The sequence below is a fragment of the Amblyomma mixtum genome, chromosome 9, assembly GCF_055824585.1.
Source record: "Amblyomma mixtum isolate Tamu chromosome 9, ASM5582458v1, whole genome shotgun sequence".
NCBI classification, from domain to species: Eukaryota; Metazoa; Arthropoda; class Arachnida; order Ixodida; family Ixodidae; genus Amblyomma; species Amblyomma mixtum.
This window is the reverse complement of record NC_143020.1, coordinates 2,866,733-2,938,821: the sequence shown is the minus strand read 5'-3', so window position 1 is coordinate 2,938,821 and position 72,089 is coordinate 2,866,733. Positions and strand designations below refer to the sequence as shown.

At 46.1% G+C, this 72,089-nt stretch overlaps 2 protein-coding genes and 1 pseudogene across 2 annotated transcripts; 1 reads left to right on the top strand and 2 right to left on the bottom strand.

Annotated features, from left to right (window-relative positions):
* Positions 1-12,981: 12,981 nt before the first annotated feature.
* Positions 12,982-43,757, bottom strand: LOC149328077 (uncharacterized). The gene is made up of 4 exons (XM_089561409.1): positions 43,737-43,757; positions 42,818-42,920; positions 14,675-14,728; positions 12,982-14,000 (listed from the first exon to the last, which is right to left on the bottom strand). The coding sequence occupies exons 1-4, from the start codon at positions 43,755-43,757 to the stop codon at positions 13,276-13,278; spliced, it is 903 nt and encodes a 300-aa protein (XP_089417535.1). The 3' UTR covers positions 12,982-13,275.
* Positions 25,242-26,371, bottom strand: LOC149328078 (uncharacterized; annotated as a pseudogene).
* An 823-nt stretch (positions 43,758-44,580) lies between the features above and the next one.
* Positions 44,581-53,720, top strand: LOC149328076 (uncharacterized). The gene is made up of 9 exons (XM_089561408.1): positions 44,581-44,647; positions 45,873-45,919; positions 46,251-46,298; positions 46,433-46,468; positions 46,633-46,735; positions 47,275-47,429; positions 48,123-48,176; positions 51,630-51,665; positions 53,664-53,720. Exons 1-9 carry the CDS (start codon positions 44,581-44,583, stop codon positions 53,718-53,720), a joined length of 603 nt encoding a protein of 200 aa, XP_089417534.1.
* Positions 53,721-72,089: the final 18,369 nt, after the last annotated feature.

Below are 72,089 nucleotides of genomic sequence, written 5' to 3'. Positions count from 1 at the left end.
AATCAGTCCACGAGTGTTTACTACAACTCGAGGACTACCAGACAGCTCTGGGCGCCCCAGATGACGTGATGCTAGGGCAGGTCCTGCCTGTAGCACTCGTCGAGAGCGCGGCGCGATGGAGGCGCTGCCAGCCGACTTTCCAGTCGATGGCGGACTTCAAAGACCGTTTCCGCGCCGAGTTCTTGCCGCCTGATTATGAGCGCCGGATGCTGGAGGAGCTCGCGTTGCGCACCCAACACCCAGAGGAAAGCCTCCTCGAGTACGTACGCGCAATGCAGGAGCTGTACAAGAGGGCAGATCCGACGGCAACCGACCGAGATCAGGTTGCGCGTGTAATCAGGCACTGCCATCCACGCTTCAAGCCGTATCTGCGAGGCCGCAGTTTTACAAACCTCGAGGTCCTAGCACAGGAGGCCAAGACCGTGCAGGCGGATTTACTGGCCGAACTGCGCTACCAGCCGCCCCCCAGGCTAGCCGAATCGCTAGAACCGGCTTGCGCATGGGATGGAGGCCGAGAATACGCGATGAGGGCTCGGAGCGCCGAGGTAATGGCCGTGGAAAGCCAGGCGGAACCCCCTGTTGTCCCTCGCGCGCTAGACCCGTACGCGTTCGAGCAGCGGCGTCGTGCCGGCCTCACAGGCCGCACGCCGATCGAGCGTCAGGAATGCGCGGAGAAAGGGGAGAGTTGTAACCAACCGCTTCGTGGAACGAGGGGTCCTCCGTCCACGCGGCGGGTGAACGACCGGCTTTGCTGGAATTGCAACCAGCCCGGCCACATGGCACGCGAGTGCCAAGCTAGGCGTATGCAGGGAAACACCAGACGCTGGCGGTGATGTCTGGTGGCACCGGCCTTTCACCGTCAGCGGGAGAATTTCATGGTTGTCAAGGCGCTAGTCAGGAAAAGAACTCCCGCGCCGGCGACGGGGAGGCCTTTGTCCCGCTCGCCTGTAGAGCTCAGGGAGTCGTTCCGCGCTCAAGCCCATTTATGCTAGTGCAGTTAGCGGGTCGATGCTACTCCGCACTCGTAGACACGGGCTCAACGCTGTCACTGGTCGGTGACGAGGTGTACGATGCCTGCCGGATAGGTAACATCCGTGTCAGACCGGCCGAAACCCCGTTAAGCTTAGCAGCTGGGGCGGCAAAGGCAAAGGGAGCAGTGCGTCTTACGATGCGCTTTGACGGCAGAAAGCGGAGACATCGCTTCGTCTATCTGCCTGGCTTGTCGATACCAGTAATTCTGGGAAGGGATTTTCTCTCGAGCGAAGGCATTGTGCTCGACATGGGGGAGAATGGCTATCGTTACAGCCCGCTCGCCCCCCTCATTCCCTTCGAAAGCGCACCCTTGCCCGGCTGTCCTGCACAAAAGGCGGGTGTCCACGCCTGTGCGGCAGAAAGGCAGAGGAGCTCCCTCGAGATGCTGAGAGACGGTGGCCCGTTAGAAGCGACTATTGCGTTTTTCTCAGGACCCACTAGTCAGCGCCGAAGGCTCGCGGAAACTTTACTCCCGTTTTCGGATTGCTTCACGGAGAAACCGGGCAGAACCGACCTGCTTCAGCACGAGATTCAGACGGGTGATACGCGCCCTTTCAGGTGTAAGCCGAGGCCGTTAAGTGCGCATAAGAGGCAGCTTCTCGACTGTGCCCTTGACGAGATGATTGACACCGGTGCGGTGAGACCCTCACAAAGTCCCTGGGCGTCACCAGTGGTTCTAGCACCGAAGAAAGATGGATCGGTCAGGCTGTGTTGATTATCGTAAGCTCAACTAACTGACGCCTACCGTTGCGTACCCTTTTCAGTCGATAGAGGCTGTGATGTACGCGTTAGGGAACGCGAGGTTCTTCACAGTCCTAGATGCAAGCAGAGGGTACCTGCAGATTGAGGTGGCCGAAGGTGACATTGAGAAACCCGCATTCACCTGCCACCGCGGGCTCTTCGAATTTACTCGACTCCCGTTTGGTTTGTCTAACGCCCCGAGCACGTTCATGCGACTGATGGACATCGTGCTGGGCGATGCAAGGTTCAACTACGCCATGGCGTACCTCGACGACGTTGTGATATTCTCACAGTCGTTCGAGGAGCACCTCATTCACCTGAATTCCGTTCTCGATAGAATGAGACGTGCCGGTCTAGCCATTAATCAAAAGAAAGTGCAGTTGGCATCGAAAAGAGTGAACCTCTTGGGCTTTGTCGTGGATGATGGCACACTGAGACCGAATGATGACAAACTGCAGGCAATTCTGAGCTACCCCTGCCCCATGGATGTGAAAAGCTTGCAGAGGTTTTTGGGGATGGTTGCGTTCTACAGGCAATTCATCCCGCGCTGTTCGGAGCTTGCAAGGCCGCTGAACCTGCTGTTGCGTAAAGGCTCGAAGTGGGTCTGGGGCAAGGAACAGAGTGACGCATTTGTTGCTTTGGCTCGCGCGATAGCGAATACCGCTAGTCTGCGCCTCCCCGACCTGAACAAGCAGTTTGTCTTGCAGACAGACGCTAGTGACTACGGTGTTGGAGCTGTTTTGTTACAGGAACACGAGGGCAAACTGCACCCTGTCGCGTTCGCTAGTTGCACGCTCACATAGGCGGAGCGGAATTACTCCGTGACCGAAAAGGAATGCCTGGCGATCATGTTCGCATTGTCAAAGTTCGACATGTACCTAGACGGAGTGGTCTTCACCGTGCAGACAGATCATCAGGCATTATCTTGGTTAAAGAGGCTCAAGAACCCCGCAGGCAGACTCGCGAGATGGGCGCTGACGTTGCAATGTTACGCGTACGCCATCGAGTACCGCCGGGGCAGCTTGAACAAGGTGGCCGATGCTTTATCGCGCGCACCGTGGAAGGCTGGCGGAAGCGCTTCAGAGGCGCAGCCCAGCTTTGTAGAAAGCGGCGTCACCGCTGTTAGAGAGGGCGGACGGGAGTGTCGCGCCCGGTTTGGAGAAAGAGGAGACGGACAAAGGTCGCGCTCGGTGCTGTGAGAGAAGGGAAGCACAGCAGCTCGTGGCGGCGACCGCTCGCCTGCAAAGGGGCGAGGCAGAAAGAAATCTGTCTTGGGGAGTAGCGGTCAGTGGAGAAGAGCTGATCGAGACCCAGAAAGCAGACGGTCTTTGCCAGCAGGTGCTGAAGGAGCTTGCGAGCAGCGCAGCTTGCACCGGGAACGCTGAGGGCAAGTACGACGCGTATCTGCTGGGCGATGATGGCTTGCTGCTCCGCTATTCGACCATTCCAGCTCCTATAGGTGGCGCGGCGGCGGTACGACATGGCGGACGAGGCGGTGATGGCGCCGCTGACATGGCGTGCGCATAGTAGAAGCAAAGCGCCTTCTTGACGTTGTGGCGTTTTCGTGCGAGGTTTAGCGCCTAGGTAAGCAGCCGTAAGACATTTTCAGACAATGATAAAAGCTCAGGCTTGTGTTTGGGAGCATTACAGGCTAGAAAGAAATTTCCATATGAGCATGGAATTGCTAGTTCGCAAGTGCCGCAAAAACTTCGCCGGCGTTGACACATGAACCAAACTCTGCACAGTAAAGTGGGACAAACACTTTAAGCTATTTTTTCGCGCTTTCACTTTTTTTTCTTTCGGCACGTTTCTGTGCTGGGATTACCACCTATACGCAAGTAAATACCCGACTGTTATTCGCAATTTTGGTTGTTTTCGGCGCTAATCCGAAAGCGCAATTCTACAGTCCAGTTTTTAAGCTATTGTCTGAAGAAGCTACTTTAATGGCCCAGACCATCTGACGCTATATTTGGTGCCTACACGAGTGTGGCCCTTACACGCATAAATGCGGTATGTGTGTTTATTTCACGCTGATCTTTAATGAGAATTTAAAAAAACAAACAAAAACAGCAGTTAGTAGCACTGGCCACAATCCGCGGCGTCCTGTACTATTTCACTTACCAATTACAGCTGTGATTAAAATCAGCTTTTCATTGTTTTTGTGTATCAAACAAGCCAGATACATCATCATCCTTGGGCCAACAATTTCGTTCGTTCAGCGGTCCTGAATGTGGGCGTAGCTGCTCTGCAGATTGAGTTGTATCCGACTATAGTTTATCTGCAGCGTGCTTTCTTCACCTATACGGTAATAGAAAATGCAGTGTATACTGCATGTTGTTCGAAGCTGCAGCCAGACGGCCGTTTCAGCTTAATTAATGGAACAGCCGATTCTTGCGCTCGAATCTGCTTTCGACAAGAGGAATAAAAAGCGCTGTGTTCGAGTGAGCAGGCGACAGCTGTGAAGAAACGTTTCCGATTATTCACCCACTTTTTGCATGATATCCGAAAAACGAAGAAACGATTGTTAAATTCTTGCCATTTATATCGCCATTTCGCAATCACGTTGCGGCCAGAAGCCGTGTTTAATCCAGAACTGAATGGACTGAAGTTTGATGAAAAATTTTGAAAAACGTCAATTTCGGCTAGATGGTGCATTATTTGAGACAAACGTAGCGCATGTCCTGTGGCAGTCTTTCGTGTGTACGTCTTGCTCTAGCGCTATTAGCATTTCTGTCTCAAATTGATGAAAAATCTTCGTTTGCTGCAAACGTCCGCCTGAAATTATAACCAATACACTTCCCATCAGCTCGGTGTTTAAGCACTGCACTGCTTTCATGCAACTCTGAACAGGAATGCAGTGGCGACGCGGTGTCGTGGCGTCAACAAAGTACGTCGCTGAGGAACGCACTGGTCATGCGGCTGAAACGCCTTCTCAGCCTGCCGAACGCACTTATTCACTGCTTTTTGCACTCTTTACGTGTTGGCAGAAACAACATGTCTGCTTGTTCGAACGTTCGCACACCGTAGAATAGCAGAATATTCTCGTTTTTGACGCGTATCTTCACGCTCCAAACCACTGCGATCGCATGCGCCGCGCAGAGCGATCACCGGTTTTCTGCTTCGGGAAGAGGCCGGGTGGCGCCGCCACCGTTGCTGGAACGACCGAATATTCCCCAACTTGACTAGGAAGAGGCGATGGCATCCCCTTGCCGAGTCGTGGTCCCGAGAAGGTTGCGGAAACGGTTCCTGCAGTACTTCCATGACTCAGCGCTGACAGGCCATGGCAGCGGCAGTAAGACTTACGACAAGTTATGCCGTGTCGCGACCTGGCCAGGCATGAGAAGGATGTGCTGGGATACGCCCGTACCTGCCCGGTATGCCAGGTAGCCAAGCCTCGGGCGGGCAAGCCCGCTGGCATGATGAAGGCGGTAGTTAGCAACTACCCGTGGCAAGTGGTCGCGTGCGATATCATGGGACCCCTCCCTCGGTCCGCGCGCGGAAACCAATTCATCTTGGTAATAACGGACCACTATTCCAAGTGGGTTGAGGTTTTCCCCCTTAGGAAGCTTGTGTCGGAACGAATTTGGGAAAAACTGTTGGAGACTTTCACTCGTTTCGGTTTCCCTTCCGACCTGATTACAGACAATGCTTCGTATTTCACAAGCAAAGTCTTTGTAGACTCTTGTCGGGCGCTTCAAATCCGCCACAGGAGAACGAGTCCCTACCACGCTCAGAGCAACATAACCGAGCGGGTGAATCGAAATCTGAAGAGCATGCTGGTCGCGACGACCGAGCAGCACAGAGATTGGGACGCGCGGCTGTCCGAACTGGCGTTCGCCACAAGGACAACCGTGAACAGGTCAGTGGGTATTACACCAGCTTACCTGAACTTTGGGAGAGAGATCGCTTTTCCGCTAGAGAATGCCCTACTCGACGCGGTGGGCCTGCGCCCCCTCCGCTTTCGCAGTACGCGGCAAGGCTCCGGGAGCGCCTGGAGGCAGCGCAGCCCGCGAGAACCTCGATGTCGCGCGCATGGAGCAGGCGGATCAGTACAACAAAGGTCGCCGTCACGTCGTTTTCAACACGGGCGACTTAGTACTCAAGAGAACGCACCCACTTAGTAACGCAGCGCGCGGTTTCGCCGCGTCGCTTGCGCACAAGTGGGCTGGGCCGTACGAAGTTACGGCACGGACCACGCCGCTCACCTACCAGCTGTGATTGTTGACAAACGGCGAAACCGCCGGTCCGGTGCATGTCGCTGATTTGAAGGCTTTCCACCTTCGCAAGGACGATGGCTGCGAAGGCGATCTCACCCCCGGGAGGACGACCAGGTAGCGGTACGGTTCGCAACCGACGCTACGACCTGAGGGCCAGGTAGCACCCGTGGCTCGGACTCCAGAAGGCAAGGCAGACCACCGTCGTACGGTGGCCGCCATCGCGGCGCGCCACCCTGCTGGCGGCAGGAGCCGTGCGAGTGGCGCAGATTCCACGGCCGCGGTGGCCCCCACCGCCAGTCTAACAGCGCGCCTAACTACTGGAGAGCCCCTCCCAGTGGTGCAGGCCAGCGCAAGAGGGCTAGTAGTGACCAACCAGCTCAGGGCCCTCCTCAGCGCCCAGCCGGCGCTTCGGCCGCCAAGCAGCCGCAACCCAGGCGGCCCAGGAGCCATCGGTAACACGTACGTGTGCAACGACGAGGAGCGGGCCGGCCTGTGCTCGCTCTGCAGCACCTTCCCATGCTGCGCCACTGCAGAGGGTCAGCCCGGAGGAGGCGGCCCTCCGCATCCTCCAGTCCAGCCGCCCAGACCTGCTGTCCCCGGCGGCCGGGGAGCTTTGCAGGGCGCTGCCGGCAGGGCCCCTAGTGGAGCCAGGCGCCTCGCTCCCCCATGCGGCACGAAGGAGCCCATCCAGCTAGCGGTGAGCGGCCCCCCGGCGAGCTCCCCTCCCCCCTTCGACGACACCATGGATAACGACCCGGAGGTCATCCAACGCCTACTGGCGGACCCCGGGACGGACGTTTGAGGGGGGGGGGAGATGTAGGGTCTGCTCGCGGGCAGCTCAAATCCCGCGCCGCTCACCGCGGGTAGCCTCGACCCTTTCTTCCCGAGTGGTGGGGCGGGGGGAGCGAGGCTAGGAGGAAGCCTTCTTAAGGCGCGACTGCGAAGGCTGGCTCTCTCTTTTGGACCAGCTCTCCCGACACCTGACCCCCGCTGCCCAACGACGCCCGACTCTCTGCCATGTTAGAATAAACCTCTTTGTACAAAGACCTTCCCTCGAGTCACTGTCTGTGCGCCCCCCGCGCAGAGGAATCGCCCACAAGCTCTGGCTTATATACTCTCCCGAGCGTTTATCCTACTAAGGTATCTGTGAGGCCGATTTTTATTGCGAGAGCATTATATGACTCATCAGCAGCGAAACCCGACGTCCAAAAACAATGACTTCCGAAAATCCATGTGACGAGGGAAAGAAAAAGAAAATTTCTGCCTGTCCGTCACGGTGGCTCGGTTGTTATGGCGCTCGGCTGCTGGCACGAAAGACACGGAGAGAGAGAGAGAGAAAAACTTTATCATGGCAAGTGTGTTTAGACCTCCCTTGGGTCCCTGGACCACCGCACGGTCCCACTCTACGTCGTAACGTTCATGCGGATTCGAAATCGGCCGCGGTACTCGAATTTCGATGGATCCAAAATTCTAGAGGGCCGTGTACTGTGCGATGTCAGTGCACGTTAAAGAACCCCAGGTGGTCGAAATTTCCGGAGCCCTTTACACGGCGCCCATAATAGCCTGAGTGAGAATATGCGGGATATTGAATTCAGGACTTCCAGACTGCGAGGCAAGCATAGAACCAGTATTATAGGCATTACCAAAAAAAGCAACTAAATACGTTACTCGTTACACTAAAAAAAACGCATTACGGCCCTACTTTACCTACAAAAAAAGGTAACGCGTTACCGTTGCCGTTACCGAAAAAAAGTAACACTCGTTACTTTGCCGTTACTCAATGGCCATAAATTTTAATCAGGGCGTCTTCGCTGTAAGAACTCAAGATAACAATTTTATAAAGCTCATACTTCATTTATTTCCAACCTCAGAAAAAAACCATAGCTGAACATAACAAATTTACACCAATTCTGGCATGCGTTTTCTTACAACATTACGCGGAAATTGTGTAGCAATAAAGAAATGTTTAAATGTCATAGTTGCGGAAAAGATATACTTGCGCACATAAACAATTTTTTTTTACTTGAACCTGCATAATTATCGCAAAAATTCAAGTGTTTACGTCAGGGTGTTCAAGGTAAGCTTCGCTCGCTTAGGAACTCAACTAGAAACGTAGCCACAGTTGGAAACAGCCCTGTTGACTGCAGTCTCCTTTTCTGTGCTGTACCATTGTACTCTTTCGACGGCTCTCTTGGGGCCATCTTGAAGTAAACTGGCGACATTCCTGGCTTTGCTCAGAAGAGGGAACTGCTTCCACCAAGAATGCGAGAGTGTCGCCTGGGAACGAGACCTTTTGGTTGGAAAACAGGCTTACGCAGAAACTGACGTACAGATTTCTGCAAATGGTCCATTGGTGGCTCGGCATTAGTCCACCCTTTACAGAGTTGTGTGTGTGAGTGGTTTGGGCGTGAAGACAAGTGCGTGACTGCGTGTTCGTGCTGTTTTTTTTAGTTGAGTACTTCGTCAAGGGCAGATGTTTTTTGGCATGCATGCGAGCCACAACAAGTGTCATCGAGAAAACCGGTAGAATTTGTTTATTTGCAACATCATTTTCGGTTTTTTTTAAAAGAGGCGGAGGAGGACAACTGAAATAAAAAGTAACAAGTAACGTGACACCTCAGGTTACCGAAAAATGTTAACGCAAGTATGTTACCCGTTAGAGTTCCCAAATGGTAACGAGTACGTTACTAAGTTACCGGAAAAAGTAACGCGTTACCGGTAACGCCGTTACTTGTAACGCGTTACCGACAACACTGAGGGTGACATGCACTTTTCATTCCTGGGTGGCGGCTATTAGGAACTGGAAAAAGGATTTAATACTTGCATGCCATGCCAGCATGCAGAGGGGGACGACCTGTACATAGAAAAAAAAAGCCCGGTGAGTCGCAGTAACTAGTGGCGGTTTGAAGCAGTTTTCGGCGTAGGCTGCTGGCTACAGGTACCGCCATTGGGATATGGTTCACCAGCTTGCACTAGTCACCACAGTGCACCGTGAACACTTTTCATACATAACACCGAAAGAACGATAGCATTTTCCACGCCATTACGGACACAGAAGAACGCATACATCGATCGCCACGAACGTGCTGTCTGTGCTAAAGCCCGCTACGAGAAATTAAGCATGCAAATCTCACTTTCGACCGAGTGAGTGACACGGTCACGGCAAAAGACACACGTAATAAATTTAGATAGGTTAACGTCAGTTACAACCCTACCGCATGTTGCATTTACTTGCCCGCAGATGCAAGTGTTGAAATAGCAGGTGTAAAGGAATAACTGGAGCAAATTTGTCCGGTATTGTACCCTTCTCCGGCTTTCATGTTAGGTAAGGCGTTAACAAGCAATCCTGAATATTTCGTGACTGCACGCTGACTCCTTCGGCACGCGCGCACAAAGACGGACTATGTCTTCACTTTCATTAGCACACGCTACAAAAGTGACGTTCACAGGGCTGCAATGAAGTTATCCTTGCTCTGTATGCGCATAGATTTCCTGCTTCAAAGCTCCTTTTCACAGACTGACAACACACAAACACGAAAATGCAAAGTAACAGGTTGAAGAACGGGCACAACCGGCAACACAGGAAAAGCGTGCGAGTGTTGATGCCGCCCGCGATGCAGCTTTCGCCGTCACACAACATGCCTGCATGGTTGGCGTGGGCGGATTTAAAATACGAATAAACATTATGAGCATCAAGTAGACAACCTATGTTAACTATACCTTATATGAGCCTGCAAGGTTTCACTCGCGCACAAGGTATAGTTGATTGTAAACTGGTCGTTAATTAAGGCGAGAGAAACACCGAAACTGGACACTGTTTGCTCTTGGTTTCGATATCGCATTCGTCGGATCGCTATCCTTGCAGGCTTTGAATTTTATATCCGGCTTAACTTGTACGTACGACGCTTTATTAGTGCTATTAGTGCGCCAGCTCTTATCCGATGGGTGCCAAGCCCGAGCAAAATGGTCCCGTGTCACCCTTGGCAGCTGGGACTAGCAGCTGGCCTGGCGCGAGCGCTCCGTCCCGCGGCACTGCCCTCTCATCGTCGTGTTTCCCTCTTGGCAGTGCAACGCTGAAAAAAGTGTTCCAACTCAAAAAGTCTATATTTAAAAATTGTGCAAAGTATTAGGTGGAACATCCTGTATATGTCGTTTACTTGAACCTAAGTGAATGTTAACGTCCCAAAGAGACTTAGGCTATGAGGGACGCCTTAGTGAAGGGCCCCGGAAATTTCGACAACCAGGGGTTTTTTAACGTGCACTGGCATCGCACAGTACACAGGCCTCTACAGTTTAGCCTCCATCGAAATAGCTGTTCACATAAATGTCAGGCAGAACACTATACTCCTCAGGCAAATAAAAGATGGTAGCATGAGCATACATTTTATATTCTTTGAATGAAATAAATCAGACTGGCACCTGTGTATATGCCTCGCGGTGGTGTCCACAAAGAAGTAGCTGCAAAGGAGCAGGCAGCACATGCAGTGTAACTGCGCTTGAGTTTCACGTAATAATTAGTGCAAGACATGGGGAGGTCTGCACAATATGTGCAACACAAAAAAGTGTGCTATTTAATTTGAATTCACCAAGAAAGTTCTTCAACATTCTTTATTAGAATGGATGTATGAATAGCACGTAAATGAATGGTGGTTGAGAAAATGAGAGGTTCAAACTTTTCTACAAAGCAACCAAGAAAACTACCACACATTGTCGTGCGACTGGTAATGCAATGCCATCAGAGAACAGCACTGAGTGCTGAAGGGAGTGATGATAGAAATTCTTCACTGGATGAAAGGCATAATGCTGTCTGTGCATGCTCGAAGTAAAATTACGGTAAAAAAGAGAAACAGCAGCTTTTGGAGGAACCGCACTGCAAATCAATTTTAATGCACGACATGTCAAAGAAGTGAGTCTTACAAAGAGCCAGAATGCATGTAACACTTTGCAAAGGCAACTGTAATAAAATACTCATGTGCACTGAGCAATTTCACGCAATTAACCAAATTACGAGCTTTACAGTACGCTACAAGATGACAATGTTTCTCGCAGACGCCAATCACGGTAGGACAGTTCTGACCATTTAACGCAAAAATCCCATCTCATAACGCGCGGTGGTTTCCTTTTATGACAATGCAAAAATATGTGTTTTCCTTGCAGCATTACAATGTAGCCAGTGAGGCCGAATTTCAAAACTGGACTCCAGACAAGAGTGCGCAATTATTCTGAATGCATACAACGCACAACAAACAACGAACGCAATGCGATCCCCACATAGGAAAAGTTTTGACCCTCTTGAATCTACGGTAGCAGGTACAAGCTTTTACAGAATCAACTTTGAGTTCCTGAACAAAGAAAAAGCGGTGTTCTACATATAGCACGTGAGGCGGATATGAGTTAACTGTGCCGGACCTTCAAAGAATGCGAATGCAATACATGGCAAGGATTTACTGCCGTGCAACGAAAAAAAGCGGGGGCTATTTAATTTGAATTCCCCAAAAGGTTGCTCAATGTTTCTCATCGGAACGGATGCATGTAACGGCATGTAAATGCACAGTGGCTGAGAAAAAGAGAGGTTCAAAGTTTTCTCCAAAAGCAACCGACAAAACTACCGCCCATTGTCGTGCCACAGGAAATGCAATGCTATTAGACAGGATAGACTTGCTGTGGGAACCAGAACCAAGTGCTGAAGCAAGTGGCAATAAAAATTCTTTCCTGGATGCAAGGCACAATGATGTCTGTGGAAGCTCGAAGCAAAATGCTAAAAAAAGGAAACATCAGCTACTCGAAGAAAAAGGCTAACCAAAGAACTGCACTGCTTTTGAATTTAATGCACAATATGTCAAGTAAGTTTTACAAACAGCCAGAAGGTATTCAACATTTTGTAATCGCAAATGTAATAAAATAATCATGTGCAATTTCACACAACAAACCTAATTACTAACTTTACAATACACTACAAAATAACAGTGTTTTTCATAGGCACCAATCAAATCACTTTTTCTTTCAGCAGCCACGACCCTTGCAACTAGTTATCATGAACACCTTACAAACAGCCAGAACGTATTGAACAATGTGTAATGGAAACTGGAATAAAATACTTATGTGCACTAAGCAACCTCACAAAAATGACCCAAATTACGTGCGTTACAATACACTGCAAGATTACAATGTTTGTCTTAGGCACTAATAACAATATTTTTGTTTCAACAGCCATGACCCCCTGCAGCTTGTTATCAAGAACACCTTATGTAAAAAAATAAGGCTTCTTCAAGTAACACCAACACAACAAAGAAGCTAGCACAAAATGAAATGGTCACAAACATATGATATTCTGGCAACCACAACAGATAAAAATGGTGTGAATATAATGCTCCACAAATATTATGCCATTTATATCCAGCAGAGATAGCAGTCTGAGAAATGGTGATGTAGATGTTAGTAAACTCTTTTTGTTGGCTTTGATACCGAAGTACCGAGAGCTGTTCTAAAACGTGCACGTGAACACAAGACACATCAATACGAGGTCGGACACTTGCCGTTCGCCACTCATTCCAGTCACTAGCACTGCCAGAATAAACACGCTAAGATTAACACAAGAGCAGGTTTTCCTGTGTTGTCACACAAACAGAAATCGGTTCAATGATATTAATGAGTGAATTTATAATGACCATCACAAAAATACGCCCACTCAGACTGCACGAATAAAAAGAATAGTTGTGCATGTTTTACCCCCTTGAATCTTCACTGAAGCAGGCAGATGGCATTAGCAATAGATATTTTGCGCAGTGGAGACGAAGTAGCGTAGATGTAGACTGGTTTACTGAACGCCGGCTCCGAGTGCGCAGTGACCCTGCCTGATTGTAACCATGCCACTATGCGTGCGTAGTCAATTTGCGGTCAACTGGCATACGTCTATGCTATTACGTCTCTGGTATACTACATCTCTTTGTAATATTGGGAACAATATTTTTAAAATCTCCCTCCAAAAGAGAAGTGATGCCATCCACGTATGACCGAGATTTCATTTCCATTCATGCGAGTTTACAAGCGTAACAGGCTTACTCTGTGTTCAGGAAATACTTACAGTGAGTGTGTGTCTAGCCTAAGGGAACAACAAATGCATTGTCCTGAAAAAAACTTTGAAAGTGAACAAAACATACAAATGAAAAGAAAGATGAAGGTTAGCTACCGCCACCCATCATAGGGCATTCAGCAGAATCTCATTAGATCGCACATAAAAAGGTACCTAGGAAAACATATCGACTAAGGGCATCAGAAACCGCTGCTATTCTTTGTGAATGGTCTTTTTGTGGAGTTTTAAATTTTTTTCCTGAGCGAATGTCTTATGGCACAAATCACATTGGAAGGGCTTTTCGCCCTTATGGGATCTCACATGCCTTGCAAGATTTGCACGTACTACAAAGGCCATGGGGCACAGCTGGCACTGATACGGCCTTTCACCTGTGTGGCTACGGATGTGTGCCACCAGGCTGCTCCTCTGTGTAAAGCTCCTACTGCAGTGGTCACAACGGTAAGGACGCTCGCCAGTGTGAGTGCGCTGATGTTTCACTAAGGTGTCCTGGAGTGCAAAGGTACTATCACAACAGTCGCAACGGTAAGGACGCTCGCCTGTGTGAGTCCGCTGGTGTTTCAATAAGGTGCTCTGGTGTGCAAAGCTCCTACCACAGTGCTCACAACGGTAAGAACGTTCACCAGTATGAGTGCGCTGGTGTACCTCCAGGTGGGCCTTTTGTGCAAAGCTCTTTCCACAGTCATCACAATGGTATGGGCGTTCCCCAGTATGGACTCGGATATGCACCACCAGCTGAGATCTGGTTTTGAATCCCTTGCTGCAGTGGGTGCATTCGTGCAGCTTCTTTACTGCAGGCTTACCCCGGTGGTTACCACTGCCAGAAGGAGTAGATTCCATGCAGTGGCTCACTGGGCGCCTTGGACCAGTTGAATCTTGCACAGGAGGTGCACCATGGTCGCTCTGTGTGACGTCTGATCCTGTGTGGTAAAGGAAGAATACTTTCAATCAAAAGCAGGAACCAACATTGCACAGCTCACCTGGAGCTACGGAAATAAAGATCAATGTTCAAGACATAATTGTCAACAGCTGTGGATGTTTATGAAAAGTTTTATTGAATAGGTCGGCCTTAAGAAGAATTCAGGTCTGAAGAAAGATATCCCTAGTTTGAATTGAGTATGCAGTTGAAAACATTCCAGCTGCAAAAAATGTCATCCTTGCCAATAAAATAGGGTAGACTTTGAAATAAATCCAAAGCACTTGCATTACTGCCATCATGATAGACGCTGTCCTAGGCCCACCTAAGTGGGCCTAATAGCAAACAAATGGCAATTAGGTAAGTTTAGCACACTTCCACTTTTGTTTTCTTTATTTGCTCCTTAGACAGGGTACAAGAGGAAGCAAAAGCTAAAGGCTAAATACCTGATGAAGCCTTGGACCCCTGCACAAGTCCTAACATCAATGCATAGAACTCACAGGGGCGACAGTTTGGCCAACAGTTCACATATTTTGGAAAACAACTTTCCAGAATATCAAAGGCAAATATCATCATAATTCACCAGAGCTCTATGAACTGAAGCTTCTGTATTCTTCACACTGCTCTTTGAAAGAACCTTCAGAAACAGATTAATGAAGATAAAGTGAAGATTCTAACCTGATGAGTTTTGTCCAGAAAATACACCGTATTTGCGGCCTCTGGCGGTCAAGTCTGCAAGTGAAAGACAGGTTGCATCCATAAGAGACAGGATTACATGTGCAACAACTCACATGGTGTTATGAGGATGAGACGGTTAAAATAGCATACCATTTCATACAAGCGTTGTGCTAGGTCAGGTAAACTGAGTAGGACAGGCTTAAAAACAATCAAGTTCCAAAGCAAACATTCCAAACTTTCAAATCTGCATGCAGACGAGAACTATAGTTATGCTCATGAAAGAATCACAGTTACCTAAAAATATCGGGAAGCTGTTGCAAGCAAACCAACAGCCACTTTATAGACCTGTTCTCTTGCACAGTAACTGGCTTCATGGAAACGACTGTACAAGCCACTAGCATCCTCTGTAATGCGAAAGCCCTCAGAGTAAAATAAATGAAATGAAATAAGTCTGCCTACGTAGGCTTAAAAACTTACGAGTGTGAGCTATGGTTAGAGACAAAACACATTGGGACAAGATTCCTCCTCTTTTTTTTAAGACCTCTTACACCCTTTGTACCGCACGTAGGAAAAAAATTTTCAGAGCTTGACAACTGGTAAAAAATTGTCATGAGGCTTGCTTGCAGCCAAGATTACAGCCGCCCACAAGTGTGCCCAACATGCCCAACATGCCCAACACGGTGCTTCCCCTGCAGCAGCTCCAAGAGTGCCATTAACCAAACAAGTAGAAGCACATCTGAAACAGCACACTACTGCGTGTCAAGTGCAGTTAGTCCGTAACATATTTACTCATGCAAGGCCCACAACTAAAATGTGGGATGAAAAATTGTACTGACAGTGAAAGCTGATGACGACAACAAATGAGATGGTGAAAGCGAAACTTTGGCTAAAGAGCGCCATTGCTCAAGGCACTTTCTTCGACACAGGTTGGGATTAAAGGCCCATTTCCAAGCACTGCACCCATCACAAGCTAGGGGGAAAACTTGCCTATTGCATCACTCGTGGGTACCCAGTGCTAGTACTGAGATTCCAACCCTGCACATCCTACATGCCTGATGCATCCTCCAATGATTATGCCACTGATGGGGGGAGAGTGAAACCAGCAAGAAATAAAGAATAAAAGTACAACTTGTCATCACTTATCAGAATTCCAGAATGACAGCAACACTAAATCAGTTTGACAGGCATTTTGTGAGGCATGAAGACCTGCCACATGTCAGGAACTCACTCCGGCAAAACTAGAAAAGAAATGAAAGAAACAGTGCGGTTCTTAGACGAGCAAGTCTGGTAAATCTTGCATTGCCTTGGGAAACACGGCAAAGAGCACTGCGTCAATAGGTCAGCAGAGCACAAGGTGAACAGGGTCAACAGAGCACAGAGCTATACAGAAACACTGGGTAGGCAAATTTTTTCAAATGGCTTCACATCACAATAAAAGAATTTCCGCCTCAGAGATAATTCAAGGTACAACCATCATGAATTGAAGTACACACCTGATGAATTACAAATGTGCACAAGAGCACTAAGCATTAGAAAACTGAAAAAAAACATTGTCACCCCATACAGCCAAATATCACCTGCTCTTCAAAGAGCCTGAAAACAGAACGGAAGGCGTCAGAATGCGGGCTAAATGCACACAGACACAAGCATAGTTCGGACAAAGGCAGGAATGCTTCGCATATGACAAAGTGAGGTCGGTCACGTGTGACCAACACAAGGAATCATAGCGTACTCTTGAGCAAAGCCATAAAAATGCCCATAAACCAGTGAACAATGCAGATACGATACCATCTAGAATTCACCACACAATACTGACAGCAGGGGTTCTGCGGAGCCCCAAGAGTTCATAAAGCCCCACCTACCGGACAGAGCAAGAGTACAACATCATGGAGTCACACTGAATGACTACAGCAAGCATTTTGAAAATTTGTGTGGCTGTACAGAACAAGAATCAATATAAAAATTGATGTGTCAATCACACATTCATCAAAAGGGAAATTATTTCAAAGCATGCAATATTCACACGACATTTCTGCTTTAAGTGAAAAACTGGAAAGAATTTGGTATAAATGAAATAATCAATTTGCACACTTATCACAGCAACCGCAATGTCCAGCACAATTACATTGTTTTCCTTCATGTGATCTCGCCCACCGTCTTGCGCAATGACCGTCTCTTCAGTTCCAGAGATCCTGCTTTGATCTCTGAATAATAGAATGGAGTCAGATTCACCCCACTTTGCACCAAAAGTAAAGGCGTCATTTTCTGCCGTTTGTATGTTTAACCGAACATAATGGCTTCGAACCAATGCCTCCCTTTTATTTAAGGTGAGCACCAGCTGCTTATCTTTTTTCGACTCTCCACATCACAAAGTTAATTGACAAGCTGACATGCAACACCCTACAGAGACCGGCACAGGCCATCTTCCAAAAATATGCGAAATCACCTGAATATAATAACTGCCGTGAAAGATATGCCAGTTTCACTCACTGTGTTGTGGAATGCAGGACGACCACTCAGTATCCTCCCATCTCCTATTCAACCCTTTTTATGTGGTGTGCCTTGCTTGTCTGAGATAGCTGGAAGACCAATGTCCTTTGCACGACAGGCATAATCCTCTCTTGGTGCTTGGTTCTGAGTGGCCAAATATCGTGATTCTAATACTTCTACTACTGAGTGCACACCGCAAGAGTGTATGGTAATAGGCTGCGTTCAACTTCAGGTGTTCTCTTAATACCACGACAGAAATGGGAATCTCACCGAAAGCTTAATTTAAACTGGTCAACCATTCCACACCAATGATTTCTGCTCAACCACTATCGAGCAAAACGAACAAAAAGAACCTAGTGCCTCGTCAACAACAGGAACAACTGTTAGCGACAACTATGCTGCCATCCGTTATTCCCTCCTTCCTTCTTTTTTAGGCGAGCCTGTTGTGATTTCAGACGAAAGAACTATATTGCTTACGAAATAAGTTCAGTAAACAAAATTTTTGTTTTCAAGGTAATGCCCACTTTCCTCATTATTAAGATCCCTGTAATTGAAGCAATTACATCAAAACTATTTCCAATCCACTTTGTGATAGACGCAATGCACTGAGATCACTGCACATGGAATTTTTCAGGTTATATGCATGAAGCAATGGAGTCATGAAAGGGTGGAAGGCGTGGAACCTTGTACGCATTGGCTTTTCTGTAATGACCTGCAAAATAACAGAGAGCAAAAGAGTGTCACTTTGGAATGAACACAAACGCCACAGGCATCGGAACATGTGCGCTTTTGTGTAGACGGCAATGCACAAAAAGCGCATTTAACAACACTTTCTGTAGCCTTTCTTCTCTAGACACAAAATGTGAAAGGATATGAATAGGAAAAAAGAAGAGCAACTTGCAATGTGCTGTTAACTGCGAGTGAAAAAAATTGAAACTGATGTTTTCTGCCAGCTAAAATGCGATGTCAGTTGCAGTATCTTTAACAATGCTTGTCACTTCGGCCCAGCTGGTCAGGCTAGTTCTCTTGGCAGATCCAGGTGGATTCTCATGAACTTAACTTTGCAGATGCAAATAAGTGAAAGTAAGGTTCTGCCCGTATTCGCAGGAGTACATTGCTTTCGAAGGTTCATCGTCAGGCACATTTTACCCTGGCCTCGTAATACTGGTCCTCATGTCTGAAAATCGAAACAGAGCACAGTAGACTAAGCAGGAGTCTCCAAAGCCACAACAGCATTGTTGATACGCTTGGTATATAGAGCGCATATCATGCAGCAGGCACCTGACTATTTTAAATGCATCTGCTTGTGTCTGTGGCATGATGCACGTGCAATACAGTAGAGCTCACTTATAACTGCCACAGACACAACAAACAATTGCTTGACATGAACAAGTGCGGTGCCACCATCAAAGTATGCCTTGGGCAATGGCAATATGTTTCAGATACAACTACGGCCACTTCAGTCGGTTATAGCAAACAAGGATGTGCCGTTAATACCCCCAAATATGAAGGGGTTGCGCTTCCAGTAAGCACGGAGATCGAAGAGCGTTTCAGCCCTCACGAGACCGCCCTGGAAAGAGCATGTCGACCTTACAGAGAAAGAAAAAGACAGCTTTGAAACCGTAAGTGGACGGCCTACAAGGGCCTGTGCGCTCGCCAAATGGGCAGCATCCAAAGTCGACAAAAAAGCGAGAGAAAGGGAAATTGTTGAAAGCGAACCGTCTCCCCATGCCTACAGCCTCCATGAGGGAACCCAGATAACCACATACAGCCTTTTGACGTATCAAATACAGCACTTGCTGGACATTGTGTATGTCCGATAGATCTCCACATATGTCTGCATAATATTGAGGGCATATCCACAGGATTATCAGAAATGCATCCGTACCTCTAAAATAGTATGTTGTACAGATGTTACGGCTGGACATTTGTCGCATATAATGGATGTGCACATAGGGCAGTTAGACATCTATAGTGCTTCCTATGCATTGCAACAGAGGCCTCACTGGCAGTATATAGATCATTCCAGAAAGGGCTCCCTGGGCGCTGCCATATTGTTCCCTGGACTGCAGTGGGCACCTCGCGCTAGCATGGTGGAAGCGGCGAAACACCTCCTCTCTGGATTGCTGGAAACCGGTTCCCCCGTTGCTTCCACCCTGCTAGCGCGGAGTGCCTACTGCAGTCCAGGGAACATTATGGCAGCGCCCAGGGAGCCCTTTTTGGAAAGGTGTATAGCACCTGGTATCTACCTGAAGACTGTGTATAAATTGTATTTAGGCTAGCTAATACAGATAGCATGTAGGTTGACTGACAATCGCTGTAGTAAAAGTAAACTATAAGATTTGAATGATGTGCAATAATTAGGATCTCAATCCTCTAGTCTAGCTAAGGTCAAGAAAAAACTTACAAAAGATATTCATTGTACATCAAGCTTTCCAGAATCTTCGCAGCAGCGTTAAACTGGCATCAATATCTTCATTGTTTACAAAAATGTCTCACAACAGCATATAACATATTTTAACAGTAAGGAGCAAAACACTCGATGAAAACCCAAATGGAAAGAGATTGTCTTTAGTGTTTATAAAATAAGCATACGAAATACAGCTACTACGCTACAGAAGAACTAAACACCAAAATGGTCACTTAAGTCAGTCAGGTCACTAACTGTGCCTATTGTGCTTGGTAGGTGAGTATATAGAGCACAGGTCTCAGCAAAACACTACTAAAACATGCTAACAGTGGCTTCTCTTGCTGTCACAATTAAGATACATAGCACTGTAATAAAAAGGCATGCTCAAAAAGAATACAAAACGCAGGCAGAGTGCTACCTGAGTTCACTGTGAAATATGCATACAGCCACTGCAAAAGACTGAACAGAACGATGAGTACTTAGATCAGCTGGCGATTAAAAACAAGTCATAATAATAACACAAAAAATGAAACTAAAATGAATATGCACACAGTAGCTTGTAGAGCAAAAAAAAAACAAATTGCTGTTCCAAAAATACAGCATGAATGTGGAAACAGAAGCTTGGTTAGTAGATACTTCTTTCAAAATGAATAGAAAAGGAAGTAATGTATATGACAACATCGATGTTAAATGATAAGAGCAGGAACGAAAAGAAACACAAAAATTCAAATAAATGCGGACTGGCTAGCTTTCCTCCTAGCCAAATGAATAGAAAACAAATGTGAGAAAAGTAACAAATTCACTGTTTAGTGTAAATACAAAACAATCACTTAAGACAAATGCCAAAAGAAATGCAAAGAAACATAATAGCTGTTACTCTTATTTGCAGACTAGGCGCAGCACTGTACAGGAAGGACTAAAACTACTTACGTGAGTGGAACAGTGACAACTTAAGGCACATAGAAATTGCAGTAAGAAAGCACATTTTCAAAAAAAGAAAGGATGACATGAAATGCTATTCACGTTAGCTGTGAGGTGTACATAACAGAACCACTGTACACTCGCCGCCAAAAGTAAATGGAAGGCGACTTGGTCAAAAACAATTAATTTCTTTAAAGTTAAAGCATAATGGTTCATGATTGTTTGGGCACAGTGGAATTCGCACAATCACAATTGGGCTGCGCATAAGTATTCAAGGATGAATGAACTGGGGGCCAATGATTAAATTTTTTCCTGAATATTGCCTTCCATTTACTTTTGACGGCACCTGTACATATAAAAGTCCAAATGAATGAGGACCATATGGCATATTGCTTTGCTCTCTACCATAAGAAATAAATGCTGCGTTGAACAAATGAAAGCTGAAATGAATATTCAAGCAGGAGGTTGTGAGGACTAGCAACAGGAGTTGTCATAAAAAACTCTAGCATAACACTTCATAAGCAACTTAAGCTGTGTTGGTGGATATTCAATTACCAGCTTACTCAATGAACATTTTGTTCTCAGTCCCTGCCAGCCCATTCACTGCGATTTGAATTGTCATGCTAGATTTTTTTGTGACAATTCCTGTTTCTAGTCTGTCTACAAGTTTTTGCTTGCACACTGTTTCCAGTTTGTTTTTTCACACATTTATAGCATTTAAAAATATGCAGCCCCGTAAAGACCCCTCGGCAGCTCTTGCTTCAGCCGGTCCTCACAGTACAGCTACACATGGGCCACTCCAATGGGCAACACAAGCGACGAGGCCTTGCAGCTCTTGTTCTGGCTTGAAGTTAGTAGGTTCACTGTTCAGCTGTGCATAGGCCACTCCGCTGGGCAGCAAAAGCGATAAGGAAACTTCAGCGCTGTGCCCAAAATGAATAAAATACCTTAAACTTCTATCATGCTGAAAATTTAGTTTCCTGAAACTAGCTGTCTGCATCCTATACTGATTACAAATGAACAGGGTCCATGGGCATGCCTAGACTAAAATAATACAGCATCAACGCTAACTTTTACGCTTTTAGAAATGAACAATGGAGCCTGTTTCCTCATGTAATCTTTCTGTCCTGTTTCCTTGAGCAGTTTCCGAATGCCACATTAATAGTAAAAAATGAGAACACACCACCACTGGTTTCGAATTTTTCAGAATGTCCATTCACCAGACATCACAAACACAAAATGCAAAACATAATCTTTACATCTATGTGGCACTAAAGTAGAAAGAAAGTGGGGAAGATTACATTCTCGACAGCATAAAACGAATAAGCCAATCCAAAAGGACCCTTAATCTGCTATAGCAGACACAAACAGCTATCCTCTCCTCCAGCTTGCCCCTTGTTCATTTTAAGCCTTATCTCTGGACTTCACTATAAAATAAAACAGGCAAGATATCTCGCACCAGTTCACAAGCCAGCTATTTTGTAATGGCAGTTTGGCTGAAGTGAATAAACAAATTGTCCACATGGTTATCTGTCACGTAGGCACTCCAACTCATAAAACACTGCAGTAGACTCCACAAAAGTTGTGCTTCAAAATCAACTCAGCCATGGCATAAAAGCTTTTTTTTTGTTTTCAGTTTGCCCCCTTAAATGCAACTGTATTTCACTTGGGACAGACACTGCAATAATCTAATAAGCTGAATGGCTTGCCTTCTGGACTGTCGCAACACATGTAGGCAATCATATGCTTGCACCTAAACAGAATGTTCCTGCAGCTTAAAATTTGAGGTACAAGAGTAAGAGGTATGTGAAAAATTAGGGTAATGGCTAAGCTTCACCTTAACAGTACACAAGATAGCGTCCACACTAGTAGACACTAAGAGCGCCATCACAAGTGCTCCCCCAGTGAGCAGTAGTACTAACTGTTTATACCCCGTGTGATATGTCATCGCTCCAGAGTACCCCCAGCTGCAAGCACACCTGATGGAAACTTTATACATCATAACAGCCTACTCTCTCCCTGATGGCCTCTGTGAAAAATTGACACTTTCTGAATTTATCAATTTTCAATGTTGAATCACACCATTGATTAAAATTATCAATGAACAATCTCTATAATGAAACAACGGATCCGCTAGCTGGTCGCTCCTGTAACGCGCTCAACCGACAGCACTTCATTGCCTTTGTGTTGCATGCCCACCTGGCACACAAAGGGCCTGGGTTTGAGCTGCAATACACGAATTTAACGAATTACCTCTATTTTACGAAATAACCCCAAGAGCAACCTCCCCGCTAATTGTACCTACATTTGGACCCTCCCCTAACTTCATTTGAAATTTGAGATTTTTTCCAGAGTGATGGAGGGGTTTGCCGGGTTTTCATCCGAACGAGCTCGTTAACTATAGTGTAAAAAGGCTGATTCTCTACATATTGAGGCAAAAGTTTTGTAGTCTTAGGTAAGAGACTCCAAGTTCCGACAATAAGAATTGGTTATCACAGTTGCAGTAGTACAAAATTCATGGGACAATATCGAGAACTTCCAAGTGGAATCTTCACTGCTGTAAAATGAGCACAATAGCAACAGATTGGCGTAAGCCCCATGCATGCAAACTGCATGCTCTGCTCATTTTACGTTTTTGTTAGAAGAGCTGAATGCTCCCTTGCCTAGGCATTAAAATGTTTCCGAAGTTCTGTCAGAAAATATCACGCGCCATGTCAAATAGTGGCACTACTTAAGCCCATGCAAAAATATAGCACAAATTTTGCAACAAAATCATAATATAGAATGAAGATTTTGAAGCATAGGAAAACTGAGTGAAATACCTTCCCAAATGCATCTCGATGCCTCGCAGGAGCATGGCGAGGCCAATCCCTGAGGCGGGTCTCAACCACGAATTCACTGCAGTTGTGCACAGCAGTCATGGCAGCTGCCAAAGACCACATGAAAATTAATGAGCATACCAAGAATGTCTGCTTCATGTCTGTACATTCAAAAACAGCCACACAGCAATGCTGAGCATTCAATTACAAACTACAAAAACGAAAAGCAATACGATACTTTCCAGCGTCAGCCAGAGGTCTACATAGAAAGAGAGGCTGCTTTTCTCGCAGCCCACATCGCAGCCCACATTTCCTAGATTTACGGAGTAACATAAGAAAGCAAGGCAGTATAACATATGTAAAACAGGGCAAAATAAGGGCACACATAACGAGGAAGAAATAAACTGCAATGAATCGACTGATTACAGATATGTACCTTGTTGCAGTTAGGTGGTGCTTGGCCCTTGCAACGGGTCGACGCAACCTGTGCGACTTTCCACGGCTATAGAAAGAATAATCAAATGAGATTTCCAGGTTAAAACAATGCGTTAGACATCTTATTTCAAGGATTACAAAAAGGTGGTTCGTTCCGCGTCTGCACTCCACGTTTGGGGGGCACAATTAAAGTGTCCACCAAACATCCGTCTCTGCAGAAAATTATCTTATAAATTTATTTTATGACTAAGTTGTACATTGCAGCAGTTAGGCGGCACTTCGTTCTCGCAATACACCGATCGAAAATACCTGCATCAAATCACACTTCAATTGAGGTAAAAGAGAATCCAGCATCAAACGGCGGGCTACTTAATTCTCTGCGTGAATTACGGACCGGTGGCTAATTCAGCCGCTAATATTTCCCGCCTTTTCCAGTAATCACGACAAAAGCAAGGAAGGTAATGTGGCCGGCTTCGCGTACGCGATATAGGTTACAATTAAAGACATTCACTCAAAACGGCACTTTCTCTGGAGAAAATATCCTGATATAGCACTCGTTGTTTGATGTCTGAGTACCAGTTGCTGCAATTGACCATACGACAGAGCAATTAAGCAGGTATCGATTCATTAATTTTGCAAGACGACGCAAACCGTGGAACTTGGATATGGCTCTGGGTATAAAAAAGAACAGCAAAACTTACTGCATCAAAAGGGGGGTGACAGAAACTTCCCGCCTTTTCGTCACACGAAGCCAACCTGCACAAAAACAATTACCGGGAACTCGGACGTGCCTTGCAGCAGCTAAACGGCAGTTCGCGTAGCCACGTCCCGTACGACGCACCTCAGGGTGCTCCGGCTGCCAGAGCTGCCACACACACAACCGCCACTACCAGCCGATTCGCAACGAAGAACGACGGCGTAACGCCAGTGCTACCGCATATCCTCGTCGCTAGCCCTAAATGAACCCGCCGTTACGATGGTTATGAGCTAAAGCCAATGAGCCCCTCTGGCCCCTCGTTACGAGCGTGTTAACTTAACCTACACAAAAACAATTACGCACGCCCCCAGATGTAGTTGTACATACAGTACTTACCCATAGAGAAAGATATTGGTAAAGAGCGGACACTCCCATAGGGCCCAGCGGCCCTTTTGACTGCAGCGCACCAAGCGGGCGGTGCTACTCAATACAAAGCAGGAAGCAGTAGGAGTTGTGAAACGACAACCGTCTGCTTATTTCTTCAACCTGCAGAGCAACGAGGGCCACTACAAAAAGGGCTTGTGTGTAAAAACATAATGGAACACATGGAATGCACTCGATAAATTAGGCGGCACCTAGAGCAATCCTGCAGAGGCTTGCACATTGCTTGTGCACTTAAATCCAGTCCCCCCCACCCTTCAAGTCCTGTGGGCTGACCTTCCATCCTGTGTACTTCTCTGAAAGATTATGTTGAAGCACGTTGGTTCCAAGTTCACCGTTTGCTTCAACGCAACATTAACCTTTGAATTTATCAAGTTGTACACCAGAAGCTGACGACTGAAAGCGAACTTTGTCTAAATTTCTGTTCACAAATCTCACATGCCAGCATAAACGAATTCTACAATACATTTTCGCAAACTTCTGCCGGCAAAAATCAAAATCCCCAATGCATTGGAGATGTCGCAGCAAAACATCACAAACCCTTTCTAGATGTGCAGTATCCTCAACCAAAGCAAGAAAGTGGGTCTCAAGTGCTTGCACAAATGTGCATGCCCTTTGCGATGGTACAGTTAAATTTCAAACACTTTGCCTGGTGCATGATATGCTTTCAGCATCGTAAAATATTGATGAGAACCACTCAATGTATTGTCTTCATCTTTAAACAACTGAGGCCAAATGCAATTCTTTGCATATTTACCAACAAAATATTTTACCAAGAAGCCTGCCACGTAGTAGACAACAGAATCCTCAATAACATGAGAGTGCGTATGCGCGGCTAGCTCTGAAACACCTTGCAAGGACGGAAAGTCGTCAGCAAGAGCCTGCCCAACATTATCACCTAGAGATGCCCTGCTAACAAAGAATGGCGAACTTTCCAGTAGAAGTTCACATCTATCCTCCTCAGCATTACCTTATTTAGAAAGTTTAAACAGTTTCTGAATGCAAATACGCTTTAAACCAGAGATAAACTGGAAAACATTCGGATTCATGTTGCAGCATTGCTTCTGCCTAATGTGACCAAACATATTCTCCAGCGAATCCTGCTGCAGCCGACGGGTGAGGAGGTACAAAAAATGATTTTGAGAAAGATCCCTCCAAAGAAGCAATACAGCCTGGATAGTTATCCGCCAGCCTGTGATCGTTTGTGGCTGACGCTTGACCGCAAACTTCCACGTTTTAATCCAGTGAAGTTGACCTTGAAGGAAGTGAGCAAGTTCGTCATCACCCCTTTTAATCGCATGGCGATATCTTCGCGCTATTTTTTTAGGAGTTGAGCGGTTCAGTGCATCAAACAGTTTATCCATTCTTTTGCAAAACTGCGCTGTAGCCATTGCTGCTGCGGGCAGCTCCTCTGCATATATCAAAGCCATAATGGCCACACTCACTGAAGCACTCAGTACTTGTGCTGTTCTGCTTACTCTCATATTAGAAAACGGTTTTTGAAAAGTGTGCCGCTCGGTCAGCTTTGGGGCTAAACACAAGAGCAACTCGTGGGACGAATTGTACAGGCGCTCAATGTAAGCCCAGTCCACAACCTCTTCCCCAATTAGCAACTTGTGAGCTTGCACATTATTACGAGTAGTTTTAATGAGATGGGGCACGTCAAAAATAAAATATATCCGCTCATCCCTTCTTTCAAAGAAACGCCTGTCAACAGACACGCCCAGCTGGTAACACAAGCTGATGTTTGACGCCCCCAAAACAACTGAGGCTATGAGGGACGCCGTAGCGGAGGTCTCCGGGTAATTTAAACCACCTTGGGTTCTTTAACTTCACTGACATCGCACAGTACACGGGCCTGTAGCATTTCGTCTCCATTGAAATGTGACCGCCATGACCGGGATTGAACCCACGTGTTTCGGGTCAGTAGCCGAGCACTATAACCACTGAGCCACCGCAGTGGCGTCATTGTTGAATGTATAAGCATTAAGTGCTTCACTAGCATTCAAACAAGTCGCCGCAAGTGTTCTTCATAACAGACCATGAGGCATTTGGGTAAAATGGTACATTACCCGATTGTAGAAAAGCGCCGCCGCAAAGGTTTTCAAACTGGTGCACAGGTGCTGCAGCCTACCTAGTATTCATCTCAAAAGGAAAATTTAACACTTGCAAAATTATTTCTATCCACAGTGCACAACACTTTCATTATTCAAATGGCTTCATTGTTATACATGTCCCTGATAGCCTGAGTCATTTTGGGACGTTGCACCATACAAAGTAAGCAGCCTTAGTATGCTAGTTATCACATGACGAATTTGCTGCCATGTGAAAATATTCACTGCTACTCATATCTGTCAAACAACGTCACGGTCATTTATTTTATGCCTATAAACACATTCACAGTTACATCGCTGTGGAAATAGACGATTATATGAAACTATGACAAATGGCAAGCTGAAAACCCAAAGCACGACAGACCTGCTGTCCCGTGGGATGCGGAAGAAGATGGATCCTGGCCTCTTGCTCAAGGTGCTCCTGTTGCGGCACCACGGCACACAGCAGGTGTTGCCGACGGGTGGCATCACCTGAAAAATTCGCAAGTATGGCCATTCTCAGTCTCCTTATATTGTAACTCTGTAAACAGTGAAAAGGTGCGAAAGCGGCGAAGGAATTAAATTACGAGTGGAGTCAACATGTTTTTGCGAACGTCGCGTGCTGAACGCCGTTGCGCAAAGTACAATACACACACCCTACTACACGGCAGATACCAATCAACTTTTTTCAAGCATTTCTACATTCCCCGACATTTTTGTCTACCTCCTAAAACCTAGGTGGACAGCAGAGTACGCGTTTTGTTCGAGAAAAATATTTCGTATACGAACGGCAACAACATGGACTACGAACCACAAGTACACAATGTGTTAGGAGCACTGAGAAATACACGGGTGCAACGTATGCTTTAAGAAGCATAGAAAATTAAACTATCGGCGCAACAGTTCTTGCTTTTCAAGCACTTTAGAGTTTAGAAAGGCCGACGCGTTCCCTTTTTTTGCCGGTTTTCAAAAGCGCATTCCTGTGTTGTCAATGCACGGGTGAAATTTGCGTTTCCACGAGCGCAGATAACGGAGTCTTACACACGTATACATACATAGGTACAAGAGTCAGGTTTTTGAGCTTTTCGTGTGTTATCTTTTTTTTCCACCAGTCTTGAAAACTACAGTCCCGTACTATCGCTCTCAGTATGAGTTGCAACGCGCGATCATCGACCGGAGCTCGTTCCGTGGTGTGCCTTCTCCAAACAGCCGCTCGGAATTCTGGGAAAAACTGCTGTTACAGGAAACCACACCACCCCCACTCAGGAAAAAGCTTGCAGTAATTGAAATTCATTCTTTTGGCTGCGACATACTACCGCATCGCAACAGCTCTCGATAAGTTCCCTATAACTATCCTGTTAGTGGTCCAAATAAACAGCAAGAGACAAATTATTTGATACTGAACTCTATTTGAAGCATTTGATTGAATTACGTGATCAAGTTTTATTGCAGCGAAACTTTTTTTTTTGTAGCCCTCTGCCGCCATGACTGTCATGAGTTTGCATAAGGTATTACGTACTAGTCATTCTCATCACGCGACCATGCTGGTGTATAGCGAATTATTTTCATACCTAGGAATGACTCATATCAAACAAAATGGTTTTTGTAGGCCTCCTCGGCTATCAGGATAGTGACACCCCCTGGGCCTAGTCACTACAGGCAATAGTAACGGGACCACACTCGAGAACAGTGCATTATCATTCTACCCAGGCGTGCATGTTGCATATCAAACGGAACGTGTCTTAAATCTTTGTTCAGCTAACGGGAGGACAAGATCGCGCGATGAAATCGCGTGATTAAGGTCACGTGACCGTGTTCGAGTGCAGTGAACTCTTTTTGTACCCAGGCATGATGCACATCCAACGAAATGGTTTTCCAAGCCCTGCTCGGCTGTGACTATACGAAGGCCACATGACCAAGTCACGAGTGACATAAGTCACGTGACAACTTTCGAGCACGGGGAATTATTTTTGTGGCTAGGCATGTTGCATATCAAACGACTCAGGTCTTGAAGCTCTCTTCGGCCATCAGCATGACGAGTTCCCATGATGAAATCCCTAGTGATTTATGCCACGCGACTACGGTCGAGCATAGTGAACTGTCTTTGTACCCAGGCGTGATGCACATCAAACGAAATGGTTTTCCAAGCCCTGCTCGGCTGTCACTATATGAAGGCCACATGACCAAGTCACTAGTTACTAAAGTCACGTGAACACCTTTCAGCACAAGATACTCTTTCTGTTTATTGAAGGACGGAAGGGTATATATACAATAACATAACACAAAGAAGTAAGAAGGTAGTGTGAAAAGGGCCGTGAAAATCAAAACTTATGCCACATGTGAAGTGATGCAAGCCAATTCCTTGTTGCTAAGTGCCATGGAAGGACTGCTGATGCATTCGTCACCTTGCCTGTGGACCCATTCTTAGTGCCGAACTCTCAAGCGCTTGTGGACTATCTTAATGTGAAAAATCCAGGGACTTGCATGATGTTCAGTATTGACGTGGTTGATCTATATTACTCCTTGCCACATTGTGATTTGATGATCGCTGTGAAAAAGTGCATTTGCGAGGATAATGAAGAGCGCGCCTTTGTTGACAAATGCGGAGTGTCTGTTGAGAGCTTAGAAATTTTGTCGTTTTACCTGTCCGCGACTGTGATTGATTGGCAAGGGAAGGCATTCGTGCAAGCGGCAACTCTTTTTCTGCCCATGCATGATGCATATCAAACGAAATGGTTTTCCAAGCCCTGCTAAGCTGTCAGTATACGAAGGCCACATCACCAAGTCGTGTGTGACCAAAGTCACGTGACAACTTTCGAGCACGGGGAATTATTTTTGTGGCTAAGCTTGTTGCATATCAAACGACTCAGGTCTTGAAACTCTCTTGAGCCATCAGGATGACGAGTCCCCATGATAAAATCACTAGTGATTTCTGTCACGTGACTACGTTCGAGAGTAGTGAACTCTTTGCACCCAGGCGTGATCCACATCAAACGAAATGGTTTTCCAAGCCCTGCTCGGCTGTCACTATACGAAGGCCACATGACCACGTCACGAGTGACTAAAGTGACGTGACAACGTTCGAGCACGGGGAATTATTTTTCTGCACAGGCAAGTTGCCTATCAAACAACTCAGGTCTTGAAGCTCTCTTCGGCCATCAGCATGCCGAGTTCCCATGATGAAATCACTAGGGATTTCTATCACGTGACTACGTTCGAGAGTAGTGAACTCTCTTTGTACCCTGGCATGATGCACATCAAACGAAATGGTTTTCCAAGCCCTGCTAGGCTGTCAGTATACGAAGGCCACATGACGAAGTCACTAGTGACTATAGTCTGGTGACCACGTTCGAGCACGGGCTATTATTTTTCTGCCCGGGCATGTTGTATATGAAATGACTCAGGTCTTGAAGCTCTCTTCGGCCATCAGCATGACGAGTTCCCATGATGAAATCACTAGTGATTTCTGTCACGTGACTAGGTTTGAGAGTAGTGAAATCTCTTTCTACCCCGGCGTGATGCACATCAAACGAAATGATTTTTCAAGCCCTGCGCAGCCGTCAGTATAAGAAAGCCCTAAGACCAAGTCACTAGTGACTAAGTCACATTGCCACCTTTGGGCACGGGGTATTATTTTTCTGCCCAGGCATGTTGCATATCGAACGACTGAGGTCTTGAAGCTCTCTTCGGCCATCAGCATGAGGAGTTCCCGTGATGAAACCACTAGTGATTCGGGTCACGTGACTACGTTCGAGAGTAGTGAACTCTCTATGTAACAAGGCGTGATGCACATAAAACGAAATGGTTTTCCAAGCCCTGCTCGGCCGTCAGTGTACGAAGGCGACATGACCAAGTCACGAGTGACTAAAGTCACGTGACAACTTTCGAGCACGGGGAATTATTTTTGTGGCTAGGCGTGTTGCATATCAAACGAGTCAGGTCTTGAAGCTCTCTTCGGCCACCAGCATGACGAGTTCCCATGATGAAATCAGTAGTGATTTATGTCACGTGACTACGTTCGAGCATAGTGAACTCTCTTTGTACCCAGGCGTGATGCACATGAAACGAAATAGTGTTCCAAGCCCTGCACGGCTGTCACTATACGAAGGCCACATGACCAAGCCACTAGTTACTAAAGTCACGTGACCACCTTTGAGCACGGGATATTATTTTTCTGCCCAGGCATGTTGCATATCAAACGAAATGGTTTTCCAAGCCCTGCTAGGCTGTCAGTATATAAGGCCACATGACCAAGTCACGAGTGACTAAAGTCACGTGACAACTTTCGAGCGCGGGGAATTATTTTTGTGGCTAAGCATGTTCCATATCAAACTACTCAGGTCTTGAAACTCCCTTCGGCCATCAGGATGACGAGTTCCCATGATGAAATCACTAGTGATTTCTGTCACGTGACTACGTTCGAGAGTAGTGAACTCTTTGTACCCAGGCATGATGCACATCAAACGAAATGGTTTTCCAAGCCCTGCTAGGCTGCCAGTATACGAAGGCCACGTGACGAAGTCACTAGTGACTATAGTCAGGTGACCACGTTCGAGCACGGGGTATTATTTTTCTGCGCGGGCATGTTGCATATCGAACGACTGAGGTCTTGAAGCTGTCTTCGGCCATCAGAATAAGGAGTTCCCATGATGAAATCACTAGTGATTCGGATTCACGTGACTACGTTCAAGAGTAGTGAACTCTCCTTGTACCCAGGCGTGATGCACATCAAACGAAATGGTTTTCCAAGCCCTGCTTGGCTGTTAGTGTACGAAGGCCACATGACCATGTCACTAGTGACTAATTTCGCGTGACCACCTTTGAGCACGGGGTATTATTTTTCTGCCCGGGCATGTTGTATATGAAATGATTCAGGTCTTGAAGCTCTCTTAGGCCATCAGCATGACGAGTGCCCATGATGAAATCACTATTGATTTATGTCACGTGACTACGTTCGAGCGTAGTGAACGCTCTTTGTACCCGGGCTTTGTACCACATCAAACGAAATGGTTTTCCAAGCCCTGCTCGGCTGTTAGTATAAGAAGACCACGCGACGAAGTGACTACAGCTTATAGTCACGTGACCACGTTCAAGCACGGGGAATTATGTTTCTACCCTAGCATGCTGCATTTCAAAGGGAATGCTTTTGGAATACCTTTTATGCTATCACTATAATGAGTCCACATGACCTAGCCCTTTGCGATTACTGTCACGCTAATACGCTCGATCACGCTTCATTTTTCTACTCAGGCATGGTACATATCAAATGACATGTTTTTTAAAGGGCAACTCCGCTGATTTTCAGCCATTTTAAGTTAATGGCTGTTTTGTGTTCCTAAGAACCTCCTGTAATGTGTAGGATACAAGGTTGCTAGCTGGCAATGAACTCCCTGTCCTGATCGCAAGATGAGGTGGTACATTCAGGACCTAGTGCGTCTCCACAGAACGAAATAGGCTTATGAAGAGGGCGCGTCAGATGGCTTTAACTGTGGCTCTCCGTGGTGCACTGGCTGCTTAGAATGTGAATTCGCATTGCCGTCCAGCTCGTACTGATGACGCCAAGTATAATATAGAACAAGAGACCATGTAGTAGTCGCTGTGTAGTAGATCCAGCTTCTGGCACCAATTGGACATGTCGCGCACTCTCAGCTACGCGGGCAATGACATCACTGCCGATCCTCTTATGGCTACGCCACTGCACCGCAAGTCACCACCTTACGCATCACATCAGGGTAGAAAACACCGCCAGAGTATTGCCAATAACGACGCGTGCCGGCGGGGGAGTTATCGGTCAACCAGCACTGAAGGACCCTTTCCAGGCGTTTGCATTATTCCAGGAATAAAAAAAACTGCACCGAGGAATGTATGCATTCACGTGAAATTGTTGATTATGACCTGTCACGCGATTATAGCGCTGGAAAAAGAACGTTTAAGAAAATCTTGTATTTAATACGTCATGCCTAGGTGGATAAGCAGCGCACCGTACGCGAATATGGTCACATATAACTTCAGTGCTGCGACATGTGTAAGCAACCCTTCTGTCTCCCTGTCTCGTCATGAGTTGTCGTGCCTTAATTCGTGATGGCAAGCCCTAGTACCTTTACTTTTCGTTGAAGGTTCCTTTTTATTTCTTGTTTTTTCATTCTTATTTCTTTTCTTTCTGCGGCTCAAGTTTGCTTCACATGTGTTTATGCACTCGCGCAATAAATCCGTCGAGTTGCTAATCAGCGCTTCTGTGTGTCTGTTCTCTACTGTGTCTCCCCTTATGAGCTGTGTTCCTTCATAGTGTTCAGTCACAAACTCGCCCAACAACATAGCTTAATACTAGTGAAGTTCTGATTTCACCCCAGTAATAGCCAAAAAAGCCAACAAAAACGTTTTGGATTGACGGCAATCATGCCTCCAAAGAAGAGTAAGTACACTGTTCTCGAGTAAAGTGGCATAGCATGATGCACTACTGATTAGCTGATACGATTTCCACATATTGATAGCCAAGCAGTGACCCGAAAATCAATTCGCTTGATATGCATAACTACTCGGTAGCAGACGACTGCACTATGATCGAACGTGGTCACGTGACCACCACACGTGATTGCGTCATGTGCGCTCAATACAATAACAGGAAAAAAGAAGCTGTATCTGCCATTTTTTTATCTGGCATGAATCATTCTTGGGCAAGGCGGGCACCGGGATCCAACGTGGTTGGGGGGACGAATCACCGGTATGGTTTGATTTATTGGTTTATAGGGGTTTAACGTCCCAAAGCAACGCATGCTATAAGGGACGCGGCAGAGAATTCATCCGGAAATTTCGACCACTTGGGTACTTTAACGTGCACTCAAATTGCACAGCACACGGGAATCTAAAATTCCACCTTCATCGAAATTTGGCCGCTACTACCTAAATCGAGCCCGCGATCAAACCCGAGCCGAGCGCCGTAACTACTGAGCCACCGCGGCGGGGCTAGAAGTAGGTATTAATCACTACTATGTAATCACTAATCACTAGTAAGTAGGTCGTGTGAGCTCAATACAAAGACAGCCAAGGAGTGCTTCTAACACCATTTCGTGCGATATGCGAGCGCCTCGGTACAAAAACATTGCACTCTGCTTGATCCTGGTGAAGTGACAAGAGTCACAAGCGAGTGTGGTCATGTGGCCCGATTATAGTGAAAGCCCTGCAGGGCCTAGAAAACCATTTTATTTGATATCCATCATGGCTAGTTACAAATACAGTTCACTACACTCGAACGTCATCACATGACCCGAATCACTAGCGATTTCATTCCGATAGCCAAAGAGAGCTTCAAGACCCGAGTCGTTTGATATGCAACATGCCTGGGCAGAAATATAATTCCCCGTGCTCAAAGGTGGTCACGTGATTAAAGTCACTAGTGACTTGGTCATGTGGCCTTCGTATACTGACAGCCGAGCAGGGCTTGGAAAACCATTTCGTTTGATGTGCATCACGCCAGGGTACAAAGAGAGTTCACTACTCCCTAACATTGTCACGTGACAGAAATCACTAGTGATTTCATCATGGGAGCTCGTCATGCTGATGGCCGAAGAGAGCTTCAAGACCTGAGTCGTCTGATATGCAACATGCCTGGGCAGAAAAATAATACCCTGTGCTCGAAAGTGGGCACGTGACTTCAGACACTAGTGACTTGGTCATAGGACTTTCTTACATTGACAGCAGCGCAGGGCTTGAAAAATGATATCGTTTGATGTGCATCATGCCTGGGTACAAAGAGTGTTCACTACTCTCGAACGTAGTAACGTGACCCAAATCACTCGTGATTTCATCATGGGAACTCGTCATGCTGATGGCCGAAGAGAGCTTCAAGACCTGAGTCGTTTGATATGCAACATGCCTGGGCAGAAAAATAATACCCTGTGCTCGAAAGTGGGCACGTGACTTCAGACACTAGTGACTTGGTCATAGGACTTTCTTACATTGACAGCAGCGCAGGGCCTGAAAAATGATATCGTTTGATGTGCATCATGCCTGGGTACAAAGAGAGTTCACTACTCTCGAACGTAGTAACGTGACCCAAATCACTCGTGATTTCATCATGGGAACTCGTCATGCTGATGGCCGAAGAGAGCTTCAAGACCTGAGTCGTTTGATATGCAACATGCCTAGCCACAAAAATAATTCCGCACGCCTGAAATTTGTCACGTGACTTCGTCCTGTGGCCTTCGTATACTGACAGCCGAGCAGGGCTTGGAAAACCATTTCGCCTGATGTGCATCATGCCTGGGTACAAAAGGAGTTCACTGCACTCGAATATGGTCACGTGACTGTAATCACGCGATTTCATCGCGCGATCTTGTCCTCCCATTAGCTGAACAAAGATTTAAGACACGTCCCTTTTGAGATGCAACATGCATGCCTGGGTAGAATGATAATGCACTGTACTCGAACGGGGTCACGTTACTAATGCCACTAGTGACTAGGCCAAGGGGCGTCACTATTGTGATAGCCGAGCAACCCTACAAAAACCATTTTGTTTGATATGAGTCATTCCTAGGTATGAAAATGGTTCGCTATACTCGAGCATGGTCATGTGAAGAGAATGACTAGTAATACCTTATGCAAACTCATGATGGTCATGGCAGCAGAGGGCTACAAAAATCTTTGTTTGATATGCATCAAGATCGGATTGAAAAAGGATTCGCTGCAATAAAACGTGATCGCCTAATTCATTGAAATGCAGCAAATAGAATTCAGTATTAAATAATTTGTCTCTTGCTGTTTCATTGCGCCACTAACAGGATATTTATAGGGAACTTATCGAGAGCTTTTGCGATGCCCTAGTATGTCGCAGCCAAAAGAATGAATTTTAGTTACTGCAAGCTTTTTCCTGAGTGGGGGTGGTGTCGTTTCCTGGAACAGTAGTTTTTCCCAGAATTCCGGCGGCTGTTTGGAGAAGGCACACCACGGAACGAGCTCCGGTCGATGACCGCGCGTTGCAACTCATATTGAGCGCGATAGTAGTTGCTGCGCGGGAACGGTCGTCTTCGCCGTTCGCCCACTTTCAAAAAAGTACATTTTAACCCTACACCGACAAATGGCACCCAAAAGAAGTTACATATTGTCGGGGGGCGTACAAAAACGTCACTTCCCGAGAAACTCAGCACGAAACCAAGCAAAACTAACCGCTAGGCACAGCGCGTCGGGCCACAGGACGTGGGCAGGTTTTTTTTCTACGCACCGACCGGCGAAGCTGCATCATGCACCATCATTCCTCCCGCCGCTCCTGCCCACGGCATAGCATGACACAGCGCGCGCGCGCCCTTCACAACTGCGCCGGCGTACTAAGCTAGAGTGCTTGAAATGCAGCGTAATTTAGCATGAGGTGCTTGAAAGGTAGCGTACTTTTGCAAAAACAAAACATTCCTTCCTTGACTTTGTCACAAACTGCAATGCCGTGAACAACAGCCGGCAGGCCACAGAGCGAGCGCGCCGCTTCACGAACTGCAGCGCCGGCCGCCTAAATTTCTTGCGATGCAGCGTACTTCCAGAAATAAACATTTCTCACCTTGCCACCGTCATAAACAGAGGGAGTTCTGCGTCGAAGGGCAAGAGAGACGAAAAAAATTGCGGCCTGCCCGCACGAACGAATACGCCGCACGCTTTCACGCGCACATATGTAACTGCCCCCACGATGCTCCGTCGTCTGCTGCTCGGATGAGTCTGCCGCCACGCCGGCAGGCCGCGCGCGCTTTTAAAGATTGGTGGCGCCATCCCCTAGGCGGCAGAGTATCTATTGGATGAGGAGGATTGCGCGTCATTTCCTGGGGCCAGATTTCGCCGAGTGTCCGCTCTTTACCAATATCTTTCTCTATGACTTACCTTGCAGCTGCTTTAGCGACAGTTCAAGTAGCCACGCAGAGCATGTTGTTTGACGTACTGACGGCATAGCCAAGGCCAAGGCCAAGCCCAGCCAAGCCTGTGGCCCGTCACGACTTTTACGCACGTAGTTCCCGTTTCTCTTTCGCTTGCGCGGACGCGGTTGTCGTCTGCTGCGGCGCCAGCGCGGCGGCGCGGGAGGCGCGGCCGCAATGCGTCACGTACACAAAACTTTTCTCAAGTACTTTACTTTCTAATTCAATGCAAAAGGCGGGAGGGCTGTCAAAAATCTCAGTCTCGCAACTACGGTTTTTCTCCCGCACTTGCAACCGTGCTTGAAACTTGAATACAGTTCACAATGTTGACCAAAGGTGGCACGACATTCAGTAAAATCCGCAGTTTGGTTCACTTACACTGACGTTTTTTTTTAAACTGGAAAGCTTACAAAGAGTTAGCGGAGGCGCTCGAGGCGCTGCACGGACATTTTTGGTTTTGGTTTTACAGGGTCGGCTACTAATTGGCTATGAGGCCGCCGCAGTGGATGGCTCCAGATGATTTCGAACATCATTAAGAGATCATTAAGGTGCATGGACATCGCACAGTACACAGGCGAAAGCTTTAGTATACAAAAAAATTCAAGGTATAAAAGAACAAATTAACGAAAATTTTCTCAATTAAAACTTTAATTACAAAAACAACAAAAACGCAAATGCAAAAGTAAAAGCATGACCAATAAAAAAACCGTAACTGAAACCAATTTAATAATTCTGAGCTGCGTGCATGCATGCATGCAGGACGTTGCCCCTTTCCCCCTTTTGCGTGGACAGCGTAGTGCAATGTGCTCTTAGTGCTTTGTGCCTGCAAGGTTTCTGCAGACAGTGATATGATTTCTCCATTAAAAAAGATTTTTTTTCATGTAGACATGGAATGACTCATACGATGGCGATCTGCGAAAAGTGGCTCGCAAGACGGTTCAAAAGCGCGTCTCTTGCCCAAACCCGATCAACCGTGAAGAAGGTATCCAAAAGCGTCGGCTTTGTAATCAATCTGTGGTTCCAGTCGGGTTCGGTTATTATCTGGATAATGCGTAGCGCTGAGCTCAGCAGAGATGTATATATATGGGCGATATTGAGGAGGCATATATAGTGCGTTGTGTGGCAAGTTTGGTCGGCCACGAGTAGCCAGACATTGCACATCCCATGCTCGTGGTTCGTGCATGTGCGGAAGATGTACATCATGGCATATGCTACACACCATGGATGTCTGCCATGAAGTGACACATACTGGTAACGCTCAGTGGACGTTATATTTAGACAGACATTTGGATCTATCTGGTACGAGGTTTGTGGTTTACTGGGATGTTGAAGTTGGGCGGAGGCTGGGAAAACGCTAGAAGACGGGAAAGCTGGTGACCGCTGCTGCCGGCGGCGAGATGAAAATGCAGACCGCCACCGCCTGCCTGCAGCATGGAGCCGACGGCACACGTGCGAGAAACTCATGCGCCGAGAGAGATGCGGGGTTTACAATTTCCTTCGGCTGTTCGAATGAAACTGCTGTTTCATCTCTCAAAACGACGAGTGCAAGAGCAAAACCTTCTCTCCCCGCAGCTTGTGGCGCGAGGGAGAGAGAAAAGAGAGCGAGGAGTCGAAAACCATTGGTCCCGTTTCTTGTTCAAACGGGACCAACGGGACCAACCATTTCTTGTTGAAAACCATTGGTCCCGAAAACGTTATACCCAGTAACCTTTCTGGGACCAAAATGTATAATTGTTCTTTGTTGCTGCTTAAAACTCTCAAAAAACCACGTCTAGACTTTTAATGGGAGCACTGCCTTTTTGCTTGCATTTCTATGTCTTGCCTCAGTGGTCTGGAAACGTTTGATAAATGCTGTACTGGGGCTGGGACATTCCATCCTTTTTGGGCGCACATGGACCGGTCCGTTGCTTGTTGGGCACGGTTACGGAACCATAGGTTGGCAACGTCTGTGAGGTAGAAGAGGACGTTGCTCAACTTAACAGAATCGTCCCCCCGATTGTAAGTGGTGACGCGCTCGTATGAGGCTAGCCAGTCGTCGACGTCGTGGTCGTCTGTACCACTGAATGGAGAAGGGTCGCGCTGGTGTTGCACCCCGGAACAGACGGTCGGTCTGATGGGCGGCGATGGCTGAGTTGGAGCGTCTGGCATTGTGGGTGGGGCGAGTAAAGTTCCGCTCCGAAGTTCCAGGTTGAGGACCGGAACGGAGATAAAGGCACCTCCACCAAGTGTAAAGGTGCTTCTTCAAAGCGCAGGTCGGTGGTCGTTGGCTGAAGAGCGTCACTAACAGCACACTCCCAGGCATCACTCAGGTTCCAGCACTGCACTTAGTCGACCTCTGTTCAACCGCAACGCGATCCTTGCGGAGGAAAAGTTTATACCCTCTGGAACCTACTTTAGCAGCCGCAAGCTTTCAGAAAATGAACTTTGAGTTTCTGCACAAAAAAAGCCGTGTTCTACATGTAGGATGCAAGGCGTATATGGGTTAACCGTGCTTGAGCTTCAAAGAATGCCAGTGCAAGACATGGAAAGGACTTCACAACATGCAACGAAGAAAAGGTGGGGCTATTTAATTTGAATTCCACGAAAAGGTTGCTCAATGTTTCTTATCAGAATGGATGTATTTAGTGGCATGTAAATGCACAGTGGCTGAGAAAAAAAAGGTTTAAAGTCTTCTCCAAAGCAACCGATGAAACTACCACCCATTGTCATGCCACAGGAAATGCAATGCCATAAGAAAAGGTAGCCTTGCTGTGGGTACCAGCATCAAGTGCTGAAGCAAGTGACGATAAAAATTCTTTCCTGGATGCAAGGCACAATCATGTCTATGGATACTCGAAGCAACACTAAAAACACTAAAAAAACAAGGAAACATCAGCTATTTCAAGAGGCAGGCTAACCAGTGAAATGCACTGCTTTTGAATTGAATGCACAATACATCAAGTATGTTTTACAAACAGGCCCAATGTATTCAACATTTGGTAATGGCAACTTTAATAAAATATTCATGTGAAATTCACACTTTACAATACACTACAAAACAGCAACGTTTTTCATAGGAACCAATCGCAGCACTTGTTTCAACAGCCACGACATTTGCAGCTTAATATCATGAACACCTTATGCAAAAAATAAGGATTTTTCAAGTAACACATTACACAACACAGAAGCTAGCACATAATGAAATGGTCACAAACAGCTGATATCCTGGCAACCAAAACAGATTAAAAATGATGCGGACATAATGCTCCACAAGTATTACGCCATTTATATCCAGCAGAGATAGCACTCTGAGAAATGGTGATGTGGATGTTCGGGAACTCTCTTTGTTGGCTTTCATACCAAAGAACCGAAAACTGTTATAAAGCCTGCAGACTAACACAACAGACATCAATATAATGTTGGACACCTGCCTCTCACCACTCTTTCCTGCCATAAGTACTGCTGGACTAAACACACAAAGATTAGCAGCAGAGCAGGTTTTCCTGTGTTGTCATACAAACACAGATAAGATAGGTTCAATGATATTAACGAGCGAATTTACAGTGAACGTCACAAAAATACACCCACTCAAACTGAATGAATAAAAAGAATATTTGTGCATGTTTTACCTCCCCAAATGTCTTCACGGAGTCAGGCTGACAAATCGCACCAGCAACAGAGATTTAGCGTAGCTGAGGCGTAGTAGTGTGAACTTATACTGGTTTACTGAAGGCCGGCTCCAAAAGGGTGGTGACCCCGCCTGGCTGCACCCATTCTACTGCGCGTGCATGGACAATTAGCAGTAAACCGGCATACATCTATGCTATTAGGTCTCCGGTATGCTAAATCTCTCTCTAATATTGGGTACAAAGTTTTTAAACTCTCCCTCCAACAAGAAGTGATGCAATCCATGTATGACCATGATTTTATTTGCATTCGATTTTACAAGCACTGCAGGCTCTCTTCATGTTCAGGAAATACTAAGAGCTAGTGTGTGTGCAGTTTAAGGAAACAACGAATGTTGTTTTCTGAAAACTCAGTAAAAGTGAATAAACCTTACAAATCTAAATAATGATGAAGGTTAGCTACCAACACCTTTCATAGGAAATTCAGCTAGAATCTCGTTAGCTTGCATATAAAAAGATACTTAGGAAAACATATTGACTAAGGGCATCTCAAACCACTACTACTTTTTGTGAATCACCTTTTGTGGCGTCCTAAATTGTGCGTATGAGCGAATGTCTCTTGGCAAAAGTCACATTGGTAGGGCTTTTCGCCCCTATGGGATCTAACATGACTCTCAAGACTTGAACGTACTGCAAATGCCATGGGGCACAGCTGTCACTGATACGGGTTTTCACCCGTGTGGGTACGGATGTGTGCCACCAGGTGACTCCTCTGTGTAAAGCTGCTATCACAACAGGCGCAACTGTAAGGACGCTCGCCTGTGTGAGCGCGCAGGTGTTTCAGTAAGGTGCTCTGGTGTGCAAAGCCCCTACCACAGTGGTCACAACGGTAAGAACGTTCACCAGTGTGAGTGCGCTGGTGTGACTCCAGGTAGGCCTTTTGTGCAAAGCTCTTTCCACAATCGTTACAATGGTATGGGCGCTCGCCCCCCCCCCCAAGTGGGGCTACTAACTAAACAAATGGCAGTTAGCTATGTTTAGCACACGGCATACTGCCATTTTTGTTTCCTTTATTTGCTCCTTAAAAGGGTATAAGAGGAAGCGAAAGCCAGTGGCTAAAAACCTCATGAGGCCTTGGACCCCTGTACAAGTTCTTACATCAATGCTTAGAACTCACAGGGGTGGCAGTTTTGGTCAATAGTTGACATATTATGGAAAACAACTCTCCAGCATATCAAAGGCAAATATCACCATAATTCACTACAGTTCTACGAAATGAAGATTCTGTATCCTTCATACTGCTCTTTGAAAGACAACATTCAGGAATGCATTTACGGAGAAAAACTGCAGATTCTAATGATGAGTTTTGTCCAGAAAATACACCATATTTACAGCCTCTGGTGGCCAAGCCTGCATGTGAAAGACAGGTTATATCCATAAGACACAAGATTACATGTACAACAACTCACATGGTGTTATGTGGATGAGACGGTGAAAATGGAATACAATCTCATACAAAAGTTGTGCTAGATCATGTGAATTCAGTGGGCCAGGGTTAAAAACAATCGAGTTCCAAACTTTCAATTCTGAACGCAGATGAGAATATATAATTATGCTCATAAAAAAATCACAGTTACCAAAAAAAATCAGAAACCTGTTGCAAGCAAATCAACAGCCATTTGATAGACCTGGTCGCTTCCACAGTAACTGTCTTCATGGGAAGGACTGTACAAGTCTGCCTACGCAGCCTTAAGAACTAACGAGCGTCAGTTATGATTACAGACAGAACACATTGGTACAGGATTCTTTTTTTTTTTCTGTAGAACTCTTACAATCTTCTACAGCATACACTAAAAAAACTTTTACAGCATAACTGGTAAAAAATTGCCAGGAGGCTTGCTTGCAGCCAAGATTACAGCTGCCCACGAGTGTGGCCAGCATGTCCAACAGGGTGTTTCCCATGCAGCAGCTCCAAGAGCGCCATTAACCAAATCTGTAGAAGCACATCTAAAACAGTACATTACTGCGTGTCAAGTGCTGTTAGAGCATACCATATTTACTCGCGCAAGGCCCACACCTCCAATATGGGATGAAAAATTGGAGGAAAAAAAAAAGAAGTAACTGTCATGACCGAACTTTGCAATGCGCTGCTCTGAAAGATGTTTAAGATGACAGGCTTTTCTAACACCATGGATGGCAAGGAAAACAACCATCTATCTGGTGAGCTCTTTGGACAGTAACAATAGTGAAAGCTGATGATTGCAATAGATGGTGAAAGGGTAGCTTTGGCTAAAGAGGGCCATGGCTCAAGGCACTTTCTTTGACACGTTGGGGTTAAAGGCCCATTTCCAAGCACTTCACCCAGCAAAAGCCAGTGGGAAAATTTGTGTATTTCATCACTGGTGGGTACCCAGTGCTAGTGCTGAGATTCCAACCCTGCACATCCTACACGCGTGGTGCATCCTCCAATGATTATGCCACTGCTGCAGGGAGAGTGAATGCAGCAAGAAATAAAGAATAAAAGTATAACTTGTCATCACCTATATTCCAAACAGAATAGCAGCAACTCTAAATCAGTTTTACAGGCATATTGTGAGGCTTGAAGACCTGACACGTGTAAGGACCTCACTCTGGTAAAACCAAGAAAGAAAAGAAAAAAAACAGTGGGAGACTAAGATGAGTAAATGTCGAAAACTTTGTATTGCCTTGGGCAACAAGGTAAAGAGCACAGCATCTATAGGTAAACACAGGACAGGGTCAACAGGGAAGTACAGGGTCAACAGGTTCAATAGAGCAGAGAGCTATACAGAAACACTGGGCAGGCAAATTTTCTCAAATGTTTTCACACCATAATAAAAGAATTTCCTCCCCAAAGATAAATCAAGGCCGGTACAATGATCATGAATCAATGTCCACGCATGATGAATTACAGTTATGCAGAACAGCATTTGGTATCAGAAAACTAACCTAAAACATTCTCACGATACACCCCATACAGCCAAATGTTGCCTGCTCATAAAATAGCCTCAAAACGGAATGGCAAATGTCCGAATGCAAGCGAAATGCACACAGCAACAAACCCAGTTGTCACTCTAATTGTCACCCTAATTATTAAAATAAAGCAAATTTACCACTTATACGTTTTCTTATAGGCGAGATGAGACGAAGCGAAAGACCGGCGCCCCATTTATGGTCAGTGAACGCTGTCAAAAAGGCAGCAACAACGAGAATTCAGTCCGAAGCGAGAGGTTCGGCTCCGACGGCTTCGACGAGCGCCGCCATGTTTGTCGCCGCGCGGCGGAAATCCAGATGGTTGCCAGATGAGACTACCATCTCATACAGATGTGTTCCCACATCAATAAATTCTATTTTAAAATGTTCTACTGCACTTCTTGGCACCACACCTGGCTAAACAGTAATTTGAGTAAAGAGCTATCAGTTGCCGCAAAGAAAATATGACCGATAAAATTCAGTAGACTGACCCTGTAAACGTGATAGAATGAACGCAAGATACACTGCTAAGAAATAGCTGCTTGCTTTATTTTAAGATACCACGGGAACTCAATGCAAGATACTGCACCAGGCTTAGTGTTTATCGTCCTTTTTAGTATCAACAGTTCTTTTCTTGAGATGCCTTTCCATGTAAGGCACCTGTAGAACCATATACGCGCTGTAAGCAGTGACTTGCGTTGCTGAGTCGCCAATGGGAGTGGCAAGCGAACTTCGAAGAGCGATTCAGCCAAATATGGACACGTGCGTGATGATTTTTCCTCACTGACGTACGGGGGTGAGCCGGCAGCAGTTAATTGTCCGGATATTTTTACTCGATATCCTGCCACGTGGCGTGGCTTTATCCAGGTGAGTTGTTAGGACAGAGAGATATAAATCAACGCCGACAAAGCAATATTCTTTCTAATTTTCAGCCGGTTACATTGCGCCTGGTACTTTCGCAGTGAACTCAAGTAGTACGGACCACGTGTATTCTATTTCTGTAGGACGTTGCACGCGGCTACGCGTGCGAGTACTGGAAGCGAGCGTCGTATAAAAGCGTTGTCGCTAGAAATTAAGAAACCCTGCATGCAGTCATCTTTGCCGACAAGGAAACATGAGAAGCAATTCGTCCGTCGTGTTAGTGTTCGCCGGTTTCCTGCGCGCGGCAACTGCTTTCAGTGGTAAGTTATCCAATACCTCTATGTTGTTGCTGCACTATCGAAGAAGATGTAGAACATGAATAGTGCAAGAAAAGTGCGAACTTTTGTTGGTGTAACAATATAATTTTTTTGCTCCTTGTTTTGGACATTGCGATATAAATTGGAGTCACGCTTGCCTATTGGCCAGTCATCGATAAACCAAGTACGTGCATAAGAATAACCGCGATGCTACTGGGACAACTTAGGTCTACTTCAATTCCCTAATAAACAAACGCTTCTTGTGCTTCTTAAAGGAGCAGCGACTAAATTTTTGCTTGGGTGCTTTCTTCTTTCAAATGACGCGTTAGAGGGTAGTGTACGTGATCAGCCCTTGGTAGCCACCTACGACCGCTAAATTATTTATAACTTCTTGATACTGTTTCGGTTTCGTTTCATCAGCTGAACGATAGTGTGATGGTGTTTAGGTCACGTGAGATATAAAAAATAAACAGGAATATAACTGCTGCTAGGTCGTTTATTGTCATTTCAGCTCTTGATGCAGGTTAATTTAAGTGTTTTAGCTTCTTATGGCTCACGGGACCTCACAGTCATCATTCAGTGAAACCGAAACCAAAAAAAGCATCGAGAAGAAATTCGATTAGAAATTCATTAATGGTTGTAGCCGAATAGCGTGTGGTAAATTATGTATTTTAGTGGCTAAAGCATCGTTTGAAAGAATAAAATATGCAATTAAAATGATGTGTTTGGTTCCTTGAGAGAAGTGCTTGTAGATGTTTGGTTTTGGTTTATTGGGGTTTAACGTCCCAAAGCAACTCAGGCTATGTAGATGTTTACTTTCGTCTCATCAGCACCCGTCTATAGCCCTTTACCAGCAATAACTGCGCTTGGCATTCCACGCATAGTGACAGCTCCCATGAAAATGAATTTTGTTTTGTCGTCCTCTGTCTGTGGTATTCCTAATAGTGCTAACTTCAATTCAAAGAATGAGTGACCAAATAGCCCAGCACCAAGTTCTACTAAAACTCCTATGACCGAGAGCAGAGCGATAGCTTCCGGTTGGTTATGTTGCGCGTGCCCGTCTACCAAATGGCTCAGCTCTAAATTTTTCTGAACCGAAAGCTGGCTATTCCTTGTACTTACGTTGTGGTCGATGTGTGAGCTGATAGCGCCTGAAATGAATTATGCAAGCGTTTCCTAGACACTCATACAACATTACAATATATTCATACGGCTCCTTTTCTTTCAGCACCTTGCCTTACCGTTACTACGCCTGATTTTCTTACGATCAATGCGGTATGACCATTTACGTACTTATTAACGCAAACGCCTGAAACTCTTCATTACTGCTCAAGAAATATAGCAATATTCGCTTTTAAGTTAGGGATCTTGCATTGCATCTTCCATTGGCTATTATTAATGAACACGGAATGATGACCTACAGTATACTGAACATTTTAAATGCCGCTATGAAGTAATGTTTCAAAGCAATGTTTCAAAGACTATTTGGTCAATGTAGTAATAGCTACCGTCTTCTTCTGCATGTTCCATTTTCTGAACATTAGCGTTACCCATATACACAATGCAAATGTACTCTCCAAACTATCGAAATGCATTTTTCTGCCAGACCCACTGTTACGAGGAGCAGCCCATCGATATTTGCACCCCTTTCAACGTAAGTGAATCTGTTTACTTATCGCTAATGCTGACAATTTCTGTCCGTAATTTATCCCGCAAGATGCCGGAGTGAACATGTAGGTATTGAAAACGTGTTTAATTTTTTGCCGCATAATCCTCTTGTCGTTTCAGGAGAATGACACAGAGAAAGTGCGCGAGCTGATAAACGTGAGTTCTTTGAAAAAAGGCATGGAATTCTCTATGCGAAAAATCCAACGAAAATTGAACCTTTGCACGCAGATAATTTATTCTCAGGCTGCGAACATTCATTTCGATAACGCACGAGCTGAGTAAATAAAAAATTTGTCCTCAATAATTCCTTTTTATTTCAGTGCACCAACTTCGACGCGGAGTACAAGGTACTGGCCCTGACATATCTGTTAAACGACGCCGTGGCATCTACACTTCCTGAAGAGGAGAGAAACCAGAGCTTGTGTATGTCCATTAGGAAGGGAATTTTACGAATTAATCTTTATTTCTTGAGTGTAATTCATTTGGCGAAAGACTATAATTAGCCGTTCAGCTAAGGGCTATACCAAGATGGCGGAGTCAAGTTTAGCTAAACTCTCTCAAGTATTCCATGTGAGAATTTCGCAATAAAGTTATTTTATACCAATGGACCGCCGACCTTAGATAATTTCTTTATACCTTCAATTTTCAATACAGAAAAGAACGCGAGGCTACGAATCGCTCGTAACAGGCAACTGAGGCATTTGGAACACCGACATAGTTGTTCTAATCTGGGAGCTGTTTTGTCGACAAAATACTTGCTAAGCACTCTGAATGCCACCATACGAACAACTTGCAAATCACGCTACTCCAACTGCTATCAGGCAAAAAAGAATGAGTGGAATTAAGGCTAGAGAAGGTAAGACAGCCAAAATAAAACAAAAAACAGGAAAGTAAAAGATGTGTTGGAAACGGCGAAAAAACATGCGTTACGGCAGTTTTCCTCGAAATGTTATTTCTTGCAGCTAGGGCTGAATTCATCGCAAGGTGGTGCATCACGGGAAATCCTCTGCCGACATTCCTCTTCAACCTGACCTGCGAGGACTATCTGGGCATGGTGCAGGTTACGTGCGGGAAACCCGTTACCTTTAACGTTCCCGACGTCAACGACCTGGGCCAAGTAAGTGTACAAAAGGAAGTCCTGTTTTTAGCACGGCAGCACAAAAAACCTCCTCGGGATAAAAATGTGCAGTCGGTAATAAAATTCGCCCATTAAACGGAGTGAACTGCCGTCCCCAGTTTTCCTGTTGACTTGAGGGAAGTGGCGTCACCAGACCGGAAATGACGTCACTAGCGGTAAAAGGCATCAACAGTCTCTAGCTATCGCGTTGCAAACACTATGGTAATTAGGTATTCTGTGAACTTTTTCTGCGGGTCTCACTGTGAAAATAACATAATATCATTCTTTGTACCCGGCATATATAAACTAGCAAATGACGACTGTGGTTGTTATAACATCCACAACTTTGTCCACTTGGCTTTCGCAGTGTATTTATTGACTTGCATATAACTCCGTAAGCAGGTTCATTGGAATAGACCATCGAGGCACCCTAGGCCTGCGTAAAGTTCTAGGCCTGAGCTAGTAAAGCTAGGGACTGCGTCGTTAAGTGTTCGTGTCTCCGAAGTGATATGAACAGAATACGAGGCGGCTGAAGGGAACCATTAAAACTATCGTGTCCCCCGTATTTTCGCAGACAACCGACGATGAATGTTGCACTTCCGTTTGTAACTTCCGTTACAACATTTTTTGGGGGGGTCACCTGCGTTGACCTGAGTATGACCTGAATGCATATCCGTTTTTCTTGTTTTCAAGTGCGTCCAAAACCATGAAATCGAGCAGCTGTGTACAGAAGGACAACCTTTCACAGTAAGTACAGTCAGTTATTGCCATCTGAACACTTAATTCGGCAAAACTGCCAGAGCCATAATATTCAATAGGCTTGTTTTATTTCCTGTAACATGTTTTCATATTTATAAATGTCGGAGTTGGCTGCTAAAAAGCAGTTTTATTATATATCGAAAAGGCACCTACTTATAACATAAGCGTCGCTACAACGAAATGCATAATTATGAGCACTGCAAAAGCAGTAGTAACTGTCACTTGAAGATTGTCCCTCTTTTGAACCATGCACGTACAGTATCGAACTCTAGAATTGAGTTGTTTATTATCGCTTCGATAAATGTTTAGCATTGCTCTTCTTAAAAGTTTTTGATTCTGAAAAAAATATCTATTTACCTTTACCGCGCTGCATAAACGCCGCCATCAGTCGTGCTTAAATAATTAGAGCAAGATTCATGTAAGTATAATTAAATACATTTGTTGTGAAATGAACAGAGTCGATTGCGACGGTGCGGTATAAACTACCGTCGCCTAAAAGTTGTCGAATTTTGTGAATAAAAGGCCTTGTGTGTCGTTAGTTCGTGAGACTTAAACAACACCCACCAAAATCGCAAAGGATTCTCTTTGAACTGTTTCGGCGCAAAGATCAGCTAAAAAATTCAGAGAAAAAGTGACAGGATGGTTATTACCTTGTAACGCCAGATTCAGTGGCAGCTGGCAATGTATTTATATTTCACTATATATTGAGGTAGTTATAATGAAAGGGACTTCATATCTTCATAGTTCTAGAGAGCTCTTTTTAGTTTTCCACACATGCTTGTTTTTTGGCTACCTAGGAGCTGCCGCAAACCGACCGTGCTACAATCCTCTGCTCTCACTATACCCTTTTTCTTGCACGGCAAGCGCCCTCCGTTCGGCTCTGGTGGTAACCACTTGCCAGTTACGCATTCTTCCGCTCACGTCAGAACCCCCTCCGCCCACGGTAACTGTCCTCCGATTGGTCTCCATGGCAAAGCACTCAACGAAACACCAGGGACTACTACTACACCGACGCGTGCCGCTGTAAAAAGCAGACTTCTGTACCAGAACAGGTTAAGAAGTTGTCTCCAGATATCATCATCTTTAGCTTCATCATCAGCCCGACTACGCCCACTGCAGGTTAAATACTCTCCCATGCCTCTCTAATTAACCCTGTCCTTTACCAGCTGCGGCCACCGTATCCCCGCAAACTTCTTAATCTCATCCGCCCACCTAACTTGCTGCCGCTCTTTGCTACGCTTGCCTTCTCTTGGAATCCACTCTGTAACCCTTAAGGACCAGCGGTTACCTTGCCTTCGCATCACATGCCCTGCCCAAGCCGATTTCTTCTCCCCGATTTCGACTAGGAGGTCACTAATCCGAGTTTGTTCCCTCCCCCACTCTGTCCGCTTGCGGTCTTTTAACATTAAACCAATAATTTTTCTTTCCATAGCTCGCTGCGTTGTCCTTATGTTAAACTCTTTTCTTTATCGTCCACAAGAGAGATATATCTAAGGACAAAGTATGGATATCCGTGACCTGTGGCAACTAGGTTGCTAAGCATTTCTGCAGGTGATTTTGAAGTGAATATTGCAAAAAAAACAAAGAATCTAGGTGATCCTCGCTGAATCCTTTGAATGCGTTAGAAGCCAAACTTTCATTATATCGGAGCCGGTACACTTAGGTTTGTTATATCCGAGATCAGCGCACTAAGTACGTTACATCCGAGGTCCACACACAAGAGTTCGTTATACCCGAGGTAAGAATGAAAGTTTATTATATCCGAGGTTGACATATGAAATTTTGTTGGGCCAGCCACCATAATGACACGTATCATTGTAATGTCCGTTTGTTCGCGAAAGGCCGCACGAAAGGGTTGTTATCATTTTTGTTCGTGACGCGAGAAGCAACCGGACTAATCTCGATTGATCGCAGCCATGAAGAGCTGCATCTACGTGTTTCCAGATTACTGTAGATGATCTTGTCCTGTTATCTCGTAGTTTCCTTGCCGGCTTTAAATTGAGCGATGCCGTGAGCGGCGGGCATTCGTAGTTCGACGACTGACGAGCACGTTTGTTGCTTACGCCGCCGCCGAGTGATTCAGTTATTTTGCGGGCGCAAGTCAGCGCAAATAAAGAGCTTCGTTTACAAGACTGGTTGGTGTCGTCGTGACCGCTGGACTGCCGTCACTACAACGTGACAATATACAGGGTGTCCCAGCTAAAAGTAACCAAGCTTTTAAAAAAGACGAAGTGTCCTAGCCCCGTGAGACCAACTGAGAGTTGTTGCCAGTCGCGTGTCCTAGTCTGCGGTATTTTTTTTATTGTGCAAACATAATTAATTAGCAGAGACTGATTAGCTAACTTTTTAATTATTGCCTTTAGGAAGAAAGTGTCAATGCAGGAATTGTAGATCCCATAGAAAAATAACCGGTGGCGGTGTTTCCAACCAAGTACCACTGATACAGCTTCTTTTATTTGCCTTAAAAGAAAGCCCGCGAAATACAAAAAGAACCACGTGATAGGGAAGCAGTTTCAGCGCTCCCAAACTACCGGTCGAGCAACGACATCTGCTTATGCTTGCAACGCTGCCCCGAACAGGGTTCGGCGTTTTGAGGTGGTGGCGAGATATGCGTCATGAAAAGTAAGCGGGCGCTGCTTTTCAAGGAAGTGAAGCGCGGCTCGCATGGAGCGCTTTTTCACGCGAAACCTCGCCTCGAGCGGTAGGCATGTGGCCGTGCCGCCGAACTTGCACCGTCATGCGCTGAAGGAGCGGTCGCCCTAGCGCCCATGCGAGAGTTGCTGGCGTATATCTCGCAACCATCGCAAAACGCCGAACCCCGTTCGGGACAGCGTTGCTAAGATAAGCGAATGTCGTTGTTTGATCAGTCGTCTGGGAGCGCTGAAACTGCTTCCCTATCACGTGGTTCTTTTTGTATTTCGTGGGCTTTTTTTAAGGCAAATAAAAGAAGCTGTATCAGGGGTACTTGGTTGGAAACACCGCCACCGGTTATTTTTCTGTGGAATCTACAATTCCTGCATTGACACTTTCTTCCTAAAGGCAATAATTAAAAAGTTAGCTAATCAGTCTCTGCTAATTAATTATGTTTGCACAATAAAAAAAATACCGCAGACTAGGACACGCGACTGGCAACAACCCTCAGTTGGTCTCACGGGGCTAGGACACTTCGTCTTTCTTAAAAGCTTGGTTACTTTTAGCTGGGACACCCTGTATACGGACAGACGGGGCTCACCATTCAATTTGCACTGACATTTCTAATACTGACTAGTTAATAGCGTTAACCTGCTTTAGTCAGCAAGTTAAATAAAACGTTTTGCTCAAAATGAGGAGTCAGTGTCAGATTCGTTGACGCTCGCAATAAAAAATGAACTGCACATAAATACCCACTGATTATATCCTAATCGTGACCGCTAAACATAAATGGCACGCATTATTTTGCAGTGGAAAACCTTCTCTGACTTGGTTGATCAACTAAGGGTAAGTAGTAGTCTTGCTATTCATGCTATGCTACAAAGCAAACACATTTGTTAATTGCTATCATACCCAGGAATTTAGGAGAAAATCATTTTTCAACGAGAAAAAGTTTATGAGCGCAATTTTTTCATATACTGTAAGATTTTACTATACAGTCAGGATATATTCAACTCTCCCGTCGGCACGCTAGCATTTTTTTTTGCTATTAACGTTTTTGATATCGACAGAAACCTTCCCCATTGTTGTTCTATGGCGATCTTAACTGCTCAATGCAAGCGGTGGAAAAACTATGAAAGATCTTGCTACACACCGGAAGAACGGACTATTACCTTCAATATTTAGAAAACAGTACCTTACAATAATCCAATACTCAAGAATTTTATCCAAGAATGTTGGACACGGATAAAGGGAGACCTTCAAGTTTCGACTGCTTCTTTTTATGAAAAACGTCCTGATACGGTGGTTCGTGAAGATAATTCAGTTTATTCCACTCGCATGAAAATCATTTATTACTGCTAATTAGCCTTTTGTACGGGCGACATGAAGGTGACACTTTTTATGATAGCTATAACTAATAAACTAGTAAGATATTTGACGCAATCTTAAGCAAACCCTAGATAACTTCTAGAAGAAAAAATTTAACTATCCTTTTCGGGGTGATATAGAATGAAGTTGCAAATGCTAGATAACTTCTAGAAGGAAAAGAGAGAGATAGAAACTCTTTAATGAAATACAGAGAATTTAGCCGGTGTTTAAAAATCGCTGGCATGCTACTCTGCGTAGGGAGGGGAATTTGCGAGATAAAGACAGAAGGAGAGCAGTGTGGAAGAGGTAAAAAAAAAACGAGGATAAAATGCGGCCATGAAATGGGTACTGAGGATGCAACGGTGAGTATTGATGTAACCTATGGAATGATGGAGTGCATAGTCCGAAAAATGCGCTCACGAAATTCACTGCATGAAGAATGCATGAAGGCAACGTGCAAGTGAATTTAAAGCTTATCGAGATGTCCAATGTCTTCTAAATAGGTAAATAGGAAGTTCATTGCAAGTCTCTGTTGCCTAAGGCAGGCTAAGGGACCTAAAACTTTGTTCATTTTTAGGGGCACTGGGCCGAGCTTCTGCATGCAATGTAGAAGGAAAATATTTAACTTTACTTTTCGGGGTGGTATAGAATAAAGTTGCAGTCTACAAAAAAGTCGCAAACGCTGTTGTCGTTGCAGCGATTGTGTAGCACTGCTTTTCTTCTAACGTTCCACTGTTTGTAGACTTCACTGCGTGTCAGAGAATGGAAGAGAGAAATACTCTTTTTTTTCGCTGAGACAGTTGTCTGCTTCAGTATCCGCGGAGAAATGTTGCCAGCTGAAAGGATCTTACGCTACTTTTCAATAAAACACACGGTTAACGGACGTTATGTGCGACATCCCAAGCGCCGCAGGCCGACTGCCAACCAGCGGCTGTTCAGTGTCTTCTGTTCGGCAGCCGACTAAAGCGGCAAAACAAGCTCGGCAGCTGACTGGGCCGTGAACACATGCCAGGCTGCTCGGCTCAAGACTGGCATCAAAGGTTGGGCCAGCCTCCAGCTCTGGCGTAAAGCCAGCAGTCCCTCAAAAGGCTTAGCATATGCAGATGGCCCGGTGTAGAGCCTACATGCACCGCCGTGCTACATTAACCACGGCAGCTATAAACACTGCGTTTTGGTATTATTCAAGACTGTTGGTGTTGCATTAAGTTCTTTGAGTGGTTTGATATCGGATTAAAAAAGTCTTTCTGCCAGCGTTATTATATCCTGCATGCCTGGCATCCTACAATGTGAGCAACACCTAGAAATGTAATGTGCTTATTCCTTCTTGGCTAGCTCCACATACTGTTCATTAAATTACATACAGGCGTTTTTCTGCTCACACTGAACTTGCACGAAAATGTAGCAGAAACGTTGGTTCACGTGCAAGTTATCCGAAACCAGTTATCCGAAGTCGCTGATAATCCTTTTTTTTTTCAGTGCATTTACCTCAGCATCATGCCGCTTCTGCCGTTCCTGGAATACTACCGCGCCTAATGGCTTTCAAGAGCTTGGAGTGGAAAAAATACGAAACTAGCTAGTAAAGTACGAAAGTGCAAAGGAATATAAAAAGTAGTAAATCATAGAAAACTTAACTTGTCGGCTGGTTTTTATTTTTAATTGTGTTTCTAATTAATCTGGTAATGCACTGCAGATGAACATAAATTCTGTGGCACCCAACTGAAACATACACTCGCGACTGAGCATTCATTCATTCATTCATTCATTCATTCATTCATTCATTCATTCATTCATTCATTCATTCATTCATTCATCAATGCTTTTGGACCATGGAGCAACGAAAGAATTGAGGAGAGGCTTTTACGTGACATTTTTTACGTCACTCCGAGCAGTCATTCCGAAAGCGCGTGACTTCCGGCAGAGTTTCTGGCGTGCAGTTCACCTCAGTTTTCCTTCCTCCCTGTTTTGGACAAAGGTGACCTGAGCCCTAAGATGGAAGTGAGGTAAGGTTTAGATGAAGGCTAGGACGTCGCACAAGCAGGGCACTGATCTTGCGTTTGGCGTTGACACTGGATGCCATCCAGTCTTCGTATGTCCGAATGTGGAGGACAGAGCAGCAGCGGATGCGAAGGCTCACTGTGCCGGGCAAGTCCAGATGAGGTGCCGTAAATGGACGTTGCAATCAGGAGGACACTTCAGGAAGTTATATTACCGTTACAAATAGTTCTGCTTACCCAAGAGAGATGGCACTCAGAGATTTTTCTCGTAATTGATAATTGTGCCGCTATGTTCGAGCGATGACATGGCTTTTTTTTTCACTACGCTTGAAACTTGTTTCCGCGCCTAACGGGAGCTTGCAGTGCTGTCGCTTAAAACTGGGACGCCAAGTAAGGGCTGACGCTGTAAGCACGTTCTTGAGAGGCCCCAAAGGGAAGATGACACCGGAAACTAGCGTGTACCATTCAGGAACCAGCGCCTCGAACCGTTACTTCTGTTGCTTTCGCGAAGGCTTGGACAGCGGAAGTGCGCTGAGCACCTCGCATAGATTTCTTCCGCCTCAACGATGATTGACTGTAGGGAGCCACTTTTCAATGCCTTGTGATGCTGAAGGAATCATGCGGGGTCTTCCGCAAGGTGATTTGGGCTGGTGCCACGAACACAAACACAAAGGTTGGGTGTCAAAAGCTGGGCTATTATGGCGGCCTATGACATGCGATCTGTTTTGTCATCAGAAGAGCAGTTTCTCTAATTTATTTCAAATGTAGCCGTGAATCTAAAGTGCAACTTGAATTCCTGAGGCTACACTATGTCCAGCAGTACCTGTGAGAAAAAAGAGCCTTGCAATCTAGCCCGAATAGTAGTTTATGGGTGAGCTTCACTGAGATGCTCCGACGCGTGCTGGCCTCAGCACGCGGAAGAACACAGAGTAGAATAATAACGCATGGAGATTCCAGACATGGGAATTTTGACTTATTTAAATCTCCATAAGAAATCAGACTTCTAAAGCTTGCTCCTCGGAACATTTATAGTGGAAGAAAATTACGCGTTTTAAGTTTCGTTGAATGATGCGTTATTTTCACGCTCGTAAATGGTCAAAACATGCATGGAGTGATATTTCATCACGTGATGGTAAGCGACGAAAGCAGGCAAGTTTTTAAAACAATCTCAGGCGGCGGAAGAGCTCGTGACGTGAAATATATGTCTGGACAAACTTTCGTAGTTATAACAAATTAGAGATGTATCAAAGTATGAAAAGCTAAATTAGGCTAAGCAGCATACATGAACAGAAACGAGCAAGTAGATAATCATCCGATTTTAGAAATCCGCAATCCAGTGGCCACACATCTGCAAAGTAACCTAGTCTAACAGCCTCTGCAAACAAGACCAGAAAAAATTCAGGGTGCACTTTGACTGTCTAAAGTGGGTAGAGGCGGAAGCGTTTTCCGCACCACCTTCGCTGTTTCTGTGGCACTGGTGGCGTCACATATAATTGAATACTAATTACTAAGTGATGACAAATCACTAATCAATGATTAATTACTGATTAATGCCTGAATACTAATTAACTGCTAATTAATGACGCCTAAGCTTCGCCTTTAGGAGTGGAACGCGACAGCGCGTTGTAGCGCTGCCAGGGAGTCCACGGAACGCCACCACCCGTTCGGCGCGATGCCTTGCCCTTTGAACGCAACGCTTTTTGAGGAAAGGAAATGGCGCAGTAATTCTCCGTCATCTCGGTGGACACCTGAACCGCACCGTAGAGGAAGGGAGCAAGTGGGAGTGAAAGAAGATAGATAAAGAGGAGCCGTAATGAAGAAAATGAAAATTGTATTTGAGGAAAGGAAATTACGCAGTAACTGTCTCAAAATTCAGGGGGGCACTTTTTTGACCTAAAGTGTGGTCACTGATGTGTGGCTAAGATGTTAAGCTTCGCCCCTAAGAGTGGAACGCGACAGCGTGTTGCAACGCTGCCAAGGAGTCCATAGAACGCCATCGCCCATTCGGTTCTACGCCTCGCTCGTCGGTAAATTGGTTTTTGAGGAAAGGAAATGTATCTGACTCTCATTTGTCGGTGGACACCTAAACCTCGCCGGAAGGGAATGGAGGAGGATTAGAGTGAGTGAAGACACCGTATTCACTAGACGCGCCTTTGTTCATTCCAAACCATCGAGCTGGCATGGTGGAGTGGATAGCATGCTCGTCTCTCACGCCGAAGACCGGTGTTCGATTCCTGACCTCGACCAATTTCTTAATCGGTTTTATTTATTTATATGGCCTGACTAGTAAAGCTAATTAGGCTAATTGGGTAATTAAGCAATTAACTAAGCTCAGTCCCACTTACTTGGAGCAGCACTATACGATACTAGCCAAAGTACAATTGGCCCCGTTTGAAATTCGCGCACTGTGACGTCACGACGGTTTCCACCAATTGAAAAGCGTGACATTTTCTGTCGACAACTGCTGCTTACAACGATGAGACATTAAAGGCTTCCGCCTTAATAAACGATAAACAAGGTGGGTACTGAAAAAGATCCAGCAATATAACTAGGCACCTATGTCCTTCACAACCGCACATTCAGATAATTCTATGTCAATTATTCGGCCTAGTAATGTTCATGCAGTCACCGTAATCAACCACGGGGCACTGAAACGCTGTGGCAAAGTCAGCGTTGCCCCTGACAAGTTCGTTCACTACGGCTCTAGCCTGCGAAGCGATGCTGCAACGGTAGTAGGCGAAGCGGGCGTAGAAGAACTGGGCTTCGGACATCCGGTAGAGACTCCAGGCGTCCTGCACTGTGCACCAGCCAGCTCTTGCATCCGATGGTGTGACGGCCTCACCACGGGCTGTGCCAGCAGCCCCAACAATGGCGGCGATTTGTAGCCCCATCTTCAGCTCTACCACACGGTGCATGTTGTCGAGGTACTCGGCGTGTGAGGCGCTCAGCACGCATTCCCTGCATGAAAGTATTGTTAAAAATAACCTGAAAATAGGAATTACGAGACTGATTCAATGCGAAAGCATTAGACGGCTCACTTTCAATGCCATGTCTGCAAGAAACGGCACCATGTGACGTCACGATGATGAAGATGACATCACACCTATGTAATAGTAATTAGGTGACGCCAAGCCTAATTGGTATGACCAGTGACGACATCCTACGAGTGTGTCGTCATGACAGGTCACGTGAAAACAACGTAATGTGACGTCACACTAGATAACGTGACAATGGCGTAATGTAGCGACATACCGAGTCACGTGACAACCATGTAATGTTACGTTATACCAGGTTCCGACTCACCCCACTCGCCACCCCCTAATTCATGAAGGTCTAGATGAAATCCCAGCGATGATTCGCCGCGGTGTCTTAGTGGTTCAGGCGCTCTCCTACCGAGCCGGAGTACCCGGGTTCGAACCCGACCGCGGCGGCCGCGTTTCGATGGAGGCGGAACGCAAAAGGCGCCCGTGTGCTGTGCTGTGTGTGTACGTCAATGATCCCCAGGTGGTCTAAATTATTCCGGACACCTCCACTACGGCACCTCTCCCTCTCTTTTTTCCTCCACTCCCACCTTCCTCCCTTTCCTTACGGCGCGGTTAAGGTGTCCATCGAGATATATGAGACAGACACTGCGCATTTGTAACTTGAAAGAGCGCAGAAAGCAGTACTTCAAAATCTACACAGCATGTTCACTACATACGAATCAGTAAGAATGCATGCATTTGTGCTACGTAGAAGTGACGATGAACGGACAGTGCCGCGGGACGAAGCGTTCGCGATAGGCCAACTGCGAACAAACAACGGAACAGACAACGAACGATTTTGCTCGGGGTCGGTACCCATCGGAACAGCGCTTAAGCGCTAAAAATTTCATGGGGACAACTGTAGCTTATTATGACGATAAAAGTGGTTGCTGTTATGTAAAAAGTATTGAAATTATCGTCCCACCAAAGTTGAACGAAAGCTCTAGTGCGGTAAAAAAAATTATAAAAACTGAAATTATCTTTTTGTTCACTAGTGTACGTTCAGCGCTACTAACACGTAGATATTATGTGGTAATAAGACAGGGAGCGTCATGTTTTCTTGCTGCGCTCTGGTAGAGGCTCTTTGACGAAACGAGAATTGCTTTATTATTGCGGTGTGTATCACAGCCGTTGTGAGCGAACTGTGAGCTCTATAATCAGTGCGTCCTTGTATGTAATTACCCCTTCCTAAGCGCATGCCTCGTGTGTAGCTGTGTGCCACGCAATACAACGGACAGTTTTCTTTTGTACGCAGTGTCTGGTCCTTCGACCAAGATGCAAAGCATTGCTGGTGGCTTAGCATTCCTAAGTAGAAAATTAGATTTTTTCAGGTGGACACCAACGCCCGTATACCTGAAAGCGTCATTGAAAGCGCCTTTCCTTTCCTTTCGTGACGCGTACAGATGGAAGCTGATGGGATAAAAACAGCGCTGAGACGACGGACAAAGAAGAAGACAACAGGACCGGCGCTGTATTCTTGTTTCTTTGCCCCTCGTCTCGAGAGTTTTTTTATGCGAAGCATATTACTAGAGCTACACTACAGCCCGTCGAGCGCGGCGGTGGAGCTACCATTGACCTTTAGCGTGACCACGTGACACCACGTGACAACATGGCGTGACAGCAGAGGAGAGATGGGCTGCCGGCTCGCGCGGTCGGCCGCGGCGGTGGAGGCTCCACATCAGAGGCGCGGCGGCTGACCACGTGACAACATGACGTCACAGCAGAGGAGAGATGGGCTGCCGGCTCGCGCGGTCGGCCGCGGCGGTGGAGGCTCCACATCACAGGCGCTGCAGCTGACCACGTGACGCTACAGCAGCGGTATAGACCAGAATCCAGAGCCGCTCCTGGGCGCGGCCATTTTGCACCGACTGGTGCGCCGCGGTGCGGGCGTTTCTTTGGGGACTGCGGGGCTGCGGCAGCTCCGCGGCCGCGCCTGCATATAGCCGCGCTTCGGGCGCTAAAAAAACATTGCCGAGTATACTTCTGCAGCGTGGCTGTGTTGCAGGAAGTATTCACGTTATAAAAGGGAGCACATTGATGCGTTTTAATGACATTTAGTTTGACATTCACGTGAACTGTGCTCACGCTTAGAACGCGCTCGTGCTTACATCGCTACCGTCTTGTTGCTCCACTCGAAAAAAAACTTTTTGTTCAATATCAAGTATTAGGTGTGCGGCTAGCATGCAGTTCCAATTCCCATGCACTCTTAATCCTTCGGTCATAAAGTACCACCCACAAATAGGGCTTTCTTGTCGCATGCGTGGTGCGCCAGTTTATCAACAAATTACCGCTGTGAGCTTAACTGAGTCGCAGCGCCAACAGAAAACAAAATTTGTCATGGTTTATGCAACCTGGTGCATAAAAACGTACTTTTGCTCAAATTATCAAAGCTTGAATAGATATTTGCAGCGAATCCAGCTTTCACGAATTCTGAGGTCCGAAGTCGCGTTCATTTTACTCCGTAGCTCTCGCCGCGTGTGACAGCGTTGCGTAGGCGTTTGGCTAAGTGTGAATGATTGTATTAAAATCCCGCATATTTTCCTATGATTAAGGTGGATAGCAAAAGCAGAAAGACACTACGGTAAACCCTTTACCCCCCCCCCCCCTCCCCCTCTTGATCCCTGTGACATGCGTGCGGAAAGAGCAACTGAAATCGGTAGCGGTCGTGCTTACAATCCTGTGCATGAAATATGTTTAATGGGAACTAGAGCAAGCTCAGCGCAAGGAGGTAATCGAAAACACGCGCTTCGTCGGGACAACCTTCAGTCTGCAGCTCGCCTATCCAGTTACTACACCACTGAATAAAATCAATAAATACACATTCCTGTGCCTAAAATTATCATAGATGATAGAGCACGTAAAAGACGGCAACAAACGACACGCCAGCGCATAAATCTGCTTAGAAGTGCCGGTTTCCAGTCCGTACGCTACCTGGCCGACTACTACGCGGGAAAAATCCCTGCTGTTTGCAATACTATTCAAGAATTTCCCTGAGCAGCGCCGCCGCACCAGCGGCTCGGTGGAGCAGCGTCGCCGCTGCGGTGCCAGCATTTAGAATCCTGAGCCAGCAGAATATCATCATTGAAAAACGTAGCGTGAAAAACGAGACACAGAAAAGGTGAAGACAGGACACGAGCACAAATCATCAATATCAATATCATCATGGTGGGCACAAACAACGAGACAGACGCGCACTGCCTCGCCGCACTTACTCACATCGAAATGAACGGAAAAAAACTCGGAGATGTCACGTTAACGACTAACTGCGCGTAAGATAACCGCAGTATTGTCTAGTAGAGGGAAAATGTGAGTAGTGACGCACAGCACACACCCTCATACGTTATGATGAAGCACTACAACGACAGAAGCGAACACGTAAACATGCATTCTACGCGCGGCGCCGGCGCGACCCGCAGTCCACCGGGCCGCGCGCGCCGATAGATGGCGACTGGTGTCGAGAGTAGGGGCGCGCCAGCAGCCTGCGTGTGAGGGTAAAAGAATCTGGTCTATAAAGCTGAGCTTGCCTCGCTCTCCGGGCACTTACGAGGCGGCCAGGTGTTGGGATGCCGCCTAGAAGCAGGGCTGATTTGAACGAGAAGCGAAAGCTTCAGAGTGCCACAGAGACCGCTGAAGAGCGGGATGAACGTCTGGCTAAGCGGCGTGCTCAATATGCGGCTCGGCGACAACGTTCTACAACAACTGAAGAACAAAGCGAGGAACTTTACCAAGCCTAGCCATCAATATGCGTCGCATCTGACTAGGCTTAACCTTAGCTAAGCCTCAGCCATTTTTTTTCCCCAGCAGTATGTACCAACTAGCTCAACTCTCCGTTTCATGGAAGCTGATGATGACGACGGCGTGCAATCCACAACGCGAGTGTGTGTTGCAGTTAAACACGAGGCCTGATCGGCTGCGGCGATGGCACGGCGCTCTCATGCAGTGACCAGCAAAGCTGATCTGTTCGCGCCGCGGCTGTTTCGAAACCCACTCGCGGCAATATTTCATTTCTCCGGGTTGGCCCATGTCACCCTCTTACAAAGTCGCGTTTATTTCCCGCAATTTTCCGCATCACGTGACTAACTTCAGAGCCGACATCACAAAACTGCATTTCCCTGTTTAGAAGGCCAATATTGCTTTCGCACCAGATGAAACTTTGCACTATGGTCACAACTGCCGAATTGCAGACGCGAGAAAAGAAAACACAGTAAAGAAGAACGGGCTCGTTTTACTGCCACAATTTATGAGACGAAGTGTTTTTTTTTGTTTCACGGCGCATAAGCAACGGAGGCTATCTTAAGCGATTAAGGCTTAACTGTTAACAAAAAAATGATAATCACGGGTTTCATGTTAAGCATGTACAATGATGAGGAGTACCGGTCACTGGCCAAGGTCAGTTACGGCTCCCTTGTTCACTCTAATTGTTCACTTTAATTATTACGATAGTGAACAAGGGAGCCGCAGTGCTCCCGAAACGTAAAAACAATTTGCATCTTTATTAACCTTGGCCATTGACCAGTACTCCTCATCACCATAATAGCTGACCAGACGGTATGCCGTGAAACCCTCGATTAAAGCATGTACAATCTACCAGAAGCAGTGCACGGGAGACGTCTCAAAATACATTCGCAGCAAAGGCACCTGCCTCCGACGCCACTTACTCTGTAACCATCTTGATGCAGCTAGCGTGCAAGAAATAGAGTAAATTTAATCTCCAACGTGATGGGAGCCGCAAAAAAACAGTCTGCTGCATGCAAGATCGCGTTCTTTCAGGAGCGATCGCTTCCTCTCCGTATTAGCGTCACCTGTGTGATTGTAGAGCTGTCTTCGTTTCTCGTGACCAGTCCTTCCAGCTGACCAGTTTGAGCCACATCAAGGCGGCCATGCGACTCGCAATCACCGCAGCGTCGGCGACCAGTGGGTCGGTGGTACCGGAACTGAGCCACCCATAGCTCAGTGATGACACGTACAGACTGGTGTCATTCGCAAAGAACATGCAGTCCGCCGTTCTGCTGTCGGGGTTGTCTCGAAACCAGGGCACGCCTCGTCGAACTGCCTCCTTTCTGGTGTCGAACTCGAAGTTCAAAGCCAAGAACAAGTTCCGGAAGAAGCCCTGGGAGGTCAGATGCGGCACGGCTGGCTCTCTGAAGACCAGGTCTCCAGGTAGTATGAGCGATATGCTGGCGACTACGGCCCGGAAGTGGTCAGTGTCGTTTCCGGCTGCCATCAGCCGCCGAAGTGGGTCATAGTCAATGAACCGTCGCCGTGTGGCTTCGAATATTTTGTGCAGCTGGCGGTCCTTAGCGGGGGTCGCGAGTGCCGCCACGTACGTTACGTGCCATAGGTGATAGTTCCGGCGTACGTGTTTTTCACAGACGTCCTCGCTACGCATATCAGGTGAACTTAGCGTGCTGTCCTGTGTAATGTAACACATGGCTTGCAGAGTGCCAAGAAGCATCAGGTACAATGACGCCAACGGCTGATGGTCTGCGTCTATCAGAAGCCGAACGTCCGCAAAGAGGCCCGCTTTAGCTATGGCAGAAATTATTTTCGCACGGTCGACATCTTTTTATTTATTTTGTAACGGGGGGGTTGTTTATTACGAGGTACTGGGGCGACGGGAACGGCGACGGCAGCAGTCCGGGATCAGGTCGGCGAAGGACACACAAGCGTAGCGCTGGCCCAAGACTCTCGAGAGCACTGTCTCCTCGTCGTCGTCTTTGCAAACCATCAGACGCATCTTCTTCTTTAGCCTTACAATTTATTTATTCAAATACCTCACGGGCTCCGACTAGAGTATTATGTGAGGGGGGTTACATAATATAACATACATCTATAAGGAACTCGAGCAATATGGTCTTGAATTGGGACGCTTCAAGATGTCGGAAAGCATTTCTGATCTCCTTAAAAGACACGGATGATCGTTTTTGCGAGGCAGCCGGAAATTTCTGTTCCCACTTCGAGACGTCCTCATTGGTATAATTAGTGCCAAAGTGCGAATTAAGGATGGAGAGAGTGACAGCGTAGCAGGAAGCATCGCAATTATGTTTGTAGTCACCGACCCGAGGTGTCCATCTAAAGAACATGAGCCATGGTGTTTCGCCTGCTGAGCTCAATACTTCGAAGATGGACGGCAGGCCGTACCGCTTATTCACCACAAGGGCCAAACGAAGTAAGCTTGCGCCACTTGTTCGCGTGGTGGTGTTGGCGATTTCTAGCACGGCCGCCGCAACATCCCGGACTCGCTGGTCCTCCTGCCATATCTCTTTGATGCACGATGTGTAAAGGGTGTGAAGTGCGGTTGCAGCCTCACTGCTGTTGTCCTGGGTGCCCTTGATGATGTCAGAGGTGACATCCAACTGCAAAAAAAAATGGCTGGGGTTCAACAGGGCTTGAAACCACAGCGAAAGCTTTCTTAAGCTGGTCTCCACTGTCTGAAATGAAATGTCAAGATCAAGGTTCAAGTTCAAAGGTCAAGGTCAGTTACCCAATGGTCAAAGCCATATGATAAAGTGGTCGTGCTAACATTGCCCCGCCGCGGTGGCTCAGTGGTTACGGCGCTCGGCTGCTGACCCGAAAGACGCGGGTTCGATTCCGGCCGTGGCGGCTGAATTTCTTGAAGGCGGAATTCTGGAGGCACATGTGCTGTGAGATGTCAGTGCACGTTAAAGAACCCCAGGTGGTCGAAATTTCCGGAGCCCTTCACTACGGCGTCTCTCATAGCCTCAGTCGCTTTGGGACGTTAAACCCCAATAAAGTAAACTAAACTAACATAGCTTGGGCAATACCACATACCACGACGCAGTTAAGTTCTGTTTGACCTTGTGAGGCATTGAAGGTCATTATCGATGTGGCGCCCACTGTCTCAAATCAAAGGTCAAGTGCAAGGTCAAGGGTAAAGGTTAAGGTAAGGTACCCAACATTGATCACGTGGTCGTATACTGCCATAGCTTGGTCATTAGCTTGGCCCATACCATCCCGCAGTTTGGTTTGACCTTGTGAGGCACTGAAGGTCATTGTCAATGTGGCGCCCACTGTCTCATCAAAGTTCAAGTCCAAGGTCAAGGGTTAAGGTTAAGGTAAGGTACCCAATGGTCATGATCACGTGCTCGTATACTACCATAGCTTGGACCATACCACCACGCAGTTTTCTTTGACCTTGTGCGGCATTGAAGATCATTGTCGATATGGCGCCCACTGTCTTATATCAAAGGTCAAGTTCAAGGTCAAGGGTAAAGGTTAAGGTCCGGTACCCAATGGTCATAGTCATATGATCATGTGGTCATACTACCATAGCTTGGCCATACCACCACGCAGTTAAGTTTGATCGTGTGAGGCATTGAAGGTCACTGTCTCATCCAGATCGAAATCAGAAGTTGTTCCACGAGGAATGAGGCTCTCGCTCTGAAACCCAATAGTGGCCTAGAGCTAAGCGCCTCATTCAAGATCTGTTCTGAAACTTACAAAGTTGCCCTACAGGAACCCAAATCTCCCGAAACGCGGCTATTCAAGGAGACTCGCGTAACACCATTGCGTCATTCGCTCTATTAAAGGACATCTGGTGGAAATCAAAAACAGAGTTGTCGATAGCCATCTTCTGTGTGCGGTTTGTTGGTTGCGCAGTACTAACAATATGACAAGCTCGAGAAATGTGAAACCGAAGATAATGTTACTGTTCACCACATATCTTAACAAAAAGAAAAAGACGCGGTGTCTCGACACCGGTTTGGTACGGTTTGATGTTGGGGGTTTAACGTCCCAAAGCGACTCAGGGTATGAGAGACGCGGTAGTGAAGGGCTCAGGAAATTTAAACCACCTGGGGTTCTTAAACGTGCACTGACAGCGCACAGTACACAGGCCTCTAGAATTTCGCCTCCGTCGAAATTCAACCGCCGCGGCCGGGATCGAACCCGCGTCTTTCGGGTCAGCAGCCGAGCACCATAACCACTGAGCCACCGCGGCGGCTGTCTCGACACTAGACATGCCACAGCTGTCAAGCAGAGGTGCTCCTGTTCGTAGCCACTGGTTAGTCCGTTGATTATACATACATGCAGGTCGTGGCTGATTGATATTCAACAAAAACTACGCTGGCCAGTATTTCCGGGAAACTATCCGGGGTAAAGGTCCTCGCCGCCCTTACTGCATGTCAAATTTGTAAACCTCCGCGTTCATTTGCTAGGAAATGAAAATATTACCTACGTGGTTAGGATAGTTGGCGCTAGTTGCGATTGGTCAACTGAGGTCATGTGACCGTAGTACGTTTGGGTACAACGGCTTTGAAATGGCAGCTTCGAGTAGTGCGCAGCTGAAGTTTCGAGCTCGGGTGCTTAAACACACAGAAGTCTGCCGCAACCTTCCCATTGACACTCGCAGGGAACTGGATTTTTCTATTTTAGTTGTTGAGAAACTGCCCACTTAGTCAACAACGCAAAAAAATATTAGATTCCGATATCATCATCAGCCCGACTATACCCACTGCAAGGCAAAGGGCTGTTTCGTAACTCTCCACATTACCTTATCTTGCGCGAGCTGCAGTCACATTCTCTCCGCAAACTTCTTAGTCTCCTCCGTCCACTTAGCACTCTGTCGCCTCCTGCTACGCTTGCCCTCTGTTGGAATCTGGTCCGTTACCCTTAACGACCGTCGGTTATCTTGCCTTCGCATCACATGTTCTGTTCATGCCTATTTCATGTTTCTCATGTTTTGATTTCGACCAGGAATATCAATAACTCGTGTTTCACTATCATTAACCCACTCTGCTCTCATCGTGCCTCTTAACTATACACCTATCATTTGTCTTTCCATTGGCCGCTGAGGTCTGCTGAAATTAAGTTAAAGCTTTGTCCTTAGCCTCCACGTCGCTCTTTCATAGGTGAGTTCCAGAAGCATACAACTGTTATACACTTTCCTCTTGAGGGATAATCGTAAACTGCCGTTCACAATCCGAAAGTACCTGCCAAATGCACTCGATCCGATACCCATTCTTACTTTCCTGGTTATTTCATCTCCGGATTCCGGACCTGCGGTCACTACTTGCTCTACATAGTAAATATATTCCCTCACCACTGCCAACGATTCTCTGCCTGTGTTATATAAGTTAGGTTTATTTCCGACACTGTTGAACATCGTTTCTTTTATATTCCCGAAAGAATTTTATTAGATCCCGGCCGCGGCGGTCGAATTTCAATGAAGGCGAAATTCTAGAGGCCCACGTACTGTGCGAACTCAGTGCACATTAAGAAACCCCGAATGGTCGAAATATTCGGAGCCCTTCACTACGGCGTCCCTCATACCCTGAGTGGCTTTGGGACGTTAAACCCGCATAAACCAAACCAAACAAAACCACTTTTCTTTATATTATATTTTGGGCCTATTGTTCTGCTTTGCGTGTTTGAGTCTTTGATCATGCTTTGCAATTTGTCTCTTGCGGTACCAAACAAGGAAATATCAACGAATCATCGATTTACAAGTTAATCCCCATTTACTTTTTCCAATCCAGATCATGCATACTTCGTGTAAACTCATAATGAAGAGTACCGGAGAGATCGTCACCTCACATCCTTCTTGATTAATATCTGATTTATTTTTCAGAGAAGAGCTATGGCGTCTGTGAAGCCGCTGTAGATATTTTTCACTACTTTTACGCATGCCTCTTCTATGCTCCGGCTCCGCAATTCCTGCATGATAGCTGTAATTGACTGAGTCAACTGCTTTCTCGTAATCAATGAGAGCTAAATATAGCGATTGGTTACATTCTGCGCAGCTCTCTGTGATTTATTTGGTAATGTGAATATGGGGTTTTGTGGGGTAGCCTTTGAGACAGGCAGCCTGGTTCTTTTGTTGTTCCGTTCGCGATTGCGTCAGTAAATACCTTGTAGGCAACGAAGAGTCCGAAATAGTCTATTGTGTAATAAAGGCATTTCCGGGGCCTTCAGGTTTTTAGAAATTAAGAAAATTGATATAGATTGCAGTCAGCAGGTAAATAAGATTGTATATTTTGCTACTGCGACCATTAAATAAGAGTTACAGCTCTTGTTCGCCATCCTGCTCTTCGTAGAAAATCTCGAGGTGTAATATTGTTGGAAACTTTCCTGCCTGTACTAAGCAAGCAAACTTTCATTATTGAGCATACACGTCGAAGTTACGCGAAACGGTACGGCTTTTTGAATGGTCAAAAATATCTCGGTAAATTTTTGAGGAACATGGATTTTTTTTCTTCTTGTGGGTATACACCAGGCACATGGTTACGGCTCTCAAAATCCGAGAAGATGAAGTTCTAGAGTGCCGACCAATTGCTGAAGTTGATATTGCTCACACCAGGCGCCTCTCTACAAGACTGCCTCGTGCGACCACGTGAGCAGTGGGATATTTTTTATGGCGTCAAAATTCTCCAAAAAGGGCCGCATCGATGAGGTATGCAAATTGTTTGCAAATCAATAGCAGTTAGAATTATTGGCTGCACACTGGATTAAAGGTCATTATTTAAAATTGCCGCACCATAGCTATCGCTGCGGTGGCTCAGTGGTTAGAGCGCTCGCCTACTCAGCCGGAGTACCTGGGTTCGAACCCTACCGTGGCGGCCGCGTTTTGATGGAGGCGAAACGCAAAAGACACCCGTGTGCTGTGCGATGTCAGCGAACGTTAAAGGTCTCCAGTTGGTCGAAATTATTCCGGAGCCCTCCACTATGACACCGCTATCATCTTTTCTTCTTTCACTCCCTTCTTTGTCCCTTCCTTACGGCGCGGTTCGGATGTCCACCGAGATATGTCAGAGAGTTACTGCGCCATTTCCTTTCCTCAAAAACAATTTTTGCGCTGTAAATCCGAAACAGTTTGTGCTATCTTCGCTTCCGATACTCACCGAAAGACTTTTGCCGAAAGAAAGAACATTACAGCAGCCACTTCCAAATGCCTGTGGAAGGGCAGGAAATAGCAGCATATATTTATTAAGCAGGGATTACTACTGGCGGCACTCCTCTTGATTGATGATAAGTATTAGAACATATGGTACCCTCTGCGCAGTAAAAGTATCTGTCCTTTAGAAATTCAGATATCCATGCATAAATGTAACTGCGCAAGTCTGCTAAGTTAAATAGTATGTTCTATACTATCATAGGCTTTTGCTACATCAAGAGTCACCAAAGCTGAAACTTCTCTTCTGCGTGTCGAGAGCCGGATTCTACCCTCTAGATCCACATGCGCGGTCCATATAGAGCATCCGCGATGAAAGCCAATCTGTGCTGAGCTAAGGCCATTAACATCCTGAACATGTTTTGTGAGACGACTGTGCACTACCCTTTCAATCAATTTGACTAAATTTGAAGTTAGCGCAATTGGCCGAATATTATCTAAGACGTACCCTTTACCTGCATCTTTCCTCAATAAAATAATTTTCGCTATCTTCCAAATGCTTGGAATCCATGCATTTTTCAATGAAGTATTGACAATATCTAAGAGGTTGCTTGTAAAATCCTGGGCTAAAATTTTAATCATACCTACAGTGACACCATCTTGTACGGAAGTTGAGGGATGCATCATTGCCAGGACTGAGAGGAGCTCTGATGCATCAACCTCGGTATAATCCAAGGACGGTCTGATTCCGCGCAGAGGGACGTTTCTTTCAGTCTGGAAACGTACCGCTAGTCCCTGAGCAATACTATCCAGGGTTTTCTGAGCCTTTTGGGGTGATAACACTGTTGAAGAAGTAAGCTGAGGGACTGGAGAACAATTGTTACGTTCCATGAATCTATACAGGGCCTTCCGATTACGAGGATTTGAAAGATAAGTGTTCAAATTTTGGTTATAGTCCTCCTTGGATTTTGCAATTGTTCTTTTCAAAGATGCAGAAAAAAATGTGTAATTTAACCAATTTGTTGGACTCTGGTGGCAGGATAGCCTCTTACAGGCCGCTTTTCTGCAACGATAGGCCTTCTAACATTCTTCTGTCCACCAGGGAGACGGCTGTTTATTAGAGGCTGTTGCGGGCACAGTGAATATGGCATGGTCTACTGCACTTTGCAAAATTGAAACCGGCTGCTGAGCTCTGTCATCCCGGCTAGTACTGACTATAGAGGCAAGTGAGGCGGACATCAAACTTTTATAAATATTGTGATTGACAAATTTATGGTTTACACAATTATTTTGTGCGGAGATAACCGGATAGTGAAAGTTATAGGAAAGTGGTCCCTAGATGTACCCGAATCTTCTGTCAACCAATCGGTCACCTCTAGCCTACCTGCTGATAATGTTAAGTCAATGGCTGAGCGAGCACCACCTCGCATAAATGTTATATCTCTTGAATTACAGCGGCGTACAGCATTTGCCGACAGCCACGACCAGATAAGCTGTCCGCAGGAATCAGTGCGACTTCCCAATTCACTGTGGTGGGAATAAAAATCTCCCGCAATAACTACACTGCTAGCGCCAGCCACCAAGCTGTCTATGCAGTCTGTCCTGTGTACACCTAAAGGAAAGTGGGTATTAGCAATTGTAATATCAGCAGACTGCGGAAATGAAATTTTGAGCGCTAAAAGTTCACAGTCAGGGAGAAGAATTTTCTTAGAGATAGATGCCTGATGACATCAGGCCACATCACGCAACGACAACGCATGCATGATAAAAGCTGTGACGTAACATCGAAGACAACGCCACCCTACTACAAAAAGGGATGATCGCCTTCGCCGCCTCGGGAATCGTGGCCGCGCTGTTCACCAACTAAGACGTGCTTTTTGCTGTCGTAGGATCGCTTCGCGCCGTGCTGCCCATCTGCTGATTGACCCTGGTCGTCGAAGGAGCAGCCGCACGGCCCTCGCCACATCACGCAACGACAACGCATGCATGATAAAAGCTGTGACGTAACATCGAAGACAACGCCACCCTACTACAAAAAGGGATGATCGCCTTCGCCGCCTCGGGAATCGTGGCCACGCTGTTCACCAACTAAGACGTGCTTTTTGCTGTCGTAGGTAGGAATTTTCCCTATTCATTTCGTCTCTTTGAACTCAAAGTCTGTGGCCATTGATTCCCAACTGACTCGTGATTCTGTGATTTGCTTTCCCTTGGTTCCCTGCTTTTTATTTAATGGGGATTGATGTGTGTACGTACCGAGCGCGCATTGGCACGTTTTTCGCTCACCAGCGTCGTGATCACACTCATGATTGTGGCTGGAGAGGGGCACCCGGACTAATCCGCGTGCTTTGCCCAAGACCGTCTGTGGTGCTGCTGACTCTTTTTTCATTGTTACTGCTTTGTTCAGGGGATGTCGAGGCAAACCCTGGTCCAAAGATGGACGACGTTTTAGCTCTCATCAGTGAATGCCATAGTGAAACCACAGCCACCCTAGCTGCAATCAAAAAAGACATAATCAGCATAAAAACGCGGGTTAAAAACATTGAACAGAACATCGGAAGTGTCCCCGAAATTGGGAACAATGTCGAGGCGGTGAAGTTGGGCATCGCAAAAACAAGTGAAGAGCTGGCAGATGTAGTAGACGACATGAATAACCGCATGAGACGAAACAATCTGCTCATCAAAGGCCTCCCCGAAGAAGAACAGGAGGGTTTTGCCGAATCTGAACGTATTGTGAAGAATTTCTTCTCCACCCACCTCGATTTAAACGTCACTGACATCGAACGTGCTCATCGTATAGGACAGCGCCGCTCAGGAATTAACAGACCATTAATTGTGAAATTTCTCAACTTTAAAACAAAAACAGAGGCTTTGCGCAACGCTCACAAACTGAAGGACTTGGAATCAATGACAGTATGGCTGGAGGAGGACTTCTCTCCCAAGATTAAGTTAGCGCGCAAGAAGTTGCGAGACTTCGTCAAGACAAATCGGGACGAAAAGGAACGTTTCCGCATACGCTTCAACAAATTGCATTTTAGGTTTATTGGTTTGGTTTATTGGGGTTTAACGTCCCAAAGCGACTGAGGCTATGAGAGACGCCGTAGTGAAGGGCTCCGGAAATTTCGACCACCTGGGGTTCTTTAACGTGCACTGACATCGCACAGCACACGGGCCTCTAGAATTTCGCCTTCAAGAAATTCAGCCGCCGCAGCCGGGATCGAACCCGCGTCGTTCGGGTCAGCAGCCGAGCGCCGTAGCCACTGAGCCACCGCGGCGGGACAAATTGCATTTTAGGGGGAGTACCTTTATGTATGATGCAGCTACTGGCAGTGTCGTAGTAATACGCCAAAATAGACCGAGCACAGAACGAGACGAAGAAGCTTCGGCCGAAACCAGCCAAACCAACTCTCAGCCAAGCGAAGAACAACCAAACAAAATTTCAGACTGACTTCCCCCGCCCGGCCATAGCAAACACATGGACACCAATAACGTTTCGGTTCTCTTGGCAAACTTCCGTAGTATAATACCGAAACTTCACGTTCTCAATTCATTCATCTACACATGTTCCGCGGATGTCATTGTCGGCACTGAAACCTGGCTTTCGGACGACATCCCCGACTCTGAATTGTCATTTCCGCCTTCGTTTCAAATTTTTCGTAAAGATAGGATCGGTTCTCGAGGGGGAAGAGTAATCATAACAATAAAAACGGAATTTCGCCTGACTGTTACACCTATTGACACAGGACTGGAAATGATTTGTGTCTCGGCACATGTTGGAACTAGAAAAATTATCTTAGGAGTTCTTTACAGACCTCCTGACTCTGCATCTGATTTTACTGATTCCCTGAATGAAGCCTTAGAGCAGATAACACTTAAACATCCCAAATCAATTCTTGTCCTGTGCGGAGATTTTAGCTATCCTTCTATCAACTGGTTGGATTATTCTGTCAGCCATCATAATAACCAAGCCGAATGTATTTGCTTTTCCAATCTGATGCAACTTTATCAACTAACTCAGCTGGTTCGTGAACCCACACGT

Coding starts and splice junctions, on each gene's coding strand:
- LOC149328076 (XM_089561408.1), top strand. CDS start 44,581: ATGAGAAGCAATTCGTCCGTCGTGTTAGTGTTCGCCGGTTTCCTGCGC. Junction 46,469..46,632: donor AAGTGCGCGAGCTGATAAAC/GTGAGTTCTTTG, acceptor TTTTTATTTCAG/TGCACCAACTTCGACGCGGA. Junction 46,736..47,274: donor GGAGAGAAACCAGAGCTTGT/GTATGTCCATTA, acceptor TATTTCTTGCAG/CTAGGGCTGAATTCATCGCA.
- LOC149328077 (XM_089561409.1), bottom strand. CDS start 43,757: ATGGCGGCGCTCGTCGAAGCC. Junction 14,729..42,817: donor GGTGAAGTGCTTGGAAATGG/GCCTTTAACCCC, acceptor TTTCACTTGCAG/ACTTGACCGCCAGAGGCCGC. Junction 14,001..14,674: donor TTCTGGACAAAACTCATCAG/GTTAGAATCTTC, acceptor TTTACCACACAG/GATCAGACGTCACACAGAGC.